Source organism: Trachurus trachurus, assembly GCF_905171665.1.
Source record: "Trachurus trachurus genome assembly, chromosome: 17".
NCBI lineage: Eukaryota > Metazoa > Chordata > Actinopteri > Carangiformes > Carangidae > Trachurus > Trachurus trachurus.
This window is the reverse complement of record NC_139900.1, coordinates 18,380,154-18,452,242: the sequence shown is the minus strand read 5'-3', so window position 1 is coordinate 18,452,242 and position 72,089 is coordinate 18,380,154. Positions and strand designations below refer to the sequence as shown.

The 72,089-nt window shown below is 43.2% G+C and overlaps 3 protein-coding genes across 4 annotated transcripts; all 3 read right to left on the bottom strand.

The window, feature by feature from the left end:
* Positions 1–18,869: 18,869 nt before the first annotated feature.
* On the bottom strand, positions 18,870–25,246 carry LOC311000571 (sonic hedgehog protein-like; the record flags this gene model as incomplete). Its single annotated transcript, XM_083991309.1, has 3 exons — positions 18,870–19,537; positions 23,958–24,219; positions 24,953–25,246. The coding sequence occupies 3 exons, from the start codon at positions 25,244–25,246 to the stop codon at positions 18,870–18,872; spliced, it is 1,224 nt and encodes a 407-aa protein (XP_083847435.1).
* A 19,847-nt stretch (positions 25,247–45,093) lies between these two features.
* Positions 45,094–50,826, bottom strand: atg10 (ATG10 autophagy related 10 homolog). Of its 2 annotated transcripts, none has more exons than XM_083991924.1 (7): positions 50,559–50,826; positions 49,252–49,358; positions 49,008–49,160; positions 48,396–48,579; positions 46,777–46,874; positions 46,594–46,691; positions 45,094–45,906 (listed from the first exon to the last, which is right to left on the bottom strand). In XM_083991924.1, exons 2-7 carry the CDS (start codon positions 49,354–49,356, stop codon positions 45,783–45,785), a joined length of 762 nt encoding a protein of 253 aa, XP_083848050.1. In that variant the 5' UTR covers positions 49,357–49,358; positions 50,559–50,826; the 3' UTR covers positions 45,094–45,782. The 2 variants fall into 2 exon arrangements, with proteins under 2 accessions (XP_083848050.1, XP_083848051.1); XM_083991925.1 differs by lacking the exon at positions 50,559–50,826 and adding an exon at positions 50,356–50,520.
* An 8,964-nt stretch (positions 50,827–59,790) lies between these two features.
* Positions 59,791–67,223, bottom strand: fam110b (family with sequence similarity 110 member B; the record flags this gene model as incomplete). Its single annotated transcript, XM_083991922.1, has 3 exons — positions 67,044–67,223; positions 63,359–63,765; positions 59,791–60,700 (listed from the first exon to the last, which is right to left on the bottom strand). The coding sequence occupies exons 1-3, from the start codon at positions 67,164–67,166 to the stop codon at positions 59,791–59,793; spliced, it is 1,440 nt and encodes a 479-aa protein (XP_083848048.1). The 5' UTR covers positions 67,167–67,223.
* Between the last annotated feature and the right edge of the window lie 4,866 nt (positions 67,224–72,089).

The following is a 72,089-nucleotide window of genomic DNA, read 5'->3' as shown; positions in this document are numbered from 1 at the left end:
CATAACAACCAGAACATTTAGGAGCTAGTCTGACATAAGGCAGCTGCCATGGCAACAGTCATCAGAGAAGTGCCATCCACCAAACTGATTTTTTTTATTTGACTGTGAGGTACGGTGGCCCTGAAAGCCAAAACACAACATCAAAAGAAAAGACATGTAAACAGACAAAAACTACAGTTCCTCTTATGGCCACTGGAGTGTAGCGTCAACAATGAGTCAGTCATTACTTTGAATGAGTTGTATCACTCAGTCCATGAACTCATCCTTTGTGTTTCTGGAGGATCTCCTTCAAGTATGAGAAAAACATAATGCCAGGGTATTTTAGCTTGGGTTTAAAGACGCATGCATAAAGGCATTGGAAGCTAGACATTTAAAGGGATAGTTCAACATTTTGGAAAATTGGCCAAATAACACCAAAATAAAAAACAACTCTGTCTCGTAATGTTCCGTTATTATCTCATAGCATGGCGAATGTGCAGGTCACAACTTGTCCACCAGAGCGTTTTGGAGTTGTTGGATTGTGTATTTAATGAGTTTGATGAGGGAAACCAAGAAATCCCATTAGCCTCCATAGCATAGCCCTGAGTAGCTCCTGGCTCTGCTCCGCCATTCTAAAAACAGCTTGCACCTACAATTAAAGGTAACAAACCTATTCCTTAGACTATAGGGATTATGGCAAAGGGCCAATTTGCCAAAATGTTGAAGAAATGGGGTCAAACAAATGCTGTAGAATTGCACTATGGGGAATGTAGGATCCAATATAGAAGCTCTATTTCTCTGAATGTGGCAGGGTGGCACAGGGCAGATAACAGTGTTTTGTTTTGTGTTGTCTTGACCTCATCAGTATTATTGAAACTGCAATCACTACTGTCTGTAGACTACAGTCACACACAGACACAGTCTGCCGGTAGAACACACACTCCAGCAGTGTGTGTGTGTGTGTGTGTGTATCTGTCAGCAGGAGAAGCTGCACCATGGCCGAACAGCCCAACATCTTCATTCACTACCTGTCACAACAATCCGACACACTCCTTCATCTCAACACCGGAACCTTTCACTGGGCCTGTGTGTGTGTGTGTGTGTGTGTGTGTGTGTGTGTGTGTGTGTGTGTGTGTGTGTGTGTGTGTGTGTGTGTGTGAGAGAGAGAGAGAGAGAGAGGATGCAGTGTGCTGCATATGGCCTGAGGACAGTGTCCTGTCACGGTCATCAATTTGCTTTCAGTCCTGCAGGTGCTCCACGCTGCTGCTAATCTGTTCATGATAACTGCTATACCATACTGTACATCTGAGTGTGTGTGTGTGTGTGTGTGTGATAGGACACATAAAGGGAGGACATGACAGACAAAGGAGGACAAAGACACAACACACTGGAAACAGAAAATATTACATTAAGCCACGGCGAACACTGCGTTCTGATTGGCTGCAGGGTTAGGTTGGTATTGTGTATTATTTGTATCTCTGTGTGTTTTAGCTGTTGTGGGACAAAATACAGAGAATGATGTTCTTTTTTTTTAGAGAGAGAAAAAAGACCAGAAAAAGCAAACAACAACTTCAGTCCCACAGCTGATGAGTCAAACTGAGCCGTCTCCATGGCGACTGGGCAAACTCCATCTGTGGATGGAGTTTTGTAAAATGATTATTTTGTCAAACTCAGATTTTAAAGGTCAGGGTGAGACTCAACACTTATACAGCTGAAAACACTGACGGACAAACAACAATAGATATTAACAATAGAAGAAAGAAAATTAGTAAAGATAGAGTGTTACTCATAATAGTTATACTACAGTGCAAGCCTTCAGAGTAATCTGAAGATGAAACATACTGTACTGTGAGAAATCAAAGTCCAGGTGAGCAGGCTGACCTTTACCAGGAGAAACTATTCAGTCAGAAGAGAGGAGACATGAGCAGAAGAGAGGACTGGTTCATTCTGACATAAGAGAGACATCTACAACCACTGTGAGTGGGAGGAAGAGAGAGAGAGATAGAGAGTATTCTCCAGCACAATATCAGTGTACATAATCCCAAACAAAGACGAACACTAACAATGTACAGACTCACCGACCATCAACTACAGGTTGAAAAAGGTCGGCATAAGAAAGAATGGAAGCCCAGAGAATTAAGAGTCTGTAAACACTGTTCTTCAGTAGAAATAGAAACTGAGGCCCATTTTCTCCTCTCCTGCCCCCTGTACCAAACTGAGAGAGAGGTTTTCCTACAGCAGATAACTGCAGCAGATCCATTGTATCAGGGAAAAACATGTGATGAACTGTTAAAAGTCTGTCTGGGAGAAGATCCACCATTTATAAAGTTAGCTGCACAATATGTGACACTCTGCCATGAGACTAGAGAAACACACAAATGCTGATCACAACCATTATTGCCATAATACAATATTGTTGTTGTTTATTCTTTATGTAAGGGATAATGTATAGTTCGGAGGTTGTTATGGAGAAATAAACCCCGACAGGTTGTATGGAACCCCGACGCGAAGCGCTTATTACACGGTTTACGAGTAAAATAATTAATTTGAAACATAATGTTGATCAAAATACGACTTTCATCGATTTAAAATTGCATTTAGCGAATCTACAAGACCGCCACTTCCGCTGTTTTGCCGAGCCTCCTCCCGTTCGTGCATTTGAAGCCTTTGATAATCAATCAGTGGATCGATAGATTACCATACACGTGTTAAGATGTGTGTATTGTGTGTAGTCGTATCTGTCATAAACAAGAGATTAACTTTACTGTTTACGTGGTGCGTTTGTGTCGCGGAGTCGCGGTGCCACCGAGACGAGAGGAGAGCGGACACCGGGTCAGAGGCTCTGATGCAGGTCTGGTTTTCAGCAGCGGTGTGGAAGGAGCCTCCACTCTCCTTGTAACAAGTTACCAGTCATTTATCTAACATCACTATTAGTCCGAAGCTGTTTAATGACGGTAAAAATGAAACACAAGGTAAATATCCTGCATAGTTTCTCTTTTCTGTACTGCGCTGATCAGAGCGCCGTCCCTAGCAACGGTCTGTTATACATGACGACGGTCCGTTATACAGAAATAACAGACCGCAGAACGCAGCGCTGGACCAATCAGAGAGCAGGATTCAATAGAGCCGTGTAATAATTATGTATCATCATCATCATCATCATCATCATCATCATCATCATCATCATCATCATTTAATATGAACTATGTGTAATGAATGAATGAATGCATGAATGAATGAATTTTTATTTTTGTGTCATGCCACCACTGTGGCCCATCCCATGGGATTACAAGACACATTTAATGACAAATACAAAAACAAAGACTAGACAGTCCTTCCTGTTGGTGTTACCTGCCACACAGGTGTGAGTGACACATAAAAAAACAATTTCAGATTACTTTCAGTACTCAACTATATATATCGCTCTTCGTCTCATTGCCCAGGCCTTTTCAAGAAATAAAGATCCACAATTTACTAAATTAGCTGCACAATATGTAACATTCTGCCACAATACTAGAAAAGTACACGAATGCTGATCAGAACCATTATTGATGTCATTTAATATTGTTGTTGTTTTTTATTATCATTTGTTACTGTCATCATTTAAGAACATTGGGCCTCATTCACCAATATCTTCTTAAGAACCTTCTTAGATTCTTTCTTAAGTTGTTCTTAAGAAGTTCCTTAAGAAAACCCTACGTCAGATTCATCAACGCGTTCGTAAGCCTCAGAATTGTTCGCAGCTGTGTTCTTATGCCACCTCCTCGTAAATTGAGGGCGTGTGCCAGGTGAGTCTAATTAACATAGGATTAGCAAAGGTAACCGCCCCATCAATGCCCGTAAAAGGGCATGAGACTGCAGGGCCGTGTGCACACAGCACCCACAGGCACTGAGCAGAGGAGGTGAAGTGAGAAAGAAAGTTGAAATGCTCAAATGAAAATCTGGGAGGGAGCACCAGACTCCAAACGTAAAAAGAACTTAAGTAGTGAAGTGGCGCTACTGCGGCAGGAATGAAACAAAGAAACAAACGAAAGGCTTATATTTAGTTTATATTTTTGTATTTATATTTAGGCTATATTTAGTAGCGTCAGCAGTGGATGCAGCTCTTCGGTTGTTATCAGAGAGAACACACTCTCACGTGTGCCATCATAAATATCATCATATTATCACATATTTAAAAAAAAAACAGCCCCCCCCCCAAAAAAACAAAAAACTGATATGAATTAAGTGTCTATAATGTTTTTTTTTTAAAGAAACTGCTATGATTTGTCAATTATTATTATTAATATATGATTATTAAAAACATCATAAAAGATAAGAAAAATAATTCTTATTCAAATCATATAATATCATACAACTGCAGAACAAAAGAAAATGCTATAATCGGTTATTTTTGCAGAAGTCTCAGCACTTAAAACTGCGTAAGTATACTCCTGACTGTTCGTAGATTTTGTTCTTAGTTAAGAACAAATTCTGGATAAGAAAACATTCATGAATGCCACAATCTTCGTAAAAACTTCGTAAGTAGGACTTAAGAACAGATTTGTTCTTAAGAACGGTTCGTGAATGAGGCCCAATATGTGTATGTTTTATATAACAACTTGCAACAGTCTAATGATGCTCATACCAATAAAGCAAAATTGAATTGAATTGAATATCAGACTGGTCAGTCAGTCCTCGTCTGTAGCCTACCTGACTCCACTCTGCTCAAGTGTTCATGTCAGTCCTCGTCTGTAGCCTACCTGACTCCACTCTGCTCAAGTGTTCATGTCACACTCCAACCTGTCCATCTGTCCATCCGTGGTCCAGTCCCACCTCCACCGCACAGACCAGGACCAATGAATAAAACAGGATTGTTTAATCCTTCAGGCTCGTATCACTGTGAACCAGTTGTGTGATGGGATGTGTATCAGTGTTTACCAACCCTTATAATGACAAACAAGCAGTGTGTGTGTGTGTGTTTGTGTTTGTGTGTGTAGAGCAGCTGCTACTCTCTGGGTGTCTCCTAGGACCACAGCAGGTCTCTGTATGTTGTGTGTGTGTGTGTTTGCTTAGCGAAGCACATGAAGGACACTTCAATGAGACACCAACAAAACCATCAGACAAAGGCAACACACACACCACACACACACACACACACACACACACACACACACACACACACACACACACACACACACACACACACACACACACAGACACTTGTCTTACATTAGCTGTCAGGACACTCACACATCATGTGATCTCTTGCCCTGATCTCTCAGACAGTCCTTTGGATTCATGAGGACCAAATGTCCTCACAATCAGAAAAATGTGACTGCATTTACGGGGACCCATTATTCGCATCATTCATTCTCTGACTCCACTAACTACAGTTAGGTCCATTAATATTTGGACAATGAGACAGTTTTCAGAATTTTGGTTACATCACCACAATGGATTTGAAATTATATGTAGGGTTGATGTGCTGACTTTTGGCTTTAAATAATAAATATTGTATAAAAATGGAAGGAAATGCAATCATTTTACACACATACACACACCCTCATTTCAGGGGCACAAAAGTAAATGGAGAAATTGATATAATTGAAAAGGAAAAGTTCCTTTTTAATGCTTGGTTGGAAATCCTTTGCAGGCAATGACTGCCTGGCGTCTTGAACCCATGGAAACCACCAGACACAGGGTTTCTTTCTTTCTAATGCCCTGCCAGGTCTTTGTTGCAGCAGCCTTCGGTTGCTGTTTGTGGGTCTTTCTGCCTGAGGTTTAATCTTTAGCAGGTGAAATGCATGCTCCATTGGTTTGAGATCAGGTGACTGACTTGACCATTGGAGAACATTCCATCTCTTTGCTCTAATGAGGACCTATTATGCTCATTTCAGGGGCTTTTAATGTGATATTGGACCCCAGTGGAGCATATTGAAAGCTTCAATTAATAAAAACTCCATACTTATCACATACAAGCTGTCTGTGTACTCCATCCTCCATTCTCCTCAGTCGCTTTCCTGCTTCACTCTGAAATGCTCAGATTCAGCCCCCCTGTCATCATTCTCATAGAGGTTGATCTTGGTTTCATCTGTCCAAAGAATGCTATTCCAGAACTGTGCTGTCTTTTTTTTTGGGGGGGGGGCAAAGTCCAGTCTAGCCTGTCTATAGGTTCTTTATAGAGTGGTTTACACCTGGCAGTGAACCCTCTGTGTCGACTTGGATATTGCAACTCACCTCCTGGAGAACATTCTTCACTTCACTGGATGTTGTGAAGGGATTTTTCTTCACCATAGAAATGATCCTACGATCATCCACCGCTGTTTTCAGGCCTTTTTCTGTTGCAGACTTCACCAGTGCATTATTTTTTTTCTCAGAATGTACCAAACTGTGGATTTGACCACTCCTAATATTCTTGTGATTTCTGTGATGGAGTTTTTCTGTTTTCCCAGACAAAGAATGGCCTCTTTCACCTGCACGGACAGCTCCATTGACTGCATGTTGTGGGTTCACAGCAAAATCTTCCAAATGCAAACACCAGGCAAGGCAAGGCAATTTATTTGTATAGCCTATTTTTTACAAACAATTTGTCTCAAAGGGCTTTACATGGCATCATAACAACATCCTCTGCCCTCACATTAACTGAGGAAAAACTCCATAGAAAACCCCTTTAACAGGGAAAAATTGGAGAAACCTCAGGGTGAGCAACAGAGGAGGGAACCCTCATCCAGACGTGCAATAGATGTTCTATACAGACAACACCAGGAGTCAACTGACCTTTTATCTGATTAATTGATGATGAAATAACAAAGGAATTGCCCACACTTGTCCATGAAACAGCCTTTGAGTTATTGTCCAATTACTTTTGGTCCCTTTAAAATGAGGGTAGTACATATTAAAGACCTGTAATTCCTACAACCTTCCTCAAATTTGGATGTGGATACCCTAAAATTAAAGCTAAGACTCTGCACTTTCAATCCATACTCATTATACAACTGTAATTTTGAATATATTTCAGTATAACTTGTGTCAGTGTCCAAATACATATTGACCCAACTGTATACTGTATGGGTTCCTTATTAGTGGCCTCTTCCATCCAAAACACATCACTCTCATTTTGAAATTTAAAGGTCAACTCCCAAAGATTTAACACATAAACAAACCTGAATCTTCATTCATTCTAAAATCTCAGTTCTGCACTAACATCGACACTCAAACAGACATAATGCAGTGTTACGTGTTTTAATAGAAAGCATAAAAACTGACGTAGAGAGTTTATAGCTGCTGCATTTTAAACTTGAATGTCTAGCTGATCTTTGCAAGTACACTGCAATGAAAACAGTCTATTGCTCACTCTCTATAGGTATACATCTATAGAGACACAGCTTTAATTGTTAGTGAGAACCAAAACTTTGGCTTTGCACAATAATTTTAGTTACATAAATCTGCCTTTTAATAGCTTTAACAAACTCTGATCTCACTGGCCCAGAGTGTCCTGATAACTTCAAGACATTTCCTAAAAAAAACTTTAATTTGATACTAATTACAGGGGAAAATAGAAAAAAATTGCCAAATGGTTCACTTGAGTTAATTAATTCCAATTAAATTAGTTTCCAGAGAGTGCTCATACAGTGTATGAGCAGCTGAACATGAAAACATGTCAAATGCGGCCACCTGGCACACATGGAGAGTGAAAATCATGTGATACATGTGAGAAATGATGGAGGAGACGTCTGTTGTTACTCTGGAAACCAGCAGCCTGTTATCTTACAGTAATGTACCAGTGCTCTGCAGGTCAGGACCCGGCTCCTCCAGCTCTCTGATCATCACACACATAACTTGATGTGAACATGATACTAATGATTCAGTACAAATGTCAGGTCAAAGAGTCACAGCTGTGCAGGAACAGGTGACCTCCTCAGCTCCTGGTGTCTCTGTAACAACACACGAGTACTGCACACTGCTCACAGTTCATAGAGACCAGTAAGAAAGGGAACCAGTGTCAGAGCTGTGCTGCCCTCTAGTGTTGAATATATGTCAGCAACACATGACAACTCTCATGGCACAACAGTGTAACACAATAAACACAAGGTAACAAGGTAGAAGCAGAGTATCCTAGAAACCAGTGTTCTCTCTGTAACTTTACAGGATTATCTTTAAGCTGAGTCCACTGTGTGTTACCATGACGTTACCATATAAAGGACGTCCTGTGTGGTTCTACTGTTGGTACTGTTTGCTCTCTCACCTTAAGGTCAGGAGTCTCCTCTGCTCAGAGCTTTATCATTAGACTAGATAATGAGCTCTGACAGTGGCTGAGAGACAGATCGATGCACCTGGCTGGGCCACTCCCATTGGCTGCTCTCCAGATCAATAGTCACTGTCAGACTCGGTGTGAATCCAACGTGTCCTGGTGTCTGACTGAGAGCCACGGGAGGAGGGGGGGGGGCAGAGAGGTGCTTTCACTCCAACACGAGATGTGAATTAGCCACTGTATCAGGCTGAATATAGACAGTGTCAGTGGTGTTTCACGAATGTGTGATGCACCACAAGAGGTGTGTGTTCAAAGAGCATGATATACCAATCTGTGGATCATGCAGTGTCAAATTTACACTTTGCAATAGATGACTATAAAACAGTGTTCTCACTGAACACTGAACATTTAAGAGTGTGTTCTATGATGTAACAAACAACAGACTCCAGACATTACAGGACGTAGGCCTACACAGGTAACACTAAAGGTCTCGTAACGTTCTGTTATTATCTCATAGCGTGGTGAATGTGCAGGTCACAACTTGTCCACTAGAGCGTTTTGGAGTTGTTGGATTGTGTATTTGATGAGTTTGATGAGGGAAACCAAGAAATCCCATTAGCCTCCGTAGCGTAGCTCTGAGCAGCTCGCTGCTGCGCTCTGCCATTCTAAAAAAAGCTTGCACCGACAATTAAAGGTAACGAACCTACTGCTATGACTATAGAGATTATGGCAATAGACCAATTTGCCAAAATGTTTGTCTTTAAGAGAAATGTATTTTTCTCTGGTGCTGGTGGAGACCAAACACAGAGCTACAAAGGAATGGTACACTGGACTAATATGCATCACCACCAAGGGGGCAGTTGTCGGTCTGAGAAGTGAAGCTCACTTCCGCGTTCAAAAACTGCAATCCCCTCGGTTGTCGCTGGGGGCTGGTACCAGAAGGGAGCAACTCTCCATAGACCCCAATGTTAAAATAGCCGACTTTACATCCTCAATAAACATGATCAAAGCCTGGTACCATTACGTCTTTTGGTCTCGACCGATAGTTTCTAACCCCGCACACACTCTGAGGAGGGTGAATTTTTTTTAAACTCTACCGTTTTACTATTATTAGGTTTAAAATTCTGGCCAATTGGGGCACGGAAACGTTGAGTGACAGATCCCGAGCAGTCCAGAGACAGGCTGCTTAGAGGCCAGTGGGCGGGCTCTCGGCCGGTAAATCCAACATGGCGCTGTTCAGGCCGCCATATTTGAGTCACAAAAACTACTCCCCAAAACCAATGGGTGACGTCACGGATGCTACGTCCATTCTTTTTACAGTCTATGATCACCACACATGCACATCATCATTGATCTACTGGATTTGTGGCCTGAATTTACCCCATTGATGAGATAATAGTGAGTATTAGTTACAGCTGCTGCCCCCAAGTGGCCAAAACTGTGTGTGCTTTCCCTTAAAAAATATGTTGTCTGTGTATATCCATGTTGTTGTTGTTGTCTATTGTCACCATAGGGATGCTATTTCAGGATACACTTCTATGAGTTGTATCAAAAAGGTGATGACCTAAATGATCGTTCGGGTTAGAGAGGTTGTTGGTGTTTCCTCAGTCACAGTGTATCTAGTGATGTACACACACACACAAACAATGGAAGGTATAGAGAAGGACAATGTTTGCAGCTGGAAACAGTGGTGTTACACATTTGGTAGTAGAACACTATGGACAGATGAGGGACATGTGAGGGACATGGACAGCACTGTGTCCTCTCTGGCTTATATACAGTATAGTGATGGTGGGTGGGTGGGTGCTTGACTCTTGCTGCTACTGCTGCTGTGTGTGGTGCTTAAAGGGATAGTTCGGCTGTTTTGAAGTGGGGTTGTATGAGCTACAAATGCCCATTAAGTACACTAGATTCCACATTGTGGACAATAAAGATAATGAATTGAATTGAATTAAATTGAATAGATGCAGTAGAAAGGTCTCTGCTCCCCCCTACTGAGAAACACAGGTGCATCTCGCTGCACACAGACACAGGCAGTTTGTTTTCAATGAGGAACCATTAATCAGGGTATTTTCACCACCTACGAGAAATCCAGTCTCTAAATAATACACCAGTTCAAGAGTATGATCTAAAGAAAAAAATCACCATGCATCAGCTGGTCAGAAAAAAGTTTGTTAATCTGGATGCTGAACAGTGCACTGCCTGCATGTGTCTCGCCGGTGTTTCTGAGTGGGGGGTATCAGAGACCTTTCTACTGTAGATATTATACTTAATGGACATTTGTAGCTCATACAACCCCACTTCAAAAAAGCCAAACTATCCCTTTAACATGTTGGTTTTTGCCTTTAATGCCAAAAAGAGAATCATTTCAACATCAGCTGTTAAATATTCCAGCGTTAGTAAATGGTATGTTCACTGGTGGTTGATTTCTTAGAAATCCCAGTAAGTGTGTTCCCCTTGTGTGGATATGTAGAGGTGCATCAGTGCTCCCTCTCTTCGCTCTCTCAGTAATTGTTTTGACTTCAGCCTCTCTGCTCCACAAAGGAAAAATCCTTTAGGAAACGCTTTATGTGTGTGTACGTGTGTGTGTCGTTCTGTGTGTGTGTGTATCAGTAGCCTCTGTGTAGGGATTAAACACAGTCGACAACAGAATCAATGTGTTTTCCTTTGACATGCCTGAGCAGGATGATGGTTGTTGCCCTGGGACCTGCAGTATCTGTCTGCTCTGCCTCTGAACTGAACCTCAACAATGTTATCTCCGTCCGTGTGTGTCTGTGTGTATCTGTGTGTGTGTGTGTGTGTGTGTGTGTGTGTGTGTGTCTGTCTGCTCCTTTATCTCTTCATATTGCTCTGCCGTCGCCACCCCCCACTTCATTCTCTATATTCGGGCTCTGGCTCTCAATTATTTCCCCTGATTTGGATCCTTCAGGTAAACAATGCCTGTGGTTAATTAATCTTTTATGTACATTGTGTGTGAGTGTGTGCTTCACGGTGGGGAAAACGCCCCGCTTATTACTAGAGGGAATTTGCTTTTGAGGTGCTTATTGTGACAGACAGCAGATGAGTGGAAATTAAATTTTCATTGCCAGTGATACCTGAGTGCATAAAGAACAGTGACAGGGATGTGTGTGTATGTGTGTGTGTGCGTGTGGTGTATGAGAGCATGTGTAAAGAACGTGAGGTCTGTGTACACAGGATTATTGGAGCCTTTTGCAAATCAAGTTTCTGATGTGTTGTTGTTTACTATAAGGAATTAACTCAACAAAACTGTGTGAGCGAGTCAGGAGGACCTGAGTCAGATGTCCTTGCAGCCCTGTGTGTGTCCCACACTCCTATTGGTCCCCAGTTCTGCTGAAACATGTGTATAAGGGGAGACACTATAGGGTAAAAAATTTAAATAACAGATACCACCATGAAACTTCACAAGTTTATCACTTACACTAAGACAAATATTTTTTGTATTACAAGTTTTGTCAAATTTAATATGTAAATGAGTCAGTATCTGATTAAATATGCGCTAATTTGCATACATTTCCAGAACCAAAATCTGAAAAATGGATAAAGCCCCTTTCAAAATTCTTGTCAGAAGAAGGGGATTTGGGATATCTCTTTTTATCACTTTGTAAATGAGAAAACACTGTCACCAGCCCTAAAAAAAATCAAATTTTGCCATGTTTTTAGGAATAAAATGTTGTATAAACCAGGCTTTGGATGATATATCAACAATCCCCTCTGTAAAAACCTTCAGAACATAGTCAGGAATAAAACTGGAAGGTTTGGTGTCTCTAAGTGCTGCTGAAGTGGAGATTTCAGGCTCATGAGGAAAAACTCATTTTGAGAAAACAGCCTTTAAAGACTTGTACTGTAAAATGCTATACATTGTTAATGTAAAACATACTTTTACTATTGGTTGCGGATACAAAGGAAATGCCTACAAGCCTTCATAATTGTTCAGAAGAGAGAGAGCTTTACAATGATACCTGACATGACTGATAACAAGCACAGCACAGTATGTCACAGTAGCATATTAACTTTTGGGGAATTTAGGAGAAATCTACCAACAAAAGAGACCAAATGAAGTAAAAATAACCACCTTAATGGATGTTCTACCATTTCTTTTGACTTTTCTGAGAGAATAAATGTTAAGGAAGAAAAATTGCCCAAAATCTCAAAATTGATCAGTGCATGAAAAAACTGTTTATGCCTGTAGTGTCTCACCTAAATATGTTGTATGTTACAAAACCACAAATCCTGGTGATAACATTAGGGCATACTTTAGAAGGTATTTCATTTTGTAATTGCCCATCTGCTGAAGATCAGCGAAGGTTAAATGTTGAACATCTCTCAGGAAAAGATGTTTGTATAAATAAGGTCAGGATTCGGTCTTCAGCTGTAATCTGAGGGGATATAGAGCCCCACTTCTCAGTTTGATGTCTGCATACTGTGTGTGTGTGTGTGTGTGTGTGTGTGTGTGTGTGTGTGTGTGTGTGTGTGTGTGTGTGTGTGTGTGTGTGTGTGTGTGTGTGTGTGTGTGTGTGTGTGTGTGTGTGTGTGTGTGTGTGTGTGTGTGTGTGTGTGTGTACTCTCAGGCTGCTCATTAAGGCTCTGTGGTGGGGGTTCACAGTAAAAAAAAAAATTGCAGGCCATATGCAGCTTATCAAGGTCACAGGAACAAACCCCAGCATGCATGCACATCCACACCTCTTGAAGGTCAGCGTGCCGCTTTGACCACAGGTTGTCTGAACGGTGGTAGTCATGAAGCGCCCCGGCCAAACACTGTCTGTAATTTACATGTATGTAGTGTGTGTAGCACATAGCAGACACCACTCTGACACCATGTCTTTACTGATATTAACCAGACAAGTGCACGGTGGCCATGTTGTTCCCTTACCCCCCACATCCCAAAAAAAACACTGGAGCAGCAATGAGACTGTTACACCCCCTGATTACTTTAGGATGGAAACAGTTGATTATACCAAAAACAATAGTACATCATTTCTCCCCATCAATATGTTTACCATTTTGACTCTTATTATACCATTATAGGGCAACGTATTCCAGGAGATACAACTCAAAAAACTCAAAATTCAAAATATACAAGATATTAAGAAAAAAAAAAGAATGGAAATGTTTTAATTTGGTCCAAAACAGATAAATATTAACATAAATTATTTTTCACGATTAATTTTACATTCCTGCCTGTTTAAGGGTTAAAAAAAGTAACAGATTAGGACTGTAACACTCCTGTTCACTGAAGCACATAATTCTCTACCCCTGACTGTTATTTTTCATTCACACTTTATGTATTTATATACATGACGTATTCCTCCTCTTTTGTTATTAATTGATCATATTTTTTATGGTATGGTCCTGAAGTTGAAACCAGGAATGTATATATTTATTTTTTTGATATAATTGCTACTAATCAAGACAGGATCATATGGCTCAGTCAACAGAGAGGGGAAGCAGAGAGCAAGGATGAGGGGGTGGAGCCAAACAGAGCGGACAAACAGAAGAGGGAGCTGGGGGGCGCTCGGGAAGAGTGCAGAGTGCTGAGTGCTGAGATGGGATCTGGCCCATCTGCTTAGTTCTGTGTCACTTGAAGGGCTTTTTCCATCATCTGCCAGCGTCCTGTAGAGAGACACCTGCTGAAGGCGGGAAGATCCTCTCAGCTGGGTCAAAGTCTCCTCCACATGTTTCCTGCAGGACGTTAGAGACCGGACTCGGGGCTGACAGCAGTACAGAGTAATCTAGTGTGAAAACGGAGCTCTTTAGCCTCCAATGTAGTGTCACAATACAAACCGCAGGACGGTGACGGATGTGACGGGATGTCAACCGTAACATTTGACCAGCCTCATGCAGCTTTGTAAAGTACGTGTGAACTGACTGTGACTGCAACTGTATCATAATTTAAGGCCTGAATAAATCATATATATAATATTGAGTCAATCAATAAAACTGCAGTTAAAGATACATTGTGTAGGAATTACTCCCATCTAGCGTTGCGGTTGTATATCGCAAGCAACTCCAACTCAATCGTATTTTTCATGCTGCATTCACATGAAATCGGGCAGACGGCAGACGGACGGCAGCCGCTGCACGTAACGGCATAAACAAGCCTCTATGTAAACAAGTTTTACCGGCTTTCTCTCGACTTCTGTGACTAAAATGACATCTGGTTTGTTACCGACGGCCGTCTGCCCGACTGCACGGGAATGCAACATCAGTGTAACGCTCCATTCCTCCTCACTCCTCACTATGGGGGTGATTACCGATTAATGAAAAACATATTTTTGAACGAAATAATCTTTTTTCGTGAATACTGTAGATAACAGGAGAAGTTAGACAATGTCCCTATAAGGCCTAACTTCTCTGTGTCTGAGAGAGAAAAAACAAATGCAACCCAGCTTCAGACATGAGAGTGTCCCAAAATACAGGAAACTGTGTCTACCATGTCCACCATCACAATAAAGTGTCGTCTTCTAAATTACATCTTATAATATCCATGTATTTTCCTGCTGTCGTTATTTCCTCTTCTATTGGCTCAGGGTAGGAACGTTTCATCTCTGTCAAGGTGCTTTCTTACTCAAAAACGTTTCCTCCTTCAGTCCATCACTATGAGTCACAGGCTCTGAAGGACCACAGAAACTAACGACTGGTCTGTGTCACATGGTGGACATCAGCTATCAAGGTCTGTGATATGATATTGTTTCACTTTATTGTATAGGAAAATAGAAAAAAAACACATCAGGTGTCTATCACACACTTATCAGGATGAAGACTCAGACTTTGGCCTCTGTGACCTGCTGTTGGTTGCAAATAAAGGATTATCTCCAGTCCGACTGGTAAACACCACCATCTGTTGGTAGTCACAGCACACTACAAGCTGCTGCCTCCAGTCACCCCGCCCTCCTCATCAGCACCACAGTGATGGTCAGACAGTGTCAACTCAGAGATCTTACCATCTCAGAGATGTTCACTGAAGCTTTTTACAATAGTTCTACAAAAAACCCACATCCAAACACATCAGCTCCCCCAGTTCTGTCAGGAGGAACAGAGATTCATACTTACTGTGAGAGGCTTGTGGAGGGCCACCTGAGAAATTGGACCCAGGTCAAACAGTTTAAATACTTTCTGAAACGAATAAAGTGTTCATACACTGGGGAATACTACTATGTCACGATCCTAACTTAGCTGAGATTGTTTTTGAGAGTTTTAGCTTCATTTCTGGAGCTGCTATAGCAGACAGAAAATACAAAGATCAACAAAACAAATGAACCAATAATGCAGCTTTAAATGTATCTGCTTTGGTATGATGGGTAGGGCTGTGTTACAGTTAGGTGCTGCTCTCTATGCAATTACTAACCGTTGAAAGTCATAGACACCTGGTCATTTGTAGATATAGGAAAAAATTCAAACATATTAGAAGTAGGATGGTTTTATAGATTTGGTATTTACAGACTCTCATGTTCATAGTTCTCATGAGGATCTAGATCATGGTCCTGAGCCTACACTGCATCAGATATGCTGAGAATATGTTGATGCTTTATGGTCTTGGACTCAGTTCTATACTGAAGCATTTAGGCAGATTGAGCTGTGGGCTGTCTGCCTGTGAGCCTATTCCCAAATGAAGCAATGATTGCCAAATGTTCCCTCAGGCCACTTATTTACTTGAGGTCAACAGCCAGTGTATAAAAAAATAGAATTTATTGATGTCATACTTTATATCCATCTATGAAAATACAATTGGCCCTGACAGTCAGTTAGAACAATCACATTAACTCTACAGCCATTCACTACACCTGAACACATGAATCACTGAACATTTAGACTCAGAAACACTTGATATTTCACATGGACCTATGACAGTGATACAGAAAAAAATAAATATCAACACACACAGACATATTTTGTCCGTATAAATATTAATCAGCCACAGGATTAGATCCACTATCTGGTTTTAATGCTGTGGTTGGTGATTGAGTAATGTTTTACTTTCCATTCAGTGAAAATGACCCCAGTGTATTTGGCAACAAAAGTTAGAACAACACTTTTAAAGAATGGTTTTAAATGTGGTTTGTATTGACCATCTTATTCTCTCTGTAATGGCTTTGTTCCCATTAAGTTACAGCTCCAATCTGGGGGCATGATGACAAATCCACTTCTTGACAAATCAAGAGGCAAGACCAGCCCTGTGTCTCAATTCAGATACTTTAGTTAGTACACTTCCATGTAGTGTACTATGTACACTATGTACATACTTCTGTAGTGCCTGAATTTCAACAGGGTAGTGTTAAATCGAATAGAGTCATTGTGCATTTACCAGAAATGACGATCGCAACATTTGGCCATCGAATTGAGTTACTGCCGATTACCACCAGCTGATGTACCATAGCTGCCGCATTGAGCTTGTTATGGCATATGTTTGTTGTTTATGTGTTAAATTTTCTACACTGTAGAAGATTTTAGCATTAGATGTGTGGTTAGAGGTTTAACTTGTTCATTCAAACATTCGCTAAATGCGAGAGCTAGCATTAGCAGGTAACATTTAGCCGGTGATAGTCAGCCACGGACACCACACCAAATCCGCAGTAATTCAGTTCAGACGGCTAAATTAACACAATAATGGCTTATTATCAGTACATTTGTCCTGTATGGCGTAATCCAAACGTTAAATTCCTCCCCTTCCGCTACGTAGCCAAGATAGCCATCATTGGGGGTGGGAAGTGCCCGGCGTTCCACACTCAACATCCAGGGTACTAGCACACTGCAAAAACTCAAAATCTTTCCAAGAATATTTGTCTTATTTCTTGTCAAAATGTCTCATTTCTAGTCAAAACTAATCTCTTTCCATGTGAGAGACTAATCACCTAAAAATCTACTTGTTTTTAGATAATTTCACTTGTTTCAAACTAATTTTAACTTGAAATAAGTAGAAAAATCTGCCAGTGAAAGCAGGTTTTTTGTGCTTGTAATAAGAAAGAAAAACTTGCTCCACTATCAGATTTTTCTACTTATTTCAAGTGAAAATATGCTTGAAAGAAGTAAAAAGTGTCTAAAAACAAGCTACTTTTTATGTGATGAGTCTTATTTTAAGTATAATGAGGTTTGTTTTGACTAGAAATAAGACAAATATTCTTGGTAAGATTTTGAGTTTTTGCAGTGCAGTATCCTACACTGCATTTTGCCATTCTTGTCAGTGTGAATGCACTTACATACTCAAAATAGTTAGTGTAAGTAAGTAGTATAAGTATGTGAATAGAGACACAGCACAGAACAATGCTATGATGTTTTATTATCCATGGACTGACTAGAACTTTCAAGTCTGAGGCCATGGCTCTCTGCTGGATCAGATGGGTTGATTGCTCTCTTTGGCTTGGGATGGAGTTTCTGAGAAGGAAACTATCTTGGGGTTTTGTTCACAGTGAGGGTAGGATGCAGATCTACAGGCAGATTGGTGCACCATCAGAGGTAAAGCGTACTGAGCTGTTGTGGTTTTAATGAAGCTGAGCTGGAAGACAGAGCTCTTGATTTACCAGTTGACCGTTGTACCAACTTTGGTGATGAGCTTTGGGTAGAGATAGAGAAATTGGCTGAAATGACTTTCCTCTGCAGGTTGTCTCCTAAGGGTGTATTCAGACCTGGCTCGTTTGGCTTTGCGGTTCGGACTGGGTTGTATTTTAATGTTCAGGCCCGTTGAGACCTCTATTCCAAGTTTTTTTGTTTTTCCTGGGTAACCTCCTCCTCCTTCTGGGTAAGATTTCTGACCAATAGAGAACAGTTAGTTCGTGCACTGCATTTGTTCACAACTTTGGATCGCTTGGGACTGTTATAGTGTGAACACAAAAGAAGCCAAAAGAAGAATGCAACAATTGTATCGTTTTAGCTCCTAAATTGATACAAAGCAAACGAGCCACAAGTCTGAATACACCCTAAGAGACAGAGTGAGGAGAAGTTTGGAGCTTAAGGTGCCTCCTGGACTCCTGTAGGGCTGGCCCCAAATAGTCGACCAGGCACTGGTCGACCAAAAAGTCATTAGCTGACCAAAATTTCATTGGTCGATTGGTCGCAGGAAAAAAAACAAAAACATTTGGAGCCGTGTCATGTCAAAATTAAGTCAAAATCAATATGACTGAACTGTATAAAGGCTATGGGGCTTTTATTTTGAAGGGCCAGATACAGGAAGTCGTGACACGTGACACTTTTGTTGTAGTTTTTTACACGGTCTCTCTCTCTCTCTCTCTCTCTCTCTCTCTCTCTCTCTCTCTCTCTCTTTTTTTTTGTCAAAAGCGATTTTTTCAATTAGTCAACTAGTGACGACCACTGGTCGACCAACAAAATCTTTGTCTAGCAGCCCTAGACTCCTGCTATTAAATGATAGCAGGAATGGCAGGAAAAGATGGTAGGGAGCTGTGGTGGACCCAGAACAGATTGTGATTATCTCATATGAGATGGAAAAAGTTGCAGGATGGAGGGAGGTCTGGACTAGTTTGACTGACTTGCCACCAAGACCTGACCTCAAATAAATGGGACAGAATGGATGATGGATGGACTGCTCAGTGCTGATAGGTCAACACATCAACATGAAGAAACAAGTTTTGGACCACAAACATGATGTTTTACTAAGAGTGAACAGTGCATGAAGTTCATTACAACTCTATGGGTGAAAATAGCTGCTGTCCAAAAGCCATTGTCCCACATGGTAGAGGAGCTCAGGGTACCAGTGGACTCCATCCTTTGGGTGCACACTACTGAGCTCTGTCACCATCCCAACCAGTGACAGGAATGAGCGCCACAGTCTAACTGGGGCAAGAACCCAGTGTGCAAGGTCATGGCTGTCAACCACTGCATAGCAGGACGCCAACACCTGGTCAACTATGATTGTTCCATGAGATGTTACAGGTGCATAAGATCCCACATGCTGCTCCACGTCAACTCTTGTCACTCTGGCAGGGGTGAGGTGGTCTGGTCCTTCATTCCCAACAACCAGAAGCCACTGACCTCGCCTAACAGTGCTAGTGAACACAGCCTGGACGTCACTGCTGTCAGTACTGTTGTTGTTCACAACAAACACCAGGTGAGCTGCGGTCAGTGTCAGTCTGCGACGTGGCTCTTCAGTCTCCAGGACGTGGAACTCTCGGACTGTCTCTCGGTCCTGGTCCAAGAACATGAGGAAGTCAGTGAGAACCAGGTTTCCCTGCCGGTCAGCAGCCAGCACCTTGTCCCACACCTGGAGCTCCTTCAGTGTTTTAACTTCTCCATCTGCTAGGATCACCATGGATGACCCTGGGAAGCAACCTCCTGCCTTTGCCGCCACAGAGTTTTCTGTCAAATTCAGAACAGTAATCATTAAGTTTGAGGGCATATGATTGTTTCAGGTGCACAGTAGCATGTGTGGCTGCAGATGTATGCATCTATGTATGTAGAAGTCACACTCTGCTGTTGTCTTAAAGGAGTCATGGTTTTTACGTATCCAGTCCCCCTTGAATTGCTTTGAATCAATTCTTAAAACTTATTAGAATTTTTTTTTAAAAATCAAACATAGAGCTTGTTCTGACACTTTTTCATACGGCAACTTTCTCTCGTGAGAGTAAGTGCAAGGTTTTGACTGGTCCGGATGTTCATTGTATTAACATGTAATGAGGCGCGCATTGATTGGACGCAGGAAGGACAGAGACGGAATGGTGGCTGGCCCAGTAGGCTGCATGCAGGCTGTATTGGAAACCGCATACTATGTTGCTCTCTGCCGTGTACCGTAACCATGTTATATAACTTAATAAATTAAAACAAAATTTAATTGGTTCATTGTAAAACATGTATTTATTGATGCAAATGTGGTGATTTCTGTACGTAGGCTACAGAGCCCCGGGGCAGAGCTGCTGCTCTGTGTGAAGCTTCACTTTTCATTCAAACAAACTAATACGACTGCCGCAATTGTTCGATTTCATCAATAAGACCAACATTTATCTCTTAAAAAGAATTTAACCAGCCGGCAGTAAACCCCTACAAACCTGCGGGTAAGTTAATTAACGATTGTTTCCTCCCCCGGCATGACGACGAAGTTTGACCGGTTAACGAATACTGCAGGCGGGTTGCTGAGGAGCTGCTGCTGTGGTGCTCGCTGGAGCTTCACTTCTCCCAACGTCGGAGCAAACCTATAAACAGGGCGCCACTAAACAACAATAACACAGACGCACCGTGCCGTGTCACAGCCTCTCGCCGCGGAATGTGATGGTCTCTCGGCCAAAAGCAGGTCGGGAACACCGGTCCCACCGGTGGTCACGGTCCTTCTGTGGTACGGGTCGGTGATGCCGGCCTGCTTTGGTCCAGAGACCATCACATTTTACCGCGGGAGGACTTTGGGGAGGACACGGTGTTGCTCCAGATGAAGACCGGGCGGGACTGTCGGCTGAGAGCTTCCTGTTTCGGCTCCGAGCTGCTGGAGCCTCGCGGGTGAGAGCAGAGCAGCTGCTGCATCCACATGCAGAACTCCGTTTGCAAAAGCCGAGTTATGATAAAAACTTCCAGATCATGAGCTGTCATGAGTTTTTGATCGTCATCTATTTCAGTTCTGCTCGTCGTAGAGTCCCCAAATTTACACATAAAGTGTGTTAAAGTGTCTAGTTTCATAATTTAAAAAAAAGCAAAAAACGAGAAATCTCGTTTTTGGCACTCAACGCATGGGAACGAAAAACGAGAAATTACGTGGTTGGCACTCAATGAGTTAATAAAGTGACGAAATAACAGCGTTAAAGTGGGAAATAAAACAACAAGTAATGGCGGTGCCTCGGAAGTCGGGTAGGTGGAAAAGAGGTGTTTTGTTTTTTTGGTTTTTTTTGGAAGAGTGTTTATGAAAGTGGGCTCCTGTGGTGACGTCAACACAGGAGCAGAGTCAAAATCTCGTAATTTTGCGGTGTGCAGCCTCATGAGCTACTCTGGCTTAAACAAAGAGCCCAAACGAAAAAACTCAGCCACTTTCAAACTCCAGATTTTCAGGCAAGTTTCCACTGAGGTCCAACACCAATATACTGTACATTGTTTTAACAAAGAAAAATATGATTTCCGGGTGATGACTCCTTTAATGGTGCTGAGGTCTTTTACACAGAGTGTGATAAGTAATGACCAATGAGGTCCTCTCCTCATTAGAAGGAAATGATGGTGAATTAGCTTCACTTCATCACAGTAACATAGATGTCAATCAGTCAGACAATAGCACTTTGGTCCAGGCTGATCTCAACAACTCAATAATCAGCAAGGCCCAGCAGATGGAAGCTAATGACTGGTGACCCTTGACCTTTCATCAAGCCCTAAATCATGTTTTATCTGAAATACATTAGAATCTACCAGATAGACTGAACCATTTTACGAGGATAATGACAGAGGCGTTGCAACAGAGCAGGCAACCCATACATGGGCCTCCAGAGATGGTTCACATTGGTCCATATCAATGACAACTTGATGTTGCCAATGGCTGTGTACACACACCATTGTGCATAGTATGAAAAATGCTGCCAAAGCCAATGTTAATTTCTCCCATTAGCAGTGGAATAATGCATTTGGTGCCTCTCGCATGGGGCCCCCAGAGTGTCTAGAAACGCCCCTGCATACTGATCCTCTGTCTGCTAATCTAAAGCCACCATAACCCCCATGAGACTGAATTTGTGTGTTTTTCGGGGAAATATCCTAAACATTGAATGAATTTCCTTCTACAACGACCTTCATGCTCCCCTCAGGATTGGTTATGTGGTGGTCAGTTTAAACCACATACAAATAGGTGGCCATAAATTAAGTTATGGCAATGCTGCCTCAGCAGACCAACAATGGTCTGTGGAATGTGTAGGATGCTAATGGTTAGCTTGCCCTGGGGGAGCGTGCCTATGTTCCCACAGCCCTATGTTCCCTCAGCCCTATGTTCCCTCTGGACTCTCTCTACCTATCTGGACTCTACCTATCTGGCCTGTCTAGCCTCTACCTGCTCTTTTTACTAAACTTAACCAACTCCTTTCTTCATTGCCTAAACCCAACCAATGGTGGGACCAAAGGGCTGAGGGAACATAGGGCCTAATTTTCGGTGACAACAAAAGTTAGAAATGAGGGAACATAGGGCTGAGGGAACATAGGGCTGTGGGAACATAGGAATGACCCCTGCCCGGGAATTGAGTTAAATTTCAGCGGTTATCAGTCTATTAAAGGGATAGTTCACCCTAGAATGATATTTCGACAATTACGCAATTTGGGGCTTCAGCACAAGACGGACATTACATACGAGCATCATGGAGGTATTTGGATGTTTTTTTGTGTGTGTTTTTTTACGAAGAGCTCTGGTGTCCCTTTGCAACCGTTGCATTGAAATGCACTGCGACGCCAAGACCCCCTGTAACTCAGAGAAGGGACGGTGGACTCTGGAAATTCTTCCAGCCCTTAGTCAACATGAGGGTGAGTAGATAATGAGCGAAATATCATTCTAGGGTGAACTATCCCTTTAACTATCAAATGATGGACAAGATGATGGAATGAAGACTTGAGACAAGGTCTGTTAAAAGACTTATCTGCCTCTACATTCCAATTGGCTTCAGATAGTGTCCCTGTTTATCCAAGTATGAACCAATTACATGATGTTTTAGTGTTCATCCTTAAGTCTCAGTGGATATTTTTGCCAAAAGTGAAAAGATTGGATTGGATGACCGGTTCGCCACATACGGTAAAGGTGCTTTTCCACTACAGCTGAGTTCTCTAGTACCGCCTCTTTTTTTTCGATCCGCTCGTCAGCTCCAAACTCACTCGTCTGCACCTCGTTAACAGACCACAGTGTGGTTTTATACACGGCAATATTTAACTCAGGTGAAGGAATAACAACAGTCTTGATACAGATCAGCTGGCGCTGTTGCCGCTCTGTTTTTGAAATTTTCGGGTTTGATTCTCATGTCGGATGTCGCGCTCGCGCCGACGCTCTGCCCAATCAGTGGAAGGCAGTCGGCTGACGTCACGTTATAGTATCGCTTCGGCTCGCTTGGAACCAGGGCCGAGGAGGTACTAAAAATAGTACCTGGTACCAGGTACAGTACTAGGGCTAGTGGAAAAGCAAAATAAGCGGGCTGTGCCACGCCGTGCCGTGCCGCGCCAGTGGAAAAGCGCCATTAGAGTGACTTTTGACCTTAAGCTACAAAAAATGTGTTTGTCCTGAGTCCAAGTATATGCTTATATTAAATTTTAAAAAATCCATTCAAGGTGTTACTGAGATTTTGTGTTCACAAGGCCAAAACTTTATTTACCAAGGTCACTGTGTGGCTCACCTCAACCGTTTTACCTTAAGACACCAACATTTTCATCAAGGTGTTAATAATGCCTCCCTCAGTGTCACCAGCATTAAAGTCAAATTAAACCCCCAACAAAATAGACAAGTGTTAAATTTCACTAATAATCAATCAATCAATAATAAATAAATCACCACAACTGAGACTTGTGATGTGTTGTTTGATGACATCCAGACAGTCTTCATATGCCATACCACGTCACTTTCCTAGGTAAAGATGATCCAGTAGCCCAGTGGTTAAGGTGCCTCTTACCTCACAGGTGCTAATGCCCCCAGCAGTAAATCCCCAGTTCAACTCCAAGCTGTTTGGACTTTTTACATGACATTTCCCTACTCTCTGTCCTCACATTTCCTGTCCAGAGTCTGAACAAGTTTATGAAAATATTTGCTGCATCTGTACATATCATACAAAGACAGATGTAGTCCACCCACCTGCTTTCACAGAGCAGTGGATGTGAGCTTTGGACTCATAGTAGACCCAGTCAAAGCCTGCCTCCACAGCCAGCCTGGCCAGCATGCCGTACTTGCTCTTGTCTCGGTCTGAGGTGGTGATGTCAACGGCCCGGCCCTCGTAGTGCAGAGACTCCTCAGAATGATGGCCGTCCTCGTCCCAGCCCTCTGTGACCCTGAGTTTAACCCCGGGCCACACATTCATGACTGAAATGGCCAAATTGTTGAGTTTGTCCTTACACCTCTGAGAAGGAGAGAGGATGTGTTCACATCACACAGTTATCTAATGCTGAAATACCCGAACACAGCAAACATGATTTACTACCATGTTCAGGGATCATTCTAGTTTAATACAACAACTGGCCACTCAGTGTTGTCAAGTCAATAACATTTCTAAAGGCAACACTGCTACATTCAAAGTTTAATTTTATAAAGAACACAAGACCCAAGTTGGATTAATCACTTAACATTCATCACATTTCTCCCTGTAAAAAAACTTTTTCATCACTGTTGTTATAATGATTATTTTGGCCCCATACCGTTTCTAATTTGTCAACATGACTTGGTCATTGTTTGATGCATGTGGCTGGGATTGCTGCTCTGACAGATCCACAGTACACTGCAGTATGAGCATCACCTGTACACCAGTCACAACATGGGTTATAGGCTACTTCATATGTAATATAATAATAATAATAATAATAATAATAATAATAATAATAATAATAATAATAATAATAATAATAATAATAATATCCCCAAAATAAAATAAAATAAAAATGTACACGTACAAACACATGCACACATCTATCCATCTATAAGAATGTAGTCATAAAGTATTTATCTCTATTGTTCAGCTCCCAATGCTCTGGACTCTGATCTTGTGTAGAGAATGAATGAAAACTTATTCATCAGTTCCACGTGACTGCATAGTGACAAAGTCCAGAAACATGACACGGAGTGAAACTGTCACCGACCTGTGTCATCAGCCGGTCCGCGTTCGTGTTCTCCTCGTCCTTAAAGATGATGTCGGGGTTATAGTTAGGAGTCAGGTCCTTGAACCGCTCCGAGCTGCGGGTGATCTTGCCCTCGTACTTGCCGCTGGCTCCCAGAGTTTTCTCTGCCACGTTGGGGATATACTGTTTAAGAGCCAGAGCTGTCAGCTTGGGGTGCCTCCGCTTCCCGTATCCCCTGCCCGGTCCGCAGCCCGAGATGACGGCCGGCAGCAGCAGGCACAGGGACACCGGCAGCATCACTCTCATCAGGACCATCTTTGGTTGAGCGGGAGGATCCTGGGGCGGTGACGTGCCTCGGACTGCTCTTAATTCCGTGTCCTGTATTTTCTCAAAGTATTTCTGTCCACTACAGCTGGAGCAGTGTGAGCACCATACCTACTGTAGGTCTCTCTCCCTCCCTCCCTCCCTCCCTCTCTCTCTCTCTCTCTCTCTCTCTCTCTCTCTCTCTCTCTCTCTCCAACTGACCGCACAGAGCACACAGATACCAGTGACAGACAGAGGAAGGTTGGTAGTGTTCACAATGACAACACAAGAAAACTTCAGTAAACATTTTATTTTATTTTTTTTTTTATTTTATTTTACTCAATAAGTTAACTTTTTTAATCGAATTAAAATTTAGTCAATCGTGACATAAGAAAAAAAAGTGAGGTGGGAGCAGAGGTTGCGCTAGACTTTTTCGTCGCCGGTCATTTTGACTGACGGGGTCATAAAAATTCCGTCATAATCTATTTTTACCGGTCACTTTAATTTTTTAAAAATGATAATAATGACAAATTCAATAGCATTCAATTTTAATTCATGTTTAATTCATATCAAGTCCAAACAAATTGAACAGAGAATGCTCCGGAGCAGAGTCTGCGTCAGAGCACATCTAACCGTGGGTCAGTCAGTGAATGCGGGGGTCACTTTCTGCCACTCAACATCTAGCCTAAATATAACGTTAGATGACATCAGTTTTCTGTCAACAATCAACATGCTAACCCATGTGTTATACCAAAACATCCAAAGGAGCACGTTTTCACATAGGCACCGCATAGTGCACTGGCGTTAGCTCTCTCTCTCTGTGCCTCTCATTTCTCTTTTACGCACGCACGCACGCAGCCATTGCGCATCACTGAAACAACTGAAGCTATAGACCACACAGCCAGATGCAGCACAAATTCAGACAGGACAAGACCCACTCAGCTTTACGTGTTATAAACAATGCCACGGCGGGCAAAATACATTAAAAGAAGGCTTAACGTTACCTTTAGAAGAGTTGTGTGCGGTGAGTGTGTGAAACGGTGATGTCCTACCCCCACCGCTCTACCTGTACCGAGACACCGCTGTGTAGCTACAGCTACGTAACTTAACAGCTGACTACTGTCGGTCCCTCGGACACTGCAGCTAAATCTCGCCCGTTAAATCATTATCGACCGTCATATTTGCACTGACACGACTCCCATCAACATTTAATCCACTTGAAGGAGTTTGAATACTGCGGGGAAGCTTTCTGTCTTCTTCTCTGTTGTTAGTGTTTGTGTGGCAGCACTAACAGCGCCACACACGCTCCACACAGGCCTAGAGTATGTACTACAGCGTTTTCTACTGAGCGCACCAGCCAGCTGCAACTTAAGCCGTTTTCCCACTAAAATTAGCGGGTCGACGCGGGTTTTTTAAACGCGGGTCGACCCGCTAACAATCGGCATTTGGCCCCTTTCCCATTGACCAAAATGAGCCGAGTCTGCCCCCCCGCTGAGGGATCAGACAGAGCATAAACCAGTCGCCCCGCTCTCATCCGCGGTGCAAGAGACACACAGTCATGCCACAGCCGCCCGCCGCGGAGTGTCCGTCCGCCGAGGCACAGGCAGACTCTCTGGCTGGCTGACCTGGAGCACCAGGACCGCGGAGGACAGAGAGTCTGCTGCGGCCGGATGACGGACGTCCGCGGCACAATACGTCAGTTAAACAGACTGTCGCTTCTTTTCTTTTCTTTTTTTCTATCGTTTTTGGTCAGTGTTCTCTGATGTTTTGATCCCAGTCTCGGATGAGAGCAGAGCGGAGCAGAGCTTTGTTTTGGTACGTGATATGAGACGCGACCGGCGCGATGACGTAGCGTCACGTAACGTTCAGTGTCATCATGTAAATTAGCGGGTTGACGCGGGTCTGGCGTTCCCACTGCAAGCCGAGCAGAGCCGAGCCGATTAAAGGCGATTTTAACCCGCGTCGCTTGCCGAGTCGTTTGACCCGCGTCGACCCTCATTGCGCCTTTCCCACTGCCACCAAAAGCCGATTGTTAGCGGGTTTAAACGGGTTTTTTGGCCAGTGGGAAAGGGGTAATAGACATATAAAGAGCTCCACTCGCCAGCTGTGAGGTTTTTTTTTTTTTTTTTAATCTAATTCTCACCTAGTGACTTTGTGACATTGTATATGTTATATATCGTTATCCACCGCTCCATTTATTGATTATCCGCCGGCTTCATTGTTAACAAATGCACATGGCCAGACGGCCATGGCTGTGAATTGCAATCTGTCAAAATGACAGATGGCCTCAAAAACTTTCCGTCACCGTTTTAAAAAAACGGTCAGTGACGGAAAATATCCGGTTAACGCAACCCCTGGGTGGGAGCAGGTTGGAGTGAGGAAAGACCTCAGTGGTGAGGAGTATTTTACTTATAGTGTCTTTAGTGTTTACAGACTTAAAGGGATAGTTCAACACTTCCATAATCGCTATAGGCATAGCAGTAGGTTTGTTACCTTTATTTATCGGTGCAAGCTATTTTTAGAATGGCCGAGCGCAGCCGCAAGCTGCTCAGAGCTACGCTATGTAGGCTAATGGGATTTCTTGGTTTCCCTCATCAAACTCATCAAATACACAATCCAACAACTCCAAAACGCTCTGGTGGACAAGTTGTGACCTGCACATTCACCACGCTATGAGATAATAACGGAACGTTACAAGACAGAGTTGTTTTTGAGGTATGTGTGTGTCCCTGAAGGCAACGCGCATCAACGGTTTTACATGAATTTACCTTGAAAACGAACATTCCGTTATTATCTCACAGCGTGGTGAATGTGCAGGTCACAACTTGTCCACCAGAGCCTTTTGGAGTTGTTGGATTGTGTATTTGATGAACAAAACCAAGAAATCCCATGAGCCTACATAGCGTAGCTCTGAGCAGCTCGTTGCTCAGCTCTGCCGTTCTAAAAACAGCTTGCACCAACAAATAAACGTAACAAACCTACTGCTATGACTTTAGCGATTATGGCAATGGGCCAATTTTCCAAAATGTTGAACTATCCCTTTAACAGAAATAAATAGCCCAATAAAAACAATGATGAAGTCATTGTCTGAAAGGTTAGATTTTGGACAAAATGGACAACATCCTACAGTTTGAAGTCCATGTACCCAGCTACATTTAATTACACCATTTCATACTTGTACTTGGAAGTCTGCAATATAGTTTTCATATCCATGCCTGGAAAAATCTTGTAAAAAAAAAAAAATCTGTGTTGGCTGAATGTCTTGCAGACCTGCCGGACTCTTTTAGTGACTCCATCCTCAGGTTTCTATCTTTAGCCTTAGTTTACAGTTGATAGTGTGCTCTCATATTTTTCAATGTTAGCTTTAATTACCTGTACTGTTGTTTGTTTAGACTACAATAGGAAAGACCAAACATAGTGACAAGAATTAGAATCATACTGATAACTTCATTTTTTTGCATGACTGTACATGTCATGGAAAGATTCAGCGCAAGGTGCTTCTGTCCATTGAGAATAGAAGTCAGTTGGAGTGGCCGATAACGTTGCTCTGCATGTACAAAGAAAAAAGACAGGACCTCAAACATTTCCTTGAGGAACACCACATATATATATTACAAACCGCGGCACTGTCGCACAAGAGGTAAAAGCTCAACCCACCACTGCACCATACCCCTACCCATTTATCAAGTCTGTTCATCCATTTCCTTTGGTCATTGTGTGTTTTTAAAACTACAGCTATGGAGAAGGTATAGCTGTGGTGTTTCTGGTGTAACGGCTCCATGCTGGACAGGTGTGTTCACAGTGCTTCTGAGGAGAAAAGGGTGAAAATGAGCAGTTGGTGTCGTGCTTAGCCTGCATCACAGCTGATCACATTTGAAGTGGGGTTTTTTTTCCCCAAAGGTCTGCAGTGACATGCCTCATTCCACTTAATCCATTGTTCATTTAAGAAAATAAAACAAATGTATTTTTGCTTTACAACATATGATAAACACAGAGTGACTGGTATGTGTGAGTCAACTGTGTGTGCAGACTGACATGTGGCATCAAGTGTCCGAATGTTAGAGCTAGCATTAGCTTTTGTTCCTGATCCTTAAACTATGTTAAGAGTCTTAAGTGAGGAATCGGCCTGTTAGGGGTTTCAGTAAGAACAGTCACTGCCCCCCCCCCCCAACCCCCCAGCTGTGTGTGATCCTTCACATGTTGCTTCGTCAGTTTAAAACAAACCAAATATAATTGAGGATGATGACGTTGTTGGCGTAAAACTTTCAAAGTTCAGGTGAAAAAATTCTGTAACCGGGTTAAATTCAAACTTTCTAAATTTCAGATTCATTCGAGATGACATGTCAACAGAGGCAGCGAAGATGCATTCTATGGTCATTTCCCATCACTTACTGCTTAACAACCTGGTCTCAGGCCAGTGCCACTACTCTAAAACCATTACAGTCTCTGAATAAATGAACACTTAAAATCCTTGACAATAAATCGTTATGTTCTCGTCATTGCTCAATATTAAGTACTGTAAGTATAACTTGCTGAGTTGTACCAACCAGTGAACCCACCGACCACAGTCTCTCCTCTGAGTCAGGCTGTTGTCACAGTCAATAAGCAGAGATTGATCATATCAAGAAAGAGTGATGTAAACATAAACCAGCCTCTGACAGCCTGGTTAAGAGGACTGACAGAGAGGTTGACGTCACCTTGTTGTCAGTGCTCACAACAATCAGGAATACTTCAGTCTTATTCGATCAGAAAAGATCTTACACCAACAGACAATCGTACAGAAACAGTTTGATGTTGCCCTCAAACAATGCTTTATCATAACCTTTGTGTTACATTTTAATGTTACCTTTTATGCAGGAACTTGTTCTTTTTCATGTGTCTGTTACACCTCAAATTACCTCAAATACCCTAAACACAACCTCCTTATTAAGACTGTGTGTGTGTGTGTGTGTGTGTGTGTGTGTGTGTGTGTGTGTGTGTGTGTGTGTGTGTGTGTGTGTGTGTGTGTGTGTGTGTGTGTGTGTAGAGGGACAATTTGCAAGATTGAATATTTGTCTTGTAAGAGTGTGATTTAAAGCGTCTTGGCTTTCCCACCAGCCTCAGTCCTTTAGAGTGTGAATGTGTGTGGTCACTAAGTGGACGCTGACCTCACTTCACACACCAACAGGACACTGGGTATTCATCTCTGTCTATCAGCCTTTAATTAGCTGAGCTAACGACCTCAGCAGACACACACACACACACACACACACATGCAGTTGCACCCAGGGCTGCACCAGAAAAAAAATATTCCATCCATTCCTCCTCTTTGTCAAACCTGGTGCCTACGTTAACCACAATGCACCAACAGCTTGATCAGAACAGCTGGTGAATCCTGCAGCAGAGAAGAAGAGGAGCTTCAGAGGTCACATGACCGCTGTCTACAATTTCCAGACTTCTTTTCAGGATTCTTTCTCTTCTTCTTTACCTTCTCATTATTTCCTCTTCTCGTCTTCTCTCCTTCACACCTCACTTTCTTTTTTCTCTCCTCTGGCCTCATCTCTCAGCTGTACACTGCAAAAACTCAGAATCTTACCAAGAATATTTGTCTTGTTTTTAGTCAAAATGTAGGCTAATTTCTAGTCAAAACAAATCTCATTGTCTTGTTTTTAGACACTTTTTATTTCTTTCAAACATATTTTCACTTGAAATAAGTAGAAAAATTTGATAGTGGAGCAAGTGTTTCTTTCTTATTACAAGCACAAAAAACCTGCTTTCACTGGCAGATTGTTCTACTTATTTAAAGTGAAAATTTGCTTGAAACAAGTGAAATTATCTAAAAACAAGTTACAGTAATAAATATTCTTGGTAAGATTTTGAGTTTTTGCAGTGTATAAAAAACAATATGATGCTCCTTTATTGCTTCTCCTCAGCTCCTTTGGCCCTCTCCTCTGTCATTTCCTTTCTGTTCTTCTCTTCTCTCTTCATTCTTTTCACCTTTGTGTCTCCTCCCAGGTGTTGCCATGGCAACAGACAGTTTGATCTGACCACTAATGTGGTGATGGATGAAAAAGTGGCTTTTCTATTTCACCCCTCTCCCAGTCTACCATCTCTCCCCTTTACACCACACACACACTGATTTGAAGCAATACTGCTTTTACACATTTGAACCTGAGGAATGTATAACTCCTGATGAACTTCACTCACTTGTGTGTGACACCTGTGATATTTTCAGCTCAGACACTGAAGATAGAGTCGGTCTGATGTCATGTTGATGTCAGTAGATCTTTTCACTCTTGCAGAGAAACACCTCACATGAAAAACCATAGACTGAAAATGAGGACTCTGTGGTGTCACCAACAGGTTTTGAGGGTCAATCTTGAAGCTGAGATGTTGAATTTGCATTTCAAAGATGAACTTTGGTGCAAGCTGGTTTGTGGGAGCCTGCTGCTAATAGAAGCCACACTTTCTGCTATGCAGAAATTTTACCTTAAAGGTCCAGTGTGTAATATTTGTTGAGGTTTATTGGCAAAAATCTGAATATACTACCCATGAATGTATAAGCTATAAAATAAAATTGGATTGGTTTTCGTATCCTTGTAATTATTCTTTTATATATACATATGGAAGGGTCTTGTTTTAGAGAGTGTCGCCATCTTTCGCCACCATGTTTGTATGGCAGCCCAAACGGGAGTCCAGCCAGCCAGAGAGCGTTTTGTATTCATAAATAAACCAACAAAGAAGTGAGGAAGGAAAGAAGAAGGAGGAGGAAACATATGGCAGTCATTCCAGCTATGGTAAACAAGGTTTTTTGTCCTCGGAGGCCACCGTCACTTTGCCGATGGGAAGGGTGAGTACGAGCGAGCAAAAGAGCGCTGCGAACTATAATCTGAACGCTGGATGTCATGCCCCCCCAACGCCCCCCACTCCCTCATTTTACACACTGGACCTTTAATGTAATCTGACTAATAGTAAAATTGAATCCGCCTTAGTCTTCATAAAGGAGGAAATTAGCTGTAGAGACCAACCTGTTTCTTTACCAGGCTGTAAACATGTTTATTTCTGCTGTAAAGTTGGACATTTTAACATGAGAGTCTAGTCTGAGATTGACTCACTGTTGGAGACTTACTCTAATGGTCAGTAGAGGAACTGCAGTTGTTGGTTCCTCTATTTCATTTTTCAGCCACTTTTCGTGAGTGCAGGCCACATGTGCCTCTCTCAGGCTGTGAACAAGTGGCAAAGATCACTAGTAGAAACCTTTCTTAATTCTAATGTGCTGTGATCCATCCGTTCAACCTGTGGATCCTCAGTTTGTCTGTTGGGTTGCTGCCCTCATCTGTTAACATGAAAAACCAAGAGCTCACAGCTGAGGTCAGCAGTGTGGGGAGACTATTTATGGGTGTTGGCAGGACACACTGCAGACCCAATCTCATTTAAGCAATGTCAAATATTTCAGATATAAGCTTATTTATGTGGTGTGTGATGTTCCAGTGTGGGGTCAGTTAGGGTTAGTTCATTGGTTGTTCAGTGGTTCAGTTCTATGTGATTAATGGTTTTGTATTAGCTTGGATTTTGCAAGGTGGCTGAGAGGTTGGGAGAACTGGTCCTTTGTAATGTGCAACCTTTTATTATACTGTAGTTATATTTTTGTTATCATATTTTCCTTTGTTATATGGTTTATCGTTATCAGCATCCTATGAATCATGAGCCTTCGTCGGGGGAAGATGAAGATCAGTTGTGGATGATCAAGATGGAGGGCAGGAGGAAGTGAAACAACAAGAGAGGTGAGTGTTCCAAAATAAACAGGAAACAAAGGCATAATGATCTGAACAGGATACAGCGATGGCTGATTCAGTGTTAGCTTAGCAACATCAATTGTACAGACAAAATCAACAAGTTAGGACATTCATGCTGTGTCTCAATTTCAACACTACACTAGCTATTTTTAGTGTGTAAGTGCGTTCACACTGGCAAGTAGTCAAAAGTGTCCACTGTCGGCCAATAAGACGAGCCGACTGACACGGCAGCGGCACAATCTCCACCTCACATTTAAACAAGCAAAAAATAATAATAATAAGAGTAAGGTGTTCATTATTGCTAATTGAAATTACGACCAAAACAAGCTGTTCGATGTGTTGATGGGTGACCAAAAAAGAGAAAATGTTGGCAACCGTTGCGATCGTTGGTTCCGGTAAGGGGACAACGACAGTATTCAATTTGAGAACACTAACACTAACTGAAATTAGCGCACTACAGAAGTAAGTTCAGTGTACATACTACATGACAGTGTACTCAAGGAAGTATTCAAATTGAGACACAGCTTCAGTCTTTGTGCTAAGCTAGGCTAAACATGCTCTGATTTACCTGTTGTGTTAATGTCAGATACAGGAGCCAAACAGTAGACAGACATTGGTGTGGCGTTCACCACCATTTCAAGGGCTTGTCCCTTTAAGACATGTTGGACTCCACCAGTCTAACAGCCTCTGTGTCCCTGCAACTTAAACTTGCAGGGATTAGACTGACCCGCTGTACACCAGGAGAAAAACAACAAGGAAACTGCTTAACATTTCTGACCTGCTAATGAGGGTTAGTGTGGAACTGCCCTTCGCTGTCTCACACATGCTCAGTTTTCAGACGGTCTGGAATTCTTTGTTTTGGGTTTCAGGGGGCCTTCTAGACCGGGTCGGCCAAATCCAGATACAACAAGATGTGATTTCTTCCTCTGTTAAGTGAAAACAATGAAATATTCAGACCTACAATATTTAAACATGACCATTAACCCTCTTCTCTCAGATATTACTATTGAAGGAAAAATATGTTTGTGTTGTGTTGTATCTATTGAGAAGATCAGCTTCATGTCTACATGCACTTTCCTCATGGTACTGAACCCCCCAATCTCTTATCACTGTCAAACCACTGACACAGACACAGACAGGTGAGGTCTGATTTTACAGACACGAAGACTAGTGAAGTCCTACAACATCACTGAACATCAAAGAATCAGAATACAGTCACATGAAGAAGTCTCCGGGAGCGTACCTATGTTCCCCGGGTCCTATGTTCCCCGATCGAGGAACACAGGAACCTCTTTTTGAAAAAGGGTCCCCGGTTGCAATACATACTGGGGAACATAGGACCTTTTTTTAAAAATAGGGTCCTATGTTCCCCACTGTTGCTGGTCGATGGACTCTCTCTACGTATCTGTCTATAGATATTCTCATTCATCCAGGTCATCGTTCTTTTCTGGGCAAATTATTAAGATTCTGGGCAAATCTGGACTCTCTCTATCTATCTGGCCTGTCTAACCTCTACCTAGTCTTTTTACTAAACTTAACCAACTCCTTTCTTCATTGCCTAAACCCAACCAATGGGACAATTCCACTTCTCACTCAAAGTCACAACTCAACTTCTCACTCAAAAATAGGCAAAAAATATGCCAAGTCACAACTCAACTTCCAGGTATGGGTAGCCTACAAAACTTGTATGTTCCCCGGGTCCTTTTAGGGAAAAGCGGGGAACATAGGACCCTTTTTCTAAAAAAGGGTTCTATGTTCCCCGGTCTGGACACAGTGGAGAACATAGGACCCTTTTGGGGAAAAGTGGGGAACATAGGAGCCTTTTTTTAGAAAAAGGTTCCCCAGTGCCATACAAGGTGGGGAACATAGGACCCGGGGAACATAGGGAGGATCCCCCCTGGGACTCAACAAAGGGTGTTTCTAACATTTGATATTTGCCGTTAATGTCTGTGTTGATTGGACCCTCAGCAGGACTTGGGGATGAAGATGTGGATGCTGATGTTGACGTGAGGTGACGAGGTTCAAGCTGTTTGTGCTGCCCTGATCCTCTGAGTGGTGGTGGCTAGAGGAAAGATTAGGAAATATAAAGAAATCTCATTAGTGGCCAGATTTAACTCTAATTCCTGGACACATTTCCCATAAAATCCTCTTTTGTCAGTCCAGAGTTTGGAGCCTGACGTTCCCACTGGAGGCCTAGATGAGGGACTGCTCAGGATCCAAAAGTCTTCCAACAGGAAACCAGCAAACATGGGTCATTGGAGCAGAAACAGGTTCTTTCCTTTGTATTGATCAGGAAAAGTTTGCGTGAATGACTGATTTCATTTTCCCATCTCCTCTCTTCTTCACTAACACAGCAGAGAGAAGTAAGGCAGTCATCTCAGTCTAAAGCGACGCACTGTGGACGCTGGTTGTCAAACTGTTGATTCTCTTCAGCTCTCAGGACTGTGACCTTTTGCCTTCACTCTAAGCAGCTTTTCTCTGATGTGTGTAATCGTGGCTCAGCATCTGCATAACAATAAACCGTTGTAATATTATTCAGGTATTAATGTGACCTGAAAGGGAAATATATCGTGCAGACTGTCCCTGAAGTTTACAGGTGGTTAGTCCCTGAGTTTAGGCTCTAAACCTGTCCCATCACATTCTCCATCAAAGCACAATCACGACACATTATTACAGCTTTATGTTCACTGACGACTATGCTGCTTGCACCAAATGTTGAATTTGAAGGATAACTAGCCTACCAGTGGAGGACGCTGTTTTTTTTTTAAAATCATCTTCATATTCACACTTACAGTAATACAGTTTTTTTTTCCAATTGCTAAAACACAATTTTGCAAACTAGCCTGGTTTTATCAAAAAAATACTTAACACAATTCACAAAACCACACACCCAAACTGAAAAAAAAGATAGCCTGCAAAATGAAGCACTGCAACCACTACTACATATAGCATTATAAAATCAAAATCAAACTTTTGCACCATTCATATTACCAGATTTTTGTCCAACCAACTAGCACTCTCATCTTTTTTACAGTAGTATGCTTTGCCATAATACTGAACTAGTTCAAATTGTAGAGAATTCTTCAGATTGTTCACATGCACAGGGATATTTGCAGATACACACACACTGTTGAAACTTTTTTGACAGAAATATGCTCACAAAACAGTAAACTGAAAGAGAAAATTGCAGAAAAAATGTAGAAAAACTCTATATTCTCCCTCTCTCATTCTCATTCTTACCCTCCCTCTTCCGCTCTCTGCAACATCTTCCATTGTTGTTGTAAAAAAAAAAACCCTGAGGTCTTTTAGTGCTTACTTCCTGATTGAAGTGGTATCAAGCAAGGCACTTAAAGCAGAAGTAAGCAATATTTTTGTGTTAATATAAGTCTTAAATAGTTATATCTTCCGACAGCAATCACTTACATAGAGTGTTTGGACCGAAACACGGGTCTGTCAGTCACTCTGCTCTGCTCTGAGCCGAGGAGAAAACTTTTCTCGTATCCTACAATTTTTATCCAATGAGGAGAGAGAACGGCATAAAGGGCTGTGTGTGCAGCCAAGGGATGCGCCCGAATGTGGTGACGTAGGGACGAGGACTGTTATGGTGCGTTCAAGGCAACTCGTAACTCGTGTTTTTCCGACCTGTGAAGTCGTACCAGTTCGATCTGGTACGAGTTCACGGGTCGGAAGTTACGAGTGGTCGTTATAGTGACTTTCACAGGTAAAACAGGTCGGAAAAACACGAGTGGGTTGCCTGGAACGCTACAAAATCGTAAGTTGTGACTTGAAGCTGTAATTTACGGTTTCAAAAGCCTGCCTGGAACGCAGCATTACCCAAAACGACCGGATCGCTTACTTCTGCTTTAAGCAGCAGTCCGCCATACAACACAATACAATTATAATACAGTAAGTCACAGTGTAGTGCAAAGCACAGGCAATAGACAATTATTAATTAGAGAATTGAAGAAACTTTGGCAGGTGGCACATATATTGGCCAATTAGCTCACTGTCATTTTGAATGGCTGTGTTTTGAAATGTCAAACATGTGACTTTATGTCAGATTGTTGTGTCTTATGCAGAGAACCATGTTCAGTTTATTTAAAAAGTGCCATTTTGTGTGTCAGTTTAAATATTTGTGCTATGCATGTCATTTTAGTGTGTTAGCAATTGGGAAAAAAAACTGGGTAACACTTTATTTTAAGGGGTCCTTGTTCCTGTGTATCTACCTAAATAATTACAGTGTAATTACCTATGTAACCGTATGTAATAACATGTACTTACATTGTAAATAAATAGTGTATTTTGGTGTACTTACAGGTCCTTGTTACACTTGTAATAAGAAATGCTTGTGCAAAGAGAGAGGCCACTTTGGCATTTCTTATTACAAGTGTAACAAGGACCTGTAAGTACACCAAAATACACTATGTATTTACAATGTAAGTACATGTTATTACATACGGTTACATAGGTAATTACACTGTAATTAATTAGGTAGATACACAGGAACAAGGACCCCTTAAAATAAAGTGTTACCAAAAACTGTAACTCTCACTGAACGATCACTTAAAAAAAGAAATAAAATGAATCATAAGTCACCCAAATATCTTCTTCCTTTTTCTACACATTCATCTTGATTGTCAAAACTAATGCCTACATTAACCACAATGCATCTCAGCACAGACAGTCAGTCCTGTCAGTGATTAGGCTGATTTAGAGTGCTCCTCTGAGCTCCTCTGTAATGATCTGCAGGACTGAGACATGATTAAAGCACTTTATCACCAGCCCCCCTCACCTGCTTATATCAACAGACCTGTTTCATCAATAATCAGTGATCAAAGTGCTGTGAGAGAGCTGATATATGATGGAGATGTTTCATAAAACAAGCCTCTAAAAACAGTGGAGGATAAAAAAAAGAACAGTTGTGTGCGAGCTGGCTGTGCAATATCCACTAAATCAGATATACGGCTTTGGAATTAGCAGCCGTTCTTCTTCTTTATGGATGTGATGATGAGTCAGTGAGGGGGCGTCCCAAGGACACCTGGACAACTGCGCTGGACCATCCATCACTCAGAGCAGCACATACGCCCCACAGAGAGAAAGTGTCCCAAGTGTGGACTGGTCGTTAACTGGTGTCAGACAGAGCGTCAGCACCCGTCTGTGACCTCACATGATGACCTCATTTCAACAATAAAACCAGCAGCTCATAAAGGTGACACTGACCACTGCCTCCGTTGTCTGGTCTGAGCTGGGACTCAGATTCACCAGCATGTATGATCCGAAATATAAATATAATAGCAGATTTTTATTTTGTTAACAACGTTTCATGTGTATATTTGCGTTCATTGTAAAGTGACAGTGCTCTCTGGAGGTTGCAGGGGTCACGACGCAGGAGAGGAGGAGGTCAGGTGACTTTAGGTGTCCTTATGAAAGGACACATGGAGAGGAGGGTGGTTGGACGTACGACTTCCTACAGACAGTCAACCTGTGACTAAAAAAGGAACTATGGAAGTCCAGTCTCTTCTCCTCTGTTTTTCTAACCCTCCTCTCCTCCATGTGCATTTTATTTTCAACAAAGCTGGTGAGAAAACAATCCATTGAGCCAGTGGCGGTGTTAGGCCTATTTTAGGGGGGCTAAAGCCTTAGAAAGGTCAAATTCCATCTGGACATATCTGTTATAATAAAACATCTGTAAATTTGCCCAGGCTCACGTCAGCATCTACTTTTGCACAGTTACTCATTAGATATTACATTTTATTTTTATTTTTTAAGTATTTTTGGAGGGCTTTTTAGCCTTTAATGGACAGGCTAGTTGAGAGTGACAGGAAATGGGAAATTTACATTTTCTACTGTGTCTCTGTGGCAATCTCACAGGTCTTAGCTTTCTTTAAAAAAACAAAAACAGATTGAAATAAAACTACAAATCTAATGGTTTCCTAAAAGTTTTACACAGTACTGTATCTTTGTTAAATCTGTCAAAAAAGTTGAAAAGCATGCAGAGTCTTTGTTAGCTGTTTGTGAAATTTTGTGCTGGCGCGCTACATTCGCTCACATCCTGTGCATCTCCTGGGGACTGAACCCCCCCCTGTCCTTAAAACCTAGTGACGCCCCTGCATTGGGCGGTGGATAACGTTATTTATCTATACGATGTTACAACATGTATATTTGTGTTGTCTTATCTGTCATAAACAAGAGATTTTGGGTTATGGGGTGTGTTTGTGTGGCGATGGCGCAGAGACGAGAGCTGGGACACCGGGTCGGAGGCTTTGACCTCTCAGGTTGGTTTCTGGCCAAGAGACGCTAGGTGGAAGGCAGAGAGCCTACATTCTCCCTGGAACAAGTCAAGGTAAAAATGTAGCATAATTAAGGTGAAAATCCTGCAAAGTTCCTCTTTAACCAAAGGGTTTATTATAACTGGTGAGAAAGACTACAAACTACGATCTGCCCTAAACTACACAAACCTTAAAGGACAATTCCGGGCAAATGTATTTTCCTAACATTTTAGGTCTAAAAAGAAGGAATCTGAAGATTGTCAGTTTAATTGCTCCTGTTTTGTGGTAGTTGTGTCTGTCCGCGCATCGCCACTACTCAAACATGCACCGAGAAGTTTATTTACTTCAAGCAAGCCGACATGCTTGTAAAACTAGATCTAATTCAAAGTCTCGCGCAAGACCCAAGTTGACGCGCTTATGTTTACGTGCAGTCGGAAGCTCCCGTTTGTGTCATAAAGACAGAAAATATACAGAAAATCAACTCTTGACTTGCTTGAAGTAAATAAACTTCTCGGTGCATGTTTGAGAAGCCATCTGACACTGTCTGTGGAAAAAAAATGCGGTTTTGAGGGATGTAAACAGCTTAAGCAGTGGAACTTCAATCCACTCCCATTCATCGCTGCCGTGGCGATGCGGGGACAGACACAACTACCGCAAAACAGGAGCAATTACACTTTAAACTAAAATGTTTGGAAAATACAGCCTCGAGTTAACCATTTGCAATGTGGCTGAGTGTGTCCTTCTAATATCAAAACAACCAGCCATCTGTGTAACTCTCTGCTACAGTGTCATTTTAGCTACTACTAGGTGTCATCAGAAATGTTCAAGTCCTGAGAGAACATTTCAGGATGATTTTCTGTCCTGTATCAGTCGAAAAGCTTTAGATCTTTGACTTTTAACATGAAACTGCTTTGTTCAGTGTTTCCACTGGTTTTCATTCCCCTGCTGTCATGGAGCACTCCTCTATGGAGAATTTAAAAGCCTATTGAACATCTGGTTCATCATTTCTCAGAGAAACAATCAGAAGAAAGATCAGCATCAATCTTAGCTGCAGTTCCTCCTGACGTCTCTAAACACTAAAGCTGCTTCATCCAGTGTTTTAACAGCTATAATCACTGGTTCTGTTTGATTTCCTGAACCACAAGTCCCATCTTTCCAGAATAAAAGTAGTGAGACACATTTTTATTTGCTACATTTAAAATCACATCTCAGCAAAGATCACGTGACAGAGATGGGCTGCATGAGGTCACATTTAAAGAACATGACAGTGATGTAAAGACTCTGGCTTGTGTTGCTTTAGACCAGCTGACCTGAACCTGACAGGAACTGGACTAGTGGTTTCTCCAGGACACTCAGACCCACTGGGACTCCAGGAGCATGACATCACTGTTTGGCAGTGGAGGCTGCTCTTACCTAAGCTGCCCTGATGTCTGACTTCACTGCCAGACACACCACACACACACACACACACACACACACACACACACACAATGCTGCTTAATTGATGGCATCACTTAAAAGATCTGGTCCACTGAAGTTGGCCTTACTTTAATATCCTAAGTGTTCTGGCCCGTCTGCACCGTCCCCGAGGACCTGGAGCAGAGAGTCAGTCAATACAGGCTGATGGACGTCTCTCTGCTCCCTCACTGTCCACACCACACTGAGGCTACAGCGTGTGTGTGTGTGTGTGTGTGTGTGTGTGTGTGTGTGTGTGTGTGTGTGTGTGTGTGTGTGTGTGTGTGTGTGTGTGTGTGTGTGTGTGTGAGGGCAGGCTGACAGTGTTTTATGACTGATTGTTCGTCCAGACCTTGAACACCTGAACTGGTTGTTTTCCAAACCAACAAATGTGCTACAAAACGAGGGGGTGGTGGTGTGTGTGTGTGTGTGTGTGTGTGTGTGTGTGTGTGTGTGTGTGTGTGTGTGTGTGTGTGTAAAATAATTTTCAAAGTAACTTCATACACAACATCAACATAAGTTAAATACTGACTCAGATTTTGTGTGCATCTGTGTGCACACGTCACCCCAACCCCCCCACAACCACACACACACACAGCTCAGAGTCTGAGGTGAACCAACCAATCAGAATAGAGCACTGATCTGTCGAGCCAGCAGCGGTTTGTTATCATCTTCATCCTCAATGTCACCTCTGGTCAGCCTGTGGGGTGGAGAGGAGGGACAGAGGAGCTCAGTCTGGTCTGGTCTCTGTGGACTGAGGTGAGAGCAGATCATCTAATCATATAATCAAAGATCATTTTAAAGAAGATGCTGACTTCAGTGGGATTTTGATAACTGATGTCATGTTATCTGGTTCACCTGTTCATCAGGCCCAGAGGAACAGGACACGTGTGGCCCTGAATCTGAACTGGAGGTTAAAGATAACAGATTTGTATTAAAAAATATTAATAACTGCTTTACCTGATAGATATAAAAAGCTATGTGATGAACTTCACCAACAGCGAATAAGAGCATCTCCATTAAAGGTCTCTGTGGTGTGAGCATGAAGCTTCCCTTACCTTAGAAGAATGAGTCGTTACAAATACATAAGTGGGCGACGCACCGAACCTCGGCTGCCATGTTGCATCGTCATTTTTTACGTTCAGTGGCAGCGTGACCGTAGGTAACCACGGAAACTCAGCGGAGCTGTCGGCTCGGGAGAAAGTTTTCCAGGTAGCGCCTGTTAAAACTGTCACCACTGTGTAGTGTGAGGAAGGACGGAGACACTGGGCCCTATTTTCCTGGCGCAACTCAGGGGGGGCGCAGCGAGGCGAGCCCTGGCGCAGTGGCATTTTCCTCCAGTGCAACAACGTGCGCAGCGGATTCGGTAAATTGGCAGACTGCTGTGCGCCGAGATGGGAGTGGTCGTGCAGCAGGGGGAGGTGTCGACAGATTCACCTTGGCGCAGTGACAATTTGTTGCCGATAGACCGCGCGGAGAGTGCGCCGAAAGCTCGCCAGCTCCAACCTGGTCTACTCTCAGCGCAAGGCGAAGCGCAGCCAGCGGACTGGTATTTTGACTGCCCAGCTCGCAGTCACCAAGACCTCACAGGCAGGTTTCCACAGTTCCAGGCACATTTAAATGCAATTAATAATAATAATAATAATAATAATCACAATAACCCCTATTGTAACTATCTGAATCAGCACATACACGTATATCTATATCGATTGTCCCGTCACACTGATGACAGATCAAAGGCTGTCGTCATGCGTAATGGAAACTCAGCCTGACTGAATTAACACAGATGAAACCAGGGAGGGACTGGGACAAAAAAGCAGCCGTGGATGTCCCAAGAGCAGGTGTTGACACTACACACTGTGCCGTTGCGATGATCAGCTATTTATTTATTTACTTATTGATTTATTAGAGGCCAGCGCCGCATCGTCACGCGACCATAACAAATAAAACTGAAAACAAATAAACTATCATCTCTCACAGCAAACCACAATCAGCCTCGGCATCAGATAGTGAGCAGATATTCACATCTCCCATCTCAGGTAAATTCTAAAGAAAAAAGAAAAAGAGAGACGCTCCGTGATGCCTCCTTTACGCACAGCTGTTTGTTTATGTTGTGATCTGTGCACACGGGTTTAAATATAGGTTACTAAATATGAGTGTCTTTATTAATGGAAAAGGTGTGTGTGTGTGTGTGTGTGTGTGTGTGTGTGTGTGTGTGTGTGTGTGTGTGTGTGTGTGTGTGTGTGTGTGTGTGTGTGTTTTTTTTTTTTTTTTACTGGGCAACAGCTCTCAATATGTCAGAGCAAACCTGGATAACATCATAACCTCCTCCCTCTCAGACTACTTTTGCATCATCAGCCCGTGAGGTCTGTTCGCGCGACCGGACACTGCCAGCTTGGACCGGACAAGAACATCAGTTTCCTCCCGTCTCACTTGCTGTGAGAGATGATAGTTTATTTGTTTTCAGTTTTATTTGTTATGGTCGCGTGACAATGCGGCTCAATAAATCAATAAGTAAATAAATAAATATAGCAGATCATCGCAACGGCACAGTGTGTAGTGTCAACACAGCAGTAATCCATCCTCATCTTTCATCTGTGTTAATTCAGTCAGGCTGAGTTTCCATTACGCATGCCGACAGCCTTTGATCTGTCATTAGTGTGACGGGACAATCGATATAGATAAACGTGTATGTGCTGATTCAGATACAATAAATAGGGGTTATTGTGATTATTAATTCCATTTAAGTGTGCCTGGAACTGTGGAAACCTGCCTGTGAGGTCTTGGTGACGTGTGCGCACCAAGTCAATTGCCTCCCTCTTCCACGGTGAAATCAAACGTGCGCCTTGCGCGCGCGGCGGATTTAAAGGCGAGGAGAGGAGCTCATTTGATTGGTGAAGATCTGACTCGGCTGTGTCAAACCCACTCCACGCCTTCTCTCCTCCCTCTATGCCATTTGCGCCGGTGGGAGGGAAGTAGGCGGGATGCGCCCCGCTGCGCTTCGAAGGAAAATTGCAAACTGCTCCTGGACACGCCTCGTTGGCGAAGCGAACGCGAAGCGCAGGCCTGATCCGCTGCGCCTGCACTAGTTTACGAAAATAGAGCCCACTGATGTTGCATTCAGGTGCAGTCAGGCAGACGGCCGTCGGCAAACCAACCGGATGTCATTTTACTCGACGAGAGAAAGACGGTAAAACGTGGGTCAGGTACTTGTTTACAAGTAGGGTTTCATGTCCCAAACAGATCAGGAGAAGCTGATGCATGCTTTTATCTCCAGTAGACTTGACTACGGTCTTCTGACTGGACTCCCCCAAAAAACTATCAAACAGCTGCAGCTCATTCAGAATGCTGCAGCTCGAGTTTTAACCAGAACAAAGAGATCAGATCACATCACCCCAGTTGTTAAGACCTTACACTGGCTCCCAGTCAGCTACAGAATAGATTTTAAAGTTCTGCAAATCACTGAATGGTTTAGGTCCAGAATACATGAATGACATGTTAGTAGAGTATAAACCCAGTAGAGCTCTGAGATCTACTGACTCAGGTCAGATAGTGGAGCACAGAGTTCAAACCAGACATGGTGAAGCAGCATTTAGCTGTTATGCTGCACACAAGTGGAACAAAATACTGTACCAGCAGAAATGAAATCAGCCCCAACTGTCAGCACTTTTAAATCCAGGTTAAAAACATTTCTCTTTTCACGTGCTTATAACTGAGCTCTTTTAAGAACTTAAAACTTTATCTATTTTCTTTTATTTTACCTTTATTTGCTCTTGCTTTTAACTCTGTTTTTAGAGTTTTGTTTGTTTTTATTCTGTTTTATGCTTCTTTTTTTTTTTATATTTTGTCTTTATGTAAAGCACATTGAGTTGCCTTGGTATGAAATGTGCTATATAAATAAAGATGCATTGCCTTGCCTTTACATAGACGTCTATCCTGTTACATGCAGCGTCTGTTGTCCGTCTGATGTCTTCCCGATTTCACGTGAATGCAACATCAAGAATACGTTCCGATATGCAACTGCACCGCTAGATGGGGGGAATTCCTACATATTATACCTTTAAATTACAGTAACAAGGCCACAAGAATCAGATCATCACATCAAGGTCCCGTGGATCTGCAAACTCTGGCCAATGGGCCATATGTGGCCGGTTGGGCTTTTTAATCCAGCCCGTTGCATATTTGAACACAATTGTCCAAATTATAGCAAAGAACCCCAACTTTGATGCACTGGCAAATAAGGGTGAGCAACAAGAACAACACTGCTCCACTGAAACTGAATGGAAGTTTTCTTTTACTTTAATGGCTTTTACATGTCATTTATATTATTTCACACAACCAGTCTCCAACCATCTGATAGTGACCCTTCCATCAAATTTTAAAGCCCATTGTGGCCCCAAATGGTTTGCCCACCCCTGCTGTGGGCTGTACCATAGTGCTGGGACAGGAAAACCTCTGTTGACTCAGGAAAGACATGTTTGCCATGTTTCTTAGACCTAACACAACATATACAGTACACACAGTGGGTTGTAATGAGTAGCACCGGTGCTATTCAGTTGCATTATGGGAAATGTAGGATCAAGAAGTGGAGTTCAAACTGACATCTTCAGGTTTATTGATCCAGAGATGTTAAGATCTTTACATTTTGGTGGAGTTTAAGTAAATCAGTCTTTAGACGTAGCTTCAGGAGAGGGTGGACAACATGTCAGGCTGAGCCGGTTGTCGATCGGTGATGCTACAGTGTCAACAGGAAGTCCCTTGGGAACACCAGTGCAAACTCCACCAGCAGAGATCAACCTTGTGTTTGTGCACATTTCCCTGTGGATACAAAAACACACAGTCCCAACACCGGCAGTCTTGTCCTGCTCTGCAGACGACCATGGTTCTCCATTTGGATGGATGTGTCCTGAGTGTCTCCGTGTGACTCTCCCAGGCTCCAGAAGATCCTGTACCTGAGCCTCTCTGTATAAAAGCTCCCTGTTATTCCTAATTCGGAGTCTACTGTGTTTTGTCAGCCTGGTTGATCCTCAGAGTCCACAGAGAGGAGCCTCAGTCTGGATCAGAGCTGCTGTGAGAGGCTGCAGGACGGAGATGGGTGCAGTAGCTCAGAGGGACGTCCAGACCCACCACAGGACCCACCACACTGAGCCATGTCAGCACGTAGTTCACTGGTCTAAACACACACAAAATACACAAACACCTCAGTGAAGTGAAGGATGTGATGCACAGTGTGTAAGCATGAGGAATTAGAAATAAGCCTTCCGTGATCCTACACTGGAAAAAAGGCCACTCCAAAAATAAGCCATAAAAGATATTTTTTGCTTGTAATAAGCTAAAAAATCTGCCAATGGAACAAGTGAAAATTCTCTTGGTAAGATTTCTTGAAATAAGAAATTATATTTAAGCCTCACAAGATAAGAGTGATCTTGAAATTAGCTGGGAAAACTTATTTTTAGCTATATTTTACTAGTATTGTGATGTTTTGTGTCTCATAATAAGCTTGTGATGCTCAAAAATAGTACTTTCCCTTCAAAAGTAGCATCTTTTTTTGTCATCCTGTTTGTTTCAAGTGTATTTAACTAATTTTTAGTTATATAATTGTGACTCTGTTCTAGATTTAAGTCTACCACCTACTTGAAATAAGATTAGAGACAAAATGTCTTGAAGTTAGGTTTCCTGACTCATATTAGGCAATGCTCTTTTGCCATAATTTACCATCCTGTCATCATCTTAAGTGTATTTACCTTATTGTAAGCTCTACAAAAGTAATATTGTTCTAGATTCAAGACATTCACCTACTACATTCAAGACATTAACTACTTCTTATAAGACAGACAAAATGAAAACTATAGTTATATACCTGTGCTGGTCCTGAGCCCCCTGCATCACAGGCCTCATGAACTCCTCCGTCCTGCAGGGGTGGAGCATGAAGAAAGGCTGACCCAGCAGAGGATGCTCCTGACACACACACACACAGATAGAGATGATGTCAGCGGAGCATCACAGAGGGAGACGACCAAAGCTGCTTCAGTGCTGCTTTTACCTGCTGAGTGACTGTACTGAGAGGACTGCTCTGAAGACGCACCCTGAAGTTTGGATGAACAGATCCCCACACCTCCTCCAGGGACAGGCTCCTCCCCTCTGACACACAGACAGAAGGAGAAGAGGGAAAAAGGAAGTGAGATGAACTGTGCTACAAATTTAGCAAACATTCCTTCCAGAGCTATGTGAGCTATGTCAGTGTTACATGTGATTTATGCTCGTTAGTTTCCATTCCCTTCTTCTACAAAAGCTTTTAAAGGGATAGTTCAACATTTTGGCAAATTGGCCCATTGCCATAATCACTAGTTTAAGGAGTAGGTTCGTTACCTTTAATTGTCGGTGCAAGCTGTTTTTAGAACGGCAAACCAGAGCCGCGAGCTGCTCAGAGCTACGCTATGGAGGCTAATGGGATTTCTTGGTTTCCCTCATCAAACTCATCAAATACACAATCCCACAACTCCAAAACGCTCTGGTGGACAAGTTGTGACCTGCACCACGCTATGAGATAATAATGGAACGTTACGAGACAGAGTTGTTTTCAAGGTAAATTCATGCAAAACCACTGATGCGCGTTCCCATCTGAAGCAATTTTTCGGCAAGCAGTCTCTGCATTTGCCTCAAAAACTATAGGGATTATGGCAATAAGCCAATTTGCCAAAATGTTGAACTATCCATTTAACATTATTAGTCATTAACATCCCTTAAACCTCTAATAAGCTGCTTATGGACTGGTCAGTGGTCAAGTTAACCAAGGCTTGATCTGCCCAGGTGTGTTCATGTGACAGAGGTGGAGTTGTTATTTATAAGCAAGAAAGTCACAACTGTGAATAAAGTTATTACTATGACATGAGAAGAAACGCTGCTATCTGCAGGTAAATTCAGTTATAGTGCTATTTAACTTGGGCTGATTAGTAGTTCTGCATCAGTTACCATGGTGATTTACGTTGGTTACACCTGAATCATGTCGTAGGACTGAAAACCGAAAACCCAGAAGTGTTTTACTCAAAAATCATCTCAATGACTTCAACTCCAGCTTTGTAGTAAAGCCAGAGCCAATCCAATGTGTTCACAGAGCAGAATTATTATAGGGCAATACACACATAAGCCTAATTAATTTACTTTCTTATTGTGAGATGTTAAATTCTGAAATTGACCTCATATGTATATTTTTGGGTATTCTGTCTCAAGATTCAAGATTCAAGAATACTTTATTGTCATTGTACAATTGTACAACAAAATTAATAAAACACAAATAAGACACAAGATCATTTATGATTATGTGTTTCTCTTCATTCTATTGCTTTCAAAGGTACTTATTCTGAGTATCTGTTTATTTTATGTAATTTTTTTCTACCAATTCTCTGGAGCGATTAGTTCACAAATAATTCAGAAATAAGTGGGAAGATTCAGTATGTATATGGTAAGTTCAACAGTTTCAGCCTATACTGTATCATTTTGACCATTCAAAAAACAAAAGCGAATGATTGTATACATCTGCTTGTATTTATTTTGCACCTATGATCAAATAAATTAAATGAAATAAGTCACTGTTACTGAGGAACTCTGTGGCCCCACATCTGGTGACAGTTTAAAGGACACATGAACAAAGTGTGAACTGACCCATAGTGGAGGCTCTGAAGTAGAGCACTGGAGTCCTGTAGCTGCAGGAGTACAGGATGTGATACTCATACTGAAGCACTCGGCTGCTGCCTTCACACACTGTGCACACGCCCTCATCACCATCATCTTCATCCTCTACGTCACCTCTGATGGTGTCGGCGTCAGCTGAGGCAACGAGACCAGACTGTGGAGGGGAGAGGAGGGACAGAGGAGCTCAGTCTGGTCTGGTCTGGACTGAGGTGAGAGCAGATCATCTCATCATATAATCAAAGATCATTTTTAAAGGTACATTGTGTAGGAATTACTCCCATCTAGCGTTGCGGTTGTATATCGCAAGCAACTCAATCGTATTTTTCATGCTGCATTCAAGTGAAATTGGGCAGACGGCAGACGGACGACAGCCGCTGCACGTAACGGCATAAACAAGCCTCTATGTAGACAAGTGGTCCGTCACCACGAGGCAAAACAAAACACATGAAAAACAGACTTTTGAATGAAATAATTGATTTTCGTGAATAGATAACAGGAGAAGTTACACAATGTCCCTTTAAATAGTTGCTGACTTGAGTGGGATTTTTAAAAACTACTGTCACGTTACAGTAGGTGAATCACCTGTTCATCTTCCTGTTGCTTCTCATCAGGCCCAGGAGAACAGGATGTGTGTGGCCCTGAGTCTGAACTGGATCCTGCCTGGTCCCCAACCGGGTTCAGGTTAATGACGACTGACCTCAGAGCAGTCTTCCTCAGGTAGCCCTCCTGTGATCCCTGAACCCAAACAGTAAAAGTCACCGTAAAGTGCTTGCATGCATGGACTGCAGGCGGTCTAACAGCGACGAGGGGAACAGAAGCTGCTCACCTGGACCGACTCCCAGCTCCAGCCGTCTCTCAGCTGCTCCGACTGCTGCAGGAGGAGCTGGCAGCAGCAATGGAAGGCCTCCTCCTCCAGCACACAGGAGCTCATGTCTGCAGGAGAACGTGGAGTAGAGGTGGACTGATGCAGTTTTTAGTTAGAAATCAGATGTACAGGGGGCGGTGTGTGGCGCAGTGGTTAAAGCGTCCGCCCCATGTAGAGGCTACAGTCCTCAACGCAGGCGTCCCCGGTTCGAATCCCGCGTCGGGCAGACCTTTCCTGCATGTCATTCCCCCTCTCTCTGCCTCCCCCTTTCCTGTCTATATCACTATGTGCTATCAAATAAAAAAGGCAAAAAAGCCAAAAAATATACTATAAAAAAAAAAAAAGAAATCAGATGTACAGTAAAAGCAGGAGGAAACATAACACTGTAAACTACAAGCATATGCACTTCTACGGAAGCCCCGAGGCTCTGAGGTGCTTTTATTCCCTTACAGAAAAAGCACATGAACTTCACATGTGATTCACATGTGATTTTTCACATGTGCACTACATGGTAACACATGTGTTACCAGGTTGGGGCGTGTAAAACACCTTACCACATGTGGAAAATGGGTTCACATGGGAATTCACATGTGAGTCACATAAAATTGGGCCAAAACCACATGTTTCCCATGTGCAAATAACTTGATTCCCATGTGCAAAATTTTTCACATGTGAAGTTCATGTGTTTTCTGTAGCTAAGTGTTTATTTATTTGATGTAGGCCTATTAGATTATTTAGCAGGGACAGTGCACATTAATAAGCATTGCTGTAGATGCGCCAGAGTTATCCAACATAGCTATTTTTCATCTGTATTCCCTGGACAGATGTTACAATGTAGGGAGAAGGCACATTAATACATGCAAACAATAAAATGAGATACAAATGTCAACAAAATGAAGACAGTATCCTAGACAACAAACATAATCAAACACTAAACAGTCACGCAGAGCAAGAACACAGACATGAAAAGCATGCAGAGTAGGCTATAGCCTACTGAACATAAAACAGACTGAGCAGCAGAGCATGCAGGTTCACAGTCCGACAGTTTGTTATTGTAGTACTGACTTCAACCACAGGAGGCTCCGACTACAGACAGACCCTTCCATATAAACCGTCTTTGGTTTTATTGATCAGTTTACAGATTATCACCCCACATCCCGTTTATTTTGGCGAGATAATGAGCGAGATCCTTCCGCCTCAGAGCTCAGTCAGTGGTCAGTTTCTCTGTCGTCACTGCAGCTCTGCACGAGGAGGGTTTCACTTCCTACCTGCCTCTGGTCCGGCCCACGTCCTGGTCCTGGTCCTGGAGCCTCCGTCATGTGACCCTGCTGCAGGATTAACAACACACTCAAAAACCAGACCCTGATCAGATCCAGATCCTCCTGACAGCACGGTGCTTTACTGCTGAGGGGACGGCTGCCTGGCGGCTTCTCTTCCGGGTCGCGAAATCACGTGACAAGGCCACGCCGTCACCTCAGCCGGTGATCACATCCTAAACCCTGTTACACACCAGACTTTACGCCGATAGTGTTGACAGCAGCGTGCACAGGAAGCCCGTCACAGAGCCACAACAAGCTTTTAGTCACAGAGCCGAGTATCATTCAGCCTCATCCTCAGACTGCTGTTGGAGCTGCGCGCCGCTAGATGGCGCCAGACTGCTGCTCCATGGTCAGCTGCAGACAGAGACAGAGGGGTCTGCTCTGTTCTGCAGAGATCAGAGGCAGGGTGGGGGCTGCTGGTTGTGTGACTCAATGCGTTTTCATTGTCCTACTACTGGATCTGGATCTAACGCTGCAGGCCGGTCATTGACGTCAGAGGTGGTCATCATGTTTGTAGGAGGTGGAAGGTGAAGGCAGGTGTATCAGGACAGGTGTGCTGCCAAACATCTGGAGTTGGATTGTGTGGAACAAACACAGCAACAGCAGCACAGATCTCCACTTCACCACTGTATCAGATGGTGTCTGGTATAAAACCTTGTAGCTACAATTGCCCACTATATATTATCTTAATAATAGGCCTATCTTAATAATTAATAGCAGGACTATCTTCCTATTCCCTAGCATAAATTGACCTACAAGGCAAATATTTACATTTCCTTTTCGTTTCATTTAATTTCCTTACACACTTGGGCCTGCTACCTGTAATGACAGATTCTGGACTTTTGAGTCACCCCTTCCACATTTCACCAGCATAAAAAGAAAAAGAATAATTTAGGCTACTGGTTGTAGGTGAAAGTATGAAAATTTGCACTCTCTCAAATATTAAGGGCAAAATGCCCCCATATGGACAGTCTGGATCCCTGAATAGTCAACAATTTATAAAGGAATCATGCGATCATGTCCCCTATTTTAACCATCCATCCATCCATAGCCTACTGATTATCAGTCTGGGTCACTAGAGCCAATCCCAGTTAACACTGGGGGAGGGCGGGGTTCACCCTGGACCAGCCTATCACAGAGCCACATATAGAGACCAACAATGCACATGCACATGCACGCTCACGTTCAGTTTTGCACTATCCAATCAAACTAGTGTGCATGTGTTTGGACAGTGGGAGGTTTTACTGTAGAGACTGTCGAGGAAAAAGCAACAGCTCCACCATGAACAGCATAATTCAGTGTGGTCATGTGGTCAAGATTGTCAAATACAGATTTGGAAAAAACTACCGCCAGTCCCGACTAGAGCAGCATTCCTGGATCTGAACAGTAACAGAGCTGTTCACCAGAATGCACTATCCTCAGGTTGGTCATTAGAGAGGGACAGGACTGTTATAAATATTTCATTGTCTAAAATCCCAGACGCCCTGTACCATCATTTTTATACTGTAATAATGACCACAGCTTTAATACTGAAGCTCCAAGGAGATGTTTAACTTCCTGTCTCAAACACTAATGATGCCCAGTGAAACTCATAGGCAGCAGAGGAACATGGTCTGTTCACTGTGAGGAGTTTTCATCTTCGGTCTGACTCTTTCAGTGCAGTTCAGACTTATTAACTATGATCTTCTGTTAGTGTTTTGTGCCTTTAACAACCTGGAGCCACATCCTTAACCACAAGTTTATTATTTTTACCATGACAACAGAAGTCTAGTGCATGCAGCTGGGACACCCTTGTGGTTTGTATCTGACCGTAGGAAGAAATGAGCTACTGCAAAAACTCAAAATCTTTCCAAGAATATTTGTCTTATTTCTGGTCAAAATGTCTCGATTCTAGTCAAAACTACAGTAATCTCTTTCCACTTAAAATAAAAATTAACTTCTTTTTAGATAATTTTCACTTGTTTCAAACAAAGATTCACTTGAAATAAGTAGAATAATCTGCCAGGGAAAGCAGGTATTTTGTGCTTGTAATAAGGAAGAAAAACTTGCTCCACTATCAGATTTTTCTACTTATTTCAAGTAAAAAATATGCTTGAAAGAAGTAAAAGGTGTCTAAAAACAAGCAATTTTTTAGTGTGATGTATCTTATTTTAAGTATAATGAGATTTGTTTTGACTAGAAATGACATTTTGACTAGAAATAAGACAAATATTCTTGGTAAGATATTTGAGTTTTTTGCAGTATAAGGTGGTTTCAGGACTTTGTTGGAAACTGAGGCTGGATTCTAACATCTGGTAGAACATGGACATGCTGAATCACATGCACAGATAAAGGTCAGTTTTGCATGTGAGGGGTGAAGGTCATTAATAATCAGTGAGCACCTTTGAGAACCATTCAGGAAGACGCTCTGACATCAGATGGCAAACAAAGACATTTATTGAAATAATGCAAAAGAAACATTAACAAGTTTTTTGTTCTCAAGCAAAATGTGAAGTTTCCACGTTGAAAAAACACAGTCAACACTAAAGTCTCTGAACCAGCCCAGACTGACCACAGTCCTGTATCACAGTCCTGGATCGTGGTCCTTTTTACCAGTCCAGACCGGTCAGTCCTGTACCAGTCCGGACCGGCCGCAGTCCTGTATCAGGGCAGCAGAACAGCTGATCTTCATTCAGGATCTTTTGTTACACAGAAACCTTCAGACAGAAGAACTGAAATCCAACACAGTGCTTCTTAAATCAATATGTACAATTTCTTACAGCATTTACACAGAGAAGAAGAAAACAAAGCAGGTACCACAGAAGAACTCTATCTGTCAGTCCAGGATTTAAAAAAAAAAAACACACGCACCATGTAGACACAGGGACATTGAAGCAGGAGGACGCTGCCAGAACTCTACAATATTCTCTATTAATGCTGACAGTGAGAAGCAGCAGGGGTTCCTGGGGCTTGGTGGGGTGGGAGTGGGGGTGGGAGGGGGGGACAGGAACATGCTAGCACAGCCCTGAGCTCAGAGCAAGGGGAGGAGGGAGGGTCTGTCTCCCAGTGGGCTTCACTTCACTTCACCTGCGTCTCATGTAGAAAGAATCATAGAACATGTTAGATTCTGACAGGACAGCTTGATGGTGAAAGGTCATGACCCTTGGACATTTAACACATCTCATGGCTCCAGTGTTGCAGTTTTATGATGAAATCATTTAAAGGGGACATATTATGGAAGTTTTGAAGGCTCTTTAACTATTTGGGTGTTTGTTTTGCCTTCCGGTCCCGAAAATGTGAGAATTTACAAAAGAACCAATCATTTTCAGGCTCCCTAGGTTGAAATCCATGTGGTTTTACGAGCTGTTCCCTCATGTGTCATCCAATGATGTAACTAGTTTTCGAATTTGCATAACCCCACCCCTACATGGTAGCGAAAACATTTTTCCTACTATGGCAACGCCATACGCCTTACTCCGCCTCTGATTGGCTTATCACGATGCCCTTTACTCTGCCGGTTGGGATAGGCAAAGACGGTTGGTTTAGGCGTGTGAAGGGAGTGGTTAAGGTTAGGGTAAAAGGCAGGTATAGGCTTAGCCTTGCAGAGGCAGCCAATCAGAGGTGGAGTAAGGCGGGTCTTGGCGTGGCCATAGTAGGAAAAAAAGTATCGCTACCTGGTACCAGTAGAAGGGGCGGGGCAAGCAGTGGTTCATTTGCATTTAAAGGGACAGGCACTGAAACCAGCTGTTCTCAACAGGGCTGTTTTGAGAGGATGAACAGAGCTGTGATGTTTGAACCTTGGGGTATTTTGACTGAAGCATGTCACAGACATGTCTTTAAGACACCTGGGAACTATTTTAATTTGTGGAAAAGGGGCAGAACATGTCTCCTTTAAGATGAGCCAGTCACTGTAGTGGAACCAATTTGATGTGTTAGCGCCTCTGGGAAATCGTTGTACACCTGTCTGGAGTGTGGACCAGGAGATGCAGAGTGATGTGGACCTGAGCTGAGAAAAGTCTGCAGCCGTCTGACCTGATCTTTCATTTTCATCTTCACTTTCTGATTGTCAGACATGGATAAATGAGCATTACAACCATACATGGTGTCACAAACTCATTCATTTGAGCAGCAAATTAAGAGAGTGATACTGATGTCACTAAGTAGGCTACCTCAGACCTGGACAGACCTCTGTGATGGACTGGACCTGGCTGCTGTTATCAGCCATGGGATGAACTGGAAATGGGGTCAAGGTCAAGCAGAAGTGAGATAACAGGTGGACTGAGCAATTCGATTTCAAACTGTGTTTTTTTTTCTCCCTTGGTTTTCTTGAAATCAGATCTGTGATTGGTCCATGGCATACGTGGCTCATCTCACCTGCTCACACCGGCCTGCCACCATGTGTATACCTGCCTCAGGTGTTGCTGCTTCCACCAGTGATGCTGTGTTATGTGTGTGAAGCAGGAAGTGAAGCCCAGCAGGTTGTTGCTGCAGGTGGAGGTGATAAAGGTGGTCTTAGGGTGGGGTGGGGGGGGGGGGGGGGCAGACACACTGACCGTGGTGCTGCATTCACACCAATTATGGCTTCAGGCCTGGAGATACATCAGCAACTTGCAGATATTGTGGACAGATGAGGAAGATGAAGGGTGAGCTTCATCCTCCTCACTATCAGGGACTCACACACAGAGACTCTAGAAGCAACAGATCTCCTGCTGTGATTGGCTTTGAGAACAGACAGAGAGACAGCAGAGCTGAGGACAGCCTGCTGTCTCTGCACATAATACTGGAGTTTCTCCTATGTGTGTGTGTGTGTGTAGTTGTGTGTTGTATGCATCTACAGTATGACTAATACCGAAAACCTTCTAAAAACACAAACCTTGGATCTTCAGTGGTCAGACAACAGGACCGCTGTCTCTCCTCCACCTTCCTGTCCTGACCTGCACCATGATTGCTTCTGTCACAGTGAGTCAAAGTCAGTAGGTGTGTAGTTGTGCTGTCTACACAATTCTACCCCACTGACACTGCTTTGAAGGGAGTGTTTTGGTGTCCTGCTGGATAACGAGCACACCCAGACCAGGTGTGGCCTTAGTCTGAGGGTCTCTGATTCTTTGACCTTAGACCTGTAGATCAATAGGTGGATGTAGAGCAGGGGTCTCCAACCATTTTTTCCTCTGAGAGCTACTTTTACAAAATGAAAACAGCCAAGAGCTACTCATGTTTTGTAACACTAATTCTTGACATTGGTAAAACAAAACTGTGTTTCCCACTCTTCATGAAAATTGTATGTTTTTAGCCTCTATCATACTGATAACTGAATTTAAAATTTCTCCTCTATTAAATATGAAAGGCTGACAATCACATGTCTGTTCTGATGATACAAGTCAGTGGTCTTGAAATGAAATACACATTCTACATCTCGGGGCAGAGCTGGGAAACAGTAGGGGAGAAACAACTGGACAGGTAACCGACAACACTGAGAGCCAGCATGTCGCTGCAGGAGAAGCAGGTCCGTGGAGCTGATTGGTCGGTTCTTATCACATGACAAGCAGTGTGCTTGCTGCCTCCCAAAAAGTTGAGATTCTTCCTCTGTGCATCGCGGACATGCATGAAAAAGCAGGTGCAACGCACTGTCTGCGCACCTATAGTACGACTTCGCTTTGGTTGTGGACACTACACGCAACATCTTAATGGCCCCATGCACGCACACACGCTTCAACCAAGGCTGCTCTCCATTGGCAGGGAAAATCCTGGATATAAGGTGCATGTTTGGCGAGTGACTAATCAAGTTTTCAAATTTATATATGATTCATTAATCCTTTGGCTAGCTACTGGGAAAGGGGTTGCGATCTACTGGTAGCTTGTGAGCGACGTGTTGGAGACCCCTGATGGAGAGTATGTCAGTTTGACACCTTCAGTTTGGTTTGCAGTTGTGCACTACTATGTTCGCACTTATTTGGAGTGAACTGGATCAACAGAACAATAAGTGATCTGGGTAAACTTCAGGGTGAGATCGTTCCTGTTCCTACAGGTGGGGGTGCTTTGGGGACCACAAACAAAATCTTGTTTAGGGCCACCAAAATCCTTGTGCTCAACAGATATGTCATCTGCTACGACTGAGTCCTGATCCTGGACTGGTTCACGTTCAACACAAACCACATAACAGTTGGTTTGGAGGCTGAGCTGAATCTAAACGTTCACACAAACCTGAAGGAACCACGCTGACGTCAGACTTCCAGCACGCCAATATCTAAAACACCAGAGTACTCCTCAGAGTAGGACCACATCTCCAGGGCACTGAAACTCTCCATTGTATGTGCTTGTGAGATTATATGTTCTGTCATGTGTGTATCTGTCCACTCAGTGTCTCTGTCATCAGTCATCACACCCTCATTCACTAATCTCTATATCTATCTACCTAACAGGAGACTCAGAACATCTAGATTCACTAATAACCTGATGAGTCTTTGGGGACTCGCGGAGGAAGAGCTGAATGGGTCGGTTACACCTGTACCAGACATCAGCTGGTCATGTTGTGGTCACGCAGCGCTACCATCACTGACGTTAGCTTTGACAGATAGAGTTCAGTGTGTGTTTGTCTGGGTCAGAACCAGGAGGCATCGACACTGTGACTAGATGTTTTCACAGTCGACTTGTTGACCTGTCACTGCAGGAGGAACATCTGTCTTCATTCTGTCCGGTCACTCATCTACTCTTACATTCAATCCTCCAGACTCTTCAGACTCTACAGTCAGTTGGTGTGTGTTGAAAACATGAATGTATCTATGATGGTGTAGAGTGACCAGACAGAACTCTGCACAGCCCCTTCTCTTTTTGATGTTTGATTCTCAATCAATATTTTTTTTTGTTTATCAGTCTAGACTTATCCCATGGCAAAGTGAAAACATGTTTTTAGACAAGATCAAATGTATTATATAACTGAAATCTCTTATTCGCTGAGTTTTCAGACTATAACTGAAAGTCTGGACTAACTGGACAACGTTTAGAAGGTACCACAGTCCACCTGCAGGTCAGGGCGAGGTCTGGAATCAGGGCTCTAGTAAAACTGGAGTCCAGACCGGCTGAGGAACCAGGCAAGAAGGATCTGGAGGAGCTTGAGAAGTCCTCAGATGTGGGAGCTGCTGGACAGACAAGCGTCTCAGAAACTCTCTATCAGTCTAGTCTTAACACTTTCTGAACACCAGGGGTCTCATTTATAACCGTTGCGTACGCACAAAACGGGGCCTGAAACTGGCGTACGTGACTTTCCACGCCAAGGTTGTGATCTATAAAAAACAAACTTGACGGGAGAATGTGCGCAGCCCTAAGCAAACTCTGACCCATGCGTACGCATGGTTTGGAGGAAAAGGGGAATTGGCGACTCAGGAAATGATGAGTGAGAAGAACGATTATGTTTTTATTATCAGCCGTTACACATTTAATTTCAACCCGCATGCGTTAGATCAATGTTGCCACGGTGATTTAATTCAACAGCACCCTTATTTCGCATCGGACTGGTGTTTCAGAAACATCTTCTTAGAATCTAACTGAAAATTCAAAATCAAAATTCCTTCTCTATATTTAATCACCACCGTCTCTCCGTCATATTGTCCACTCCCAGAGCGCAGGAGGAGGAGAGGACGCCGCGGCTACATGGGATAAATACATAAATCTAATTACTGTAAATAATACAGCGGTGAGCCCCGTGCGTAATTCTGCACCATGGCACCGCTGGAGGAGAAAGGAGGGAGAGGGAGACTGTTTAATAACTCGTTTCACATTAAAACTGTTGTCATTGTTGTAACTATGTGCCGAACCGGGTCCAGCATTTGAGAGGGCAGTGCACCAAAACAACACGGCGTGCGCTCTGTGCCGCTGACGCCGTTGAGCTGCAGCAACATGTCACGTTGTCACTTTCACACCTGCAGCTAATTCACAACACCGACAGAACAAGAGCACGTCAGGCTCATTGACATGCAGATCGCATTCATGTGGTGGTTTGCATTGACCATCTATGGTTAAAACAGGGCGTGTACAGGGAGGAACGTGAAGCTGATTCAGCTGCGCACACTTGTGATTTATAAAGGGAAGTTTGCTTGCAAGTGTTCGTACGCAGCGTTTTATAAGTCTTTATATTTTTTGGCACACGCAAAACTTGGCTTTTGGGCGTACGTACCCTTTTAGTAACGATCCTACGCACAGTTTTATAAATGAGACCCCTGGTCTTTCTAAGCACCTGGATAACTCAATAACAGCATTAAGCTGTAGGGGGGGTTCTCAGCAGCAGGGTTGAACACAACCAGATAGAGTAAGGTCTTAGGAGCCAGAGTCCAGGAGACCTGGCTCGTCCTCCAGCTCCACAATGACCTGAAGCAAACAGCCACTGGACCAGTCTCTCACAGTTCCTGAGTGTCCTAGCCAGTCCAGACCTAAAGCCCACACACCTGTGGAGCAACCTGAAGGTGACACCTCACAGGAACTCCCTGTCCAGGGTGAGTCTGAGAGGATCTGACAGGAAGACAGAGATAAACTGAGCTGTCGAGATTCAAGAAGAGTAAAACTGGAATTGCTGATGGAGGAGGTCCTTCAAGAGAACTGGATTTAGGTTTCTGAAGACTTTTGTCAATGAGAGATTTCAGTTTTTAGTTTTGAATTAATATGTCAAACATGTTTTAACTGTGGATGAATGAGACACCGACCGAGTGAGGTGGAGGAGTCTGATTGTTTCTGAAGGTGCTGTCTGCAGGAACATGACGTCCCACCTCAACTGCCTTCACAGGTCCACAGAACCAGGTCAGGTCTAATGTACTCAGTGACCGGACCGGACCGGATCGGACAACACCTGAACCTGCCTGACAAGCCAACATGTTGTCTGTGAGGCCGTGATCCTTGGTCGTGAGGCAGCTGTTTTCTGAGTCCTTAGACAATAGTAGGCTAGTGCATTTCACTCTGGTTCCTGTAGCTCGGGTTTTGTCCAGTCAATTTAAACTGGGTTCACAGAAGAAAAGTTAGTTTACATACATGTCCTGTGTTCATGTGTTCCTCCTCTTGTTCATGAGGCTCTTCCTTAATTTCTAAACAAACAAGTCAGACCTTCTCTTCCATTCATTCATCTGTTCATTTGGGATTCCAGTTCAGCCCCAGGATCAGTCTCTGGTCCGTCCATCTTCTGAACCATGGGGGGAGGGGAGGGGGTTTGTCTGTGGAGCTAAACGTGTGACACTTTCTGTGTCTCTCTGGCCTGTTTGATGCTGTACAGCCACTTAATGACCCTGGCGTTCCGCTCCACGGCCGAGATGCCGTAGGGAACGCGCTCCCCGGCCTCCTCCTCCTCATCCTCGCCCTCGTCCCCGTCCGACAGCCCGTCGTTGGAGGACCGCCGCGACCGGTCGCAGTCGGAGGAGATCATGGAGGCCGATCGGAAGTTCAGACTCACAATGTCCGAGTTGGCTCGCGCGAAGTTCTCCGGACCCACGGCCTCCAGCTCCTCCGGGTCCAGGCCGCAGTAGTTAAAAAAGCGTTCCACGTCGGCTCCGGCCCGGGCGTACCGGTCCGACAGGTCCGATTTAGACCTGTGTAGCGAGGAGCGGCGGACCACGGACGAACCCAGCCCCAGCTCCAGGGTGGGGTCGGTGGAGGTGCCGGAGGGGTCTCCGAGATCGCAGGGTAACGACTGAGGGGTGGTGTTGTCAAAGGCCGAGGGGGACGGAGTGGGACGAGGGGGGGGCAGCGACAGGGAGAGCGCGGGGGGAGGGAGGGAGGCGGGGTTGGGTTTGGGTGGGAGGGGAGGGGCCGAGGAGCTGCTGGAACGGGCGGTGCGAAGCGGCTTGCCGTTGCACAGTCGCAGGAGGTCGGAGGAGGAGTGGGAGGTGAGCAGGGGGGGCAGCGGGGAGCGGGAGCGGTCCATGACTCCGCCCCCTTCGCCCCCTCGCTCGTCCAGGACCCGTCGGCTCAGGTTGAGGTTGGCGCCCTGCGGGCTGCGGCGCCCCCCGCTGTTGATGGGAGGGACCTTCAGGGAATGGGAGAAGGAGCGCAGGGAGTGCGAGGTGCTCGGACTGGGAGCCGATTCCGCCGGCTGCTCGTTCAGGGTCATCGTGGATCGGTACGTTAACGGCATCCTAAAGATGGAGACACAGACATGGATGAATGAGTAAAATCTACATCCACACACATAAAGAGAATAATGAAGATCCATCTTTCTCTAATGACAAAAAAAAACCCCGCAAGCCAATCAGAAGAGAGACCCTGGTCTTCTCTGATCCAGAGATCAAGGGGCGGTTAATGCTTTGTTGTGACATCACAAAGTTACAGAAGTCCTGACGGCTGGTTTTCAGGCTCAGTCTCTGAATATAGACTGTGTGAATTTCTCTGTGGACTGAAGCTTTGATATTTTAACAGAATCCAGACCTAATTTATAATCCAAGCAGACATGGACAGTTTCCTTTATACTGTATGACATCTTTGATCTTTAAGTTTTGACATTTATTTAAAAAATAATCAAATTAAAAAGGCATATATGGGCATCTAATGGAGACAAGAGGGAATACAACCAAAACTGAAGTGGGAGAGAGAGCTGGGTGTGAATATTTCTGAAAATGAATGGTTGTATATTTGGAGAACACAACAGTCAACTACATCATCATGTGCTTGGAGATTATATTTTTGGAAGAACTTAATTAAATTCTTCATCACACCCAAAATTAGGAACAAATACACATCTGTCCCACAGCCATGTTGGAGATAACATTTTGGGAAGATGTTCACCTAGTTATTGTCAGAATTCTGAGCTATGATTAATCTAAGTCATGTATATTATCATATTTTGGCACCATGACAGGGAATGTTGTGTTAAAAGAAAAAGAGGACAGACATTACTGAAAAGCTTGTGAGAAAGCAATCACGAGAAAGTGGTATAAGCCAGATCCACCAACACAAGATGACTGGCTGAAAATTGTGAATGAAATATACGTTATGGAACGATTGACTGACTCATTAGATAAAAACAATGTCACAAAAAGTGGGAGAAATGGACTGTTTACACCTCAACGACAGGATAAGGGCTCTCACACTGATAATAAAGAAGGACCAAGCTGTAGAGACATGGCAATCCAGCATGTTCTTTTTCTGAAGTCTGTTTTTATTTGCTTATCATTTTCTCTTTTTTCCTATGTATATTGTTTATATGATGCCAAAAAAGCAATAAAAAACAACCACTGACACTACCACTGCCCTGACATCGAAATCATCCCTCCAGACTTCTGATGTTGATATTAGCACAGATGTAACTCTCCTTTCACAAAAGTGTGTGTTTTACTGACAGACAGTGAAAGCAGCAGCACAGCAGCCTGTACACTGTCTTACAGTAGCTTCACTACAGTCAACCAGTGGAGAGCGACAGGTTGTCATGTCAATGAGCTTATGGTGTAAGTTAATATTGCGATCAGCCACAGGTAGTAAGAGCATAAGGGAGAGTGACACTGTTCTGATGATGTATTACCTCATCACTGTCCTGCGTTCACTGTTTAAACCAGTTTTCATTAACTCTTTCGCGACCACACTAATTTCTCAGCACATCCGCTCCGGACCACATGTTTTTGGCTATTTTTTTTTACCTTTTTTCTCACGTCGAACCGAACTCTGTACATCACCTAAAAAAAAAAAGTCGCCAAGAGGGTTTGGAAAGTTGCCAGATTTAGCGAGAAAGTCGCAACACTGTAGCCGACAGCCGCACAGCACGCTGCACGCTGTCCCCAGAGCAGCATTCAAGGAGACCGATTACTCAAACAAAACCAAGATCACACAGTTTATAAAAAACATTATGTTTTGATTGTAGTTTAAAAACAGTTTTTACATATCAGAGGACTACCATATTCACACACAGGGTACCTGAGAGTGTCTATTATCATAATCTGTAAAAAAAAAAAACGGTTTTGACGAGTTAACTCGTCAATGGTCGTGAACGTTCGGCAGGCTGTGACGAGTTAACTCGTCAATGGTCGTGAAAGAGTTAATGACTTATTGAATCTTAATGTGATCTATGAGTATTAAAGGGATGCAGAGAGGGAGGGAGGCAGAGCTGGCGCACCGCTAATTAGCTTAGCTCAAACGCTGGAAGTGCATAGGTAGTGTTAGCCTGCCTCCACCTAAAGTCATCAAAGAAACTCTTCAGCAACTCTTAACGGGAACCGGCGGGCCGATCTTCGTCTCAGAGCTGACAAAACTCTCCGGTAAGGCATCTTGAGCGGTCAAAACAACGGGATGAGATCGGTCAAAACGGAGAGTTCAAGCAAAGACGGTTTGTTTTGGTTCAAACTAGCTACATCGAGGGTAGGTTAGCTTCCTATTTCAAAGTAAAAGCACAAATTCTATCGGCATGGTTTTCTGTATGTGAAGGGCAATGGGTGTTTTATTTTGTGAAAGTAACCGGAAGTGCGTTGGTCACAACGGCTAGCTTGAGTAGCGCCCGAATTCGTCCGAACAAAATTGTAAACAGCTGGTATTTAGACAGTTTAGAGCTAAAATGAAACCAGCTTCTGACTGCTGATTTCGACTCGGGTAGGAGGCAGGCTAACACTACCTATGCACTTCCAGCGTTTGAGCTAAGCTAATTAGCGGTGCGCCAGCTCTGCCCGTATCTCCCTTGTTACTGCACGCACAGTCGAAAGGATGGTGTCTATCTGCTTGTCATGGACTCGGGAGTGAGGCAAGACACGAAAAAAAAAAAGTTGGCGTAACCCTTTAAACTAATCAGCTGCAGTCATGGCTCGTGAGTTTACCCCAATGGCGTCCAGCTCCTGGCCATTCCTCCAGATGACCTCATCAGCACCGCGCTCTTAGCTCCTCCCCCTCGTCCCTCTGCTCCTGAAGAGGAGGAGGAGTTGAGCAGATTTTTCAGGATCTCCAGGTTTAAATTCTCTCGTTTGCTGCTGCTGCTGCTGGTCGCGCACGTGTCTGACTTGGCGTTGTTGTTGGACGCTTTGAAAGGTATCCCGCCTCCGTTCCCTCCCCCGCCGATACCGGAGCCTCTCTTGGACAAGAGGGCGTGGCCGACGGGAGTCTTTGCCAACACGGGCGGTTTGATTGGCTCTTGCTTGGCGTTGATGACTTCCTGGCTCTTGACATACTTTGCCTTGTCAGCCTCTAGTCGCTCCACAGCACTGAGGCGCTTCGGGTTTGGTTCCACCTGGGACACAGAGCGGGGACACAACAAGTGTCAGTGAACACATTGCATGTCAGTGAATACAACACTCATCCAGTCTCCGCTCATGCCTATGTGTCAAGATTAAAGACAACACTCAGCACAGACAGAGCAGCCACTGACACTTCTGTCTGTGAATAGTGGTGCATCATGGGACTTGAGGAGAACATGCATGAAGCGAGTCAGCACTAACCACCGGACTAAAGATATAAACACTTTTAACCTTAAAACTGTTTTAAAGACACACTGTGTATTAATTATTCTATGTAGCAGCGAGGTTCCAATTGAATAGTATTCTTTATGCTGCATTCAAGTGGAATCGGGCCGACGGCAGACGGACGACAGCAGCTGCATGGAGCGGGATAAACAAACAATAGGTCTGTCGGAACAGCAGGCAGCAAAATTATACACACGTAACAATATGTTGTTATGGTGATGTCGTATTGTTTACCTCATCCACGTTCTACCAGATCTCTCTCATACTAAAATGACGTCCGGTTTGTTTGCCGACTGCTGTCTGCCTGATTCCACGTGTGTCGCGACCCGAAACATAATAACTGCCAATAATGTAACAATTTTGGCCATTTTAAATATAATAAAGCCAATCATGTAATAACTTGCCAATAATGTAATAAAATGTTTGAGCCAGTAAGGTAATACCTTCTTTTTTGCCAATTAGTATTTAAAAAACAACAACTTTTTGACATTGTAATAACTGCAGCCGATAACATAATAATAATTTCAAAAAACACACACATACAGTATATAGGTATACATATCACTATATGTTTTTTGTTATTTCCAGGCCAAAAGATGTCACAGTTGTGAAACATTTAAACTTCTGCGTTGTGTGTCTGTGTCTCATCTACACTGAGAAACAAAGGATGCTTCATGCATCATTTCTCACATACTGTATGTTTGCAAACAGAGGAAGTATGCATAGTAGTCTATCAACAACCTTGCTGTAACACATGGACTTGTAACATATTTACATCTTCAATGTAATGTTTGAATTTCAATCAATCAATCAAATTATTGGCACCAGTTATTACATTTTCAAAGGGGTTTTAATACCAGGCCAATAATGTAATAACCAGGTAAAAAAAAAAAATCCGTTATTGGCTCAAGCATTTTATTACATTATTGGCAAGCTATTACGTTTTGGGTTGCTACACACGTAAATGCAGCAAAAGTGTACTGCATACCAGCCCTATGTATACAGTATATGAATGGAAAATTCAAAGCTTTACCAGAACACTTCATCTTGTTGATGTAGGTAAATACTAATTATTGAAACACATACTTTTGACTGAAATTAGATTTTTGTTAATAGACAACATTAAGAGCTCCACAGTGGGGCTTTAATTGTTTATATTTGGTCTGTTACAACAAAGATGTCTGCTGTGTCTGCACTTTGCACATTACACTTTATTCTATTGATTGATGGGATGGCTCTAATGTTTGTTTTAACCTCCTGACTTGTTTTTAATTGTTTTAAATGTTTTTATGCCACAGGGAGCGCTACATTTCATTAGATTTTATTATGGTCTGCTACTACTACTACATTAAATGATTGCAATTTGACTATAGTAAACACAGACTGTCCACACACACACTGCCAGAGGAGGGGGTGCTGAGTCATGCTGTAGTAGTTTAAGTTGTTAACACCTTGTAGGTGTGACGGTCACATACCACAGCCTGCAGCTCTGTCAGCTCACTGTGGCTGTTTGTGTTATGTCCTCTGACATTTCACCTGATCCACTGAATAACTCTGACCTGCTGTTAGAAAAACAGCCCCCGGTGTCACACACACACACACACACACACACACACACACACACACACACACACACACACACACACACACACACACACACACACACACACACACACACACACACACACACACACACACACACACACACACACACACACACACAGGCTGCAGCTGCTGACTCAAGGTCACCAGAGGAAAAGACCTGTTGATGAGCCGTGCTCAGCTGTGAGTTGATGCAGGTCAGTCAGCAGTGAAATAAAGCTGCTTTGTAAAAGGGGAAGGTGCTGGAATGTCAGCTCTGGGTTTATCAACAATAAGTGCCAAAGTATTTGTCCTGATGACTCTTCCTGGGGTCTGTTCATAATTATGTTGCTTCTGTGAACACTGAGAAACAAACCACATTATGTCATTTGGTATTTGCACAATGTATTGCTCAGGGGGCAGAGGTCAGTGTGATCACAGGCCTCCCCACTGGAAGATGGCAGTCTGCTGAACAGAGGACTTCTCTGTGGTTTCTCTGAGATAATAATCTAGTCTGCACAACCACATGGGTCGATGTGAGGGTCTAAGGGCAGAGGATGTTGTAATGATGCTATGTAAAGCCCTTCCAGACAGTACTGTTTGTAAAAATGGGCTATACAAACCAAAATAAAAATAAAAATGGACTATACAAATAGAATTGCCTTGCCATGTGTCTTGAATAGGTTTTTAACATAATACATCTCAAACTTTAACCATAAAAACTGATAGTACTCCTGACCCCTGACCCTAAGAACTAGAGCTGCACGCTACTGAAAAAAACTAACATTGCAATTTTTTTTTCTGCAATATAATTTGTGATATTAATAAATACAATACATATACTTTTACAAAGTTACATGACTAAAAATGAAACTCTGAGAACTAAAACTTTAACCATGCCTGTGTGAAATATATAATGTGTTATACTTATTGTTATAAAACCTTATGATAATTTATGAGTGTTTATAATGATAGTTATACATGTCTATAAGCCAGTTATAACACATTATAACTATATTTATAATGCATTGTCGATGTGGGCATTGTCAGCGAGTTACTAACAATTATAACGTATACTGACCTATAAGTCATGATAAAATGCTTTATAATGTGTTATGGTTATTGTTATAAAGCAGTTTAGCAGAGTGTTTACAACTATAGTTATACAGTGCTATAACTGCATTATAACTCATTATAAGTATGGTTATAATGCGTAAGAGATCGGCGTCAAATAAAGTGTTACTGATATGTGTACGTACTAATGTAATAATTAGCTTAGGTTCTCTTCAGTGTGTTCATCACTTTGCACAGTTTTTTAATTTGATTGTCAACCTGTTTCAAATAACACATTAGTCTCACCATCACACACACACACACACACACACACACACACACACACACACACACACACACACACACACACACACACACACACACACACACACACACACAGATGTGACTGTACCTGTCTCCTGAAATAGTCCGGGCCCTTGTTGAGGATGCGGAGGGGCACGGCGGAGCTGAAGGGCGTCGCGGGGCCAGCGGCCTTGCTATCTGGCAGGGCTGGAGCCAGCGTCTCTGTCGGCATGGCAACGAGGCGACTGGGGTGGCCGGCCGTGGTGGCAGCGGGTGCGGGGGGGTTGACAGAGGGCAGGGGCACCGCAGGACCCCCAAAACATGAAGACACAAGGTGGAGAAGAGAGAGTCTAGAAAGAGATGAAGCCCCCGACCCTCCTCATGGCCATGTGGGACCCTGGGACTGAGCCAGACTCTGGACTGGGAGGAGGAGGAGGAGGGGGAGGGGGAGGGGGAGGTTGGGGCGGGGGGGGGGGGACTGCTCAGGTCCTGTAGTGCATAGTAGGACCGACTGCGTTCTGCACTGGTCTTTTACTCAGGACCGACTGGACAGACAGAGACTGAGACACTGGACGAGCGGGAGGTGAAGAGTCTCAGTGCAGTGGTGTGGATCACTGACTCCACTGTGGCCCAAGGAGGAGCGGAGGATGATGGGAAATTAAAGCCCCCGCTGCCCCTCCACCATCTCTTCAGCTCCGTTCAGCTCGATCTGAGATCAGCAAACACAACAGAGAGAGAGAGAGAGCCAATGGGGTTAGAGCTAGACTGTGACATCATGCACCTAGCAACAATAGCAGGAATAGCAGGACACACAAATACACTTCAGTGTGTGTGCAGGCAGGGCACACAGTACAGTCACACACCCACACACATCATTCACATAATACATCTCAAAGCTTAACCATAAAAGCTGATACTACTCCTGACCCCTGACCCTAGAACTATATTTAAACCATTGAAACACAGCCAACAAACAGATAGAAATACATAGAAGTACTCAATGATGAATAAACAAAACAAAAAAAGTAAAATGGTCAACAGGACGTTTTCATTTCATTGGGTTTCCTGCAGGATAAGTCCTGGGAGCTGCCCACTCCGCCTCAGTCTGCTCCATCTACTGTCACTAAAGCAGTCCCAGTTAGAAAAAAAAAATCTCCATCCACATGAAACCGCAAAATCCGCCTCAAACAATGTCATGCACATGCCAAAGCAGTAGGTGGCAATAGCACTCCAACAGGAAGGCCATTTTAGCCAATCACAAGGCTGGAAAAATTCATACCAGAAAAACAACAATGGCGAACCGAGGCTAGGCAGAAGTTGCTAAATAGCACCAGTATTTTGGCTAGGTCTTCCATAACAGCAACTCCGTCAGCTGGTCACGTCGAGAGTGCTCCACAAGTCTCCACAGATACAACTTACTGTTTACCGTCGCACAGTGCAACGTCAAACAATGTTGGCAAGAAATTGCGGTCTTTCTCGGTTTTCCTGTCCACACATGACTGCTGAAACCGTACTTTTCGAAAAAAGTTCACCCTGGACTCCGGTTACAAAAAACTCTGGAGCCCACAACTGCAGTTACATGTGGATGAAAGGCCAAACCTCTTTGTTTCAGTGGCAGCTCTCTGGTCTCTGGTTATTAAGCAGTTATCCTCTGACGCTGGTATTGGTGACCATGCCCACTGAAGAGACAGGAAGTGTAGGCCTACCATTTCATACCATTGGTGCAGCTTGTAATGAGCCATCGTGTCAAAGAAGGGTATCTTTGTGTACGTCTTAAGCATCACTTGTGGTTAAAAGAGCATCACTATGGTGTTTCTACAGTGCTACTCACTCCATCTCCTACAGTACTGCATTTACAAAGATGTTTCTGCACTCAGACAAGAATAAAAGCAGCTTTGAAGCCGCTCTCTGCAGCATCAGTCTGAATCTCTGTCAAAGCACTGAGCCTGCATCAAAGAGAGGGAGAAAACAAGGAAGTCAGGCAACTGACAGAAGTAAGACAGTGACAGCAGACTGCTGTTTTTCTCCAATGAAAACCCAGAGAAGTAGGTCAGAGAGACCAGGGGCATTGTGGGAAACCTGCTGACTCATGCAAACCAGCCATCATCGTGTTAACTGGTGAAATAAACAGTGGTTTAACATCATCAGCTTTTCATTACAGACGGATCTCTGCTGCTGTTGATGTGCTGAGTCATCCTCCAGAGAGGCTACTGTAGCGCTCTTCACCGACTCCCTCGCTTCATTATGGCTCAGATGAATCTCACACTTCAATCACATCTGCATCATCTGTTTTATATTAGCTGAATTAAAGTTACTTACAGCTTTATATCTCAGCGCTGCTGCTGTCTATGCTCTGGACACCAAAGATCTCAACTTTTTTCATTGACACATATCAGGGTTCCCACTCTTCTCTTGAAATCATTTCCCAGGACATTTCCAGCTGCTACAGTCTGACAGACATGTTATTATTCCATCTCCAGTCCAATTCATGAAGAAGTGTTCTTTTTGACAGTTGTACCTTATTTTCTACATGATTATTTCTATGTGTATTCCTCTCTCACCCCCAGAAGTCTGATTCATTGTGTAAGAATTACTCCCATCTGGCAACGGTTATATATTGCAAGCAACTCAATCGTATTTTTCATGCTGCATTCACGTGAAATTGGGCAGACGGCAGACAGCCGCTGCACGTAACGGCATAAACAAGCCTCTATTTAAACAAATGGTCTGTCAGCACGAGGCAAAACAGTACACGTGACAATATGTTGTCATGCCGACGTCATATTGTTTACCTGACCCACGTTTTACCGACTTTCTCTCGACTTCTGTGACTAAAATGACATCTGGTTTGTTACCGACGGCCATCTGCCCGACTGCACGTGAATGCAGCATCAGTGTAACGCTCCATTCCTCCTCACTGCGTTACCGCGGTGACTTTTCACAGACGCCACCTCGACCTGAGCCGACAGCTCCAGTGTCTCCGCTGAGTTTCCATGGTTTCCTACCGTCACGCTGCCACTGAACGTAAAAACATGGCAGCCAGCCTGAGCTTACCCGCTCCATGTATATATGAATGATATGAACGGCAAATTCAGAGCTTACCGGAACACTTCAGTTTGTTGATGGGGGTAATTATTGATGAATGAAAAACATACTTTTGATAGGTAACAGGAGAAGTTACACAATGTCCCTTTAAAGATGTGCAGCCTATGGCTCTAATTTATAGATTAAATAATCTCTGGCATGCTTAGGAATTAAGACAAATGTATCATAGAACAACACAAACATGTTGTTTGTGTTTTTAAACCATGCCGCTGGAGAGAAACCCCTCGTGCTAGCGATCCAATAGCGGAAACACCAGGCACTTGTTTGGAAAAGAAATCCTAAAAAGGGTCTGAAAAAGTCTAACAGAGCTCTGGTACAGTAGCTGCTGTCATGATGTGATAAATCATTTTCCAACAACTCAAGCTTTCCAGGACATTTGACTTTTTCCTCATTGTCATGTGTTTTCCATGACTGGAAAATTGGTCAACCATTTCCCAGGTTTTCCAGGACACATGGGAACCCTGCATGTTGTTTACATGTCCTGTAATGGAAATTTTATGACCCTTGATTGAACTTTGAAGATGTACGTTCATGAACCTTAGGTGAACTTTGAAGAAAGCGCAAAGCTGCACTTTCTGCTGTGCATAGAGCAGCATACAAGTGTCCGACTGGGTTCCTGTTATTTTATGATGATAACGCTTAAGCAAGCAGTTGTCTCTATATTTAAAACCACAGTGAGATGTCAAAGAAATGTCAACTCGCTGAGGTGTGAAAAGACCACATCAGACCCTCGGTTACAGACAACCACGAGCTTCCTGCCTTCACATACGAGTAGGGATGTAACGATTCACTCAACTCACGATTCGATTCACGATTTTTTGTTCACGATACGATTTTCTCACGATTCTTTTTAGATCGAAAATGAGCTACAGACAAATTATGACCTAATAAAATGATCTTTTATTCATAAGAGAAAGATAGTCTGAAAAGTTCACCTTTCATTACAGATACACTGCACATCATCATTTATCACCTTTAATCACAAGTAAAACTGGTCTTATTTACAAATAGTCGTTCAATTAACTCATTGAGTGCCAACCACGTAATTTCTCGTTTTTCGTTCCCATGCGTTGAGTGCCAAAAACGAGATTTTACGTTTTTTGCTTTTTTTTTAAATTATGAAAATAGACACTTTAATACACATCATATGTAAATTTGGGGACTCTACGACGAGGAGAACTGAAATAGATGACGATCAAAGTCACATGACAGCTCATGATCTGGAAGTTTTTATCATAACGTTTTTATCATAACTCGGTTTTGCAAACGGAGTTATGCATACAGATGCAGCGCAGATGCAGCGCAGCTGCTCTGCTCTCACCCGCGAGGCTGCAGCAGCTCGGAGCAGAAACAGGAAGCTCTCAGCCCACAGTCCCGCCCGGTCTTCATCTGGAGCAACACCGTGTCTTCCCCAAAGTCCCCCCGCGGTAAAATCTGATGGCCTCTGGGCCAAAGCAGACCGCCGGCACCGACCCGTACCACAGAAGGACCGCGACCACTGGCGGGACCGGTGTTCCCGCGCCGCTGTGGCCGACTGACCCTCACGTTCCGCGGCGAGAAGCTGTGACACGGCACGGTGCGTCTGTGTTATTGTTGTTTAGTGGCGCCCCCCCCGCCCCCGATGGTGGTTTTGTGAATAGAACAACAATTGTTGTATATATTTATCTTATACGAGCCCTTTGATCCAGAAATGCGAGTGTCAGAAGAGCGACAGGCACAAACAGAGCAGCTTTCATAAAAGACGCTCTATCTCCTTTTCTAGAAAAAAAGGAGGGATTTTGGTGAAACCCAGCCATGTTTAGCTTGACTTTTCTCAGGAACGGAGGCACGTAGAAACAAACGGTTTGTGGCCATTTGAAGCATAAAGTTAAACCTTTCAATTGAGCTACAGTATGTGTTGGTGGCAATAATATAGAATACACTATGGCTCTACATAAAAAGTCAAAAATGGTCTAAATTGCCGGTACACTTGACTAAAACTTTGGAAAGGAGCGCGACACTCAATGAGTTAAAAAAGAAAATGAACCAATTTCATTGCTCGATTGGTCTG

Bases quoted from the DNA above. Each gene is read 5' to 3' on its own strand.
- atg10 (XM_083991924.1), bottom strand. From the start codon at position 49,356: ATGAGCTCCTGTGTGCTGGAGGAGGAGGCCTTCCATTGCTGCTGCCAG. The intron at 46,875-48,395 runs GTCAGTTCACAC...TCTGTGTGTCAG, and splicing joins CTTCAGAGCCTCCACTATGG to AGGGGAGGAGCCTGTCCCTG. The intron at 46,692-46,776 runs GTAAAAGCAGCA...TGTGTGTGTCAG, and splicing joins TCAGTACAGTCACTCAGCAG to GAGCATCCTCTGCTGGGTCA.